At 43.2% G+C, this 61,016-nt stretch overlaps 6 protein-coding genes and 2 non-coding genes across 8 annotated transcripts; 2 read left to right on the top strand and 6 right to left on the bottom strand.

Annotated features, from left to right (window-relative positions):
- Positions 1-793: 793 nt before the first annotated feature.
- LOC125102583 (uncharacterized) lies at positions 794-10,026 on the bottom strand. Its single transcript, XM_047733913.1, has 6 exons — positions 9,612-10,026; positions 9,017-9,108; positions 7,313-7,403; positions 2,389-2,673; positions 2,013-2,301; positions 794-1,275 (listed from the first exon to the last, which is right to left on the bottom strand). The coding sequence occupies exons 1-6, from the start codon at positions 10,014-10,016 to the stop codon at positions 809-811; spliced, it is 1,629 nt and encodes a 542-aa protein (XP_047589869.1). The 5' UTR covers positions 10,017-10,026; the 3' UTR covers positions 794-808.
- On the bottom strand, positions 1,783-2,322 carry LOC125102077 (histone H4). The gene has a single exon (XM_047732794.1). The coding sequence runs from the start codon at positions 2,317-2,319 to the stop codon at positions 2,008-2,010; it is 312 nt and encodes a 103-aa protein (XP_047588750.1). The 5' UTR covers positions 2,320-2,322; the 3' UTR covers positions 1,783-2,007.
- Positions 10,027-10,540: 514 nt separating the features above from the next.
- On the bottom strand, positions 10,541-11,549 carry LOC125102047 (histone H2A type 1-B). The gene is made up of 2 exons (XM_047732737.1): positions 11,118-11,549; positions 10,541-10,795 (listed from the first exon to the last, which is right to left on the bottom strand). The coding sequence occupies exon 1, from the start codon at positions 11,509-11,511 to the stop codon at positions 11,119-11,121; it is 393 nt and encodes a 130-aa protein (XP_047588693.1). The 5' UTR covers positions 11,512-11,549; the 3' UTR covers positions 10,541-10,795; position 11,118.
- A 270-nt stretch (positions 11,550-11,819) lies between these two features.
- LOC125102062 (histone H2B type 1-C/E/F/G/I) lies at positions 11,820-25,487 on the top strand. Its single transcript, XM_047732765.1, has 3 exons — positions 11,820-12,227; positions 13,854-13,858; positions 25,476-25,487. Exon 1 carries the CDS (start codon positions 11,838-11,840, stop codon positions 12,216-12,218), a length of 381 nt encoding a protein of 126 aa, XP_047588721.1. The 5' UTR covers positions 11,820-11,837; the 3' UTR covers positions 12,219-12,227; positions 13,854-13,858; positions 25,476-25,487.
- On the bottom strand, positions 16,502-16,573 carry TRNAM-CAU (transfer RNA methionine (anticodon CAU)). Its single transcript has one exon. It is a non-coding gene; the product is annotated as a tRNA-Met (tRNA).
- Positions 16,948-17,018, bottom strand: TRNAG-GCC (transfer RNA glycine (anticodon GCC)). The gene has a single exon. It is a non-coding gene; the product is annotated as a tRNA-Gly (tRNA).
- Positions 25,488-25,932: 445 nt separating the features above from the next.
- LOC125101998 (olfactory receptor 2B2) lies at positions 25,933-26,874 on the bottom strand. The gene has a single exon (XM_047732687.1). The coding sequence runs from the start codon at positions 26,872-26,874 to the stop codon at positions 25,933-25,935; it is 942 nt and encodes a 313-aa protein (XP_047588643.1).
- A 30,861-nt stretch (positions 26,875-57,735) lies between these two features.
- LOC125102001 (putative olfactory receptor 2W6) lies at positions 57,736-58,909 on the top strand. Its single transcript, XM_047732690.1, has one exon. It carries the CDS (start codon positions 57,736-57,738, stop codon positions 58,672-58,674), a length of 939 nt encoding a protein of 312 aa, XP_047588646.1. The 3' UTR covers positions 58,675-58,909.
- Positions 58,910-61,016: the final 2,107 nt, after the last annotated feature.

The raw sequence follows: 61,016 nt of genomic DNA, 5'->3' as shown, positions 1-61,016 counted from the left end.
TTTACATGTGAAAACCTGTAACGTAACAGCTTTAAAACATCTCAGATTTAATGCCCAGGCTTATTCTCTACTTAAAAAAAAAAAAAAAAAAAAAAAAAAAAAACAAAAAAAAAAACGGAGAACTCAGCTTCAGACTGAGAACATTTTTAAAACAAGTGGGTAAATACTTTAAATTTTTAGAGCTACAGGCAGCTCATTGTACTGACAACCTGCAGGTCAGCGTCTAGGTCATTGCTGGCCCATTTTCTGCTGTTAACTACATACACATAGCTCAGCAGCATACTCTTGCCTAACATTACATTACATTGAAAAAGAGTGGGAAAGCTAGTAACTCCACTTTTGGCCATCCCGGTTTTGTTCCTTCACATGACAGGAAAACGAGTAAGGGGCACGTTTCAGAAGTGAAAACAGGGGGCTCATTTGGCAAAAGTTGTATTTGCCATTTGCACAATAATCCACAGGAACCTGAACTCAAGTCTCGGACAACTTAGGCGTCTTCCTACCGTCCCTTCCTGTAGTCCAGGTTCAGTTTCTAGGATGGCCGGGTCCCTTTAAAAATGCCCATCCAGAAACCGATCCTTTCCACCCGTAGTACCAGCAGGGCCCGCCCACATTTAGGTTTACAGAACAAAGCCACACTCTCCAATTTTCAGTTTACCTCTCGAAACCACCAGCCCTTCCTCGAAACATACCCGAGCTCTCATGGGGCTACCAAACTTTCGACCGTTAACAGCTCCTTTCGGGGACAATGGAGGGGCTCTGAAAAGAGCCTTTGGGTTTGAAGTTGGCAAAATCAGAACATTAAAAATTACGCCCTCTCCCCACGGATGCGGCGCGCCAGCTGGATGTCCTTGGGCATGATGGTGACGCGCTTGGCGTGGATGGCGCAGAGGTTGGTGTCCTCGAAGAGCCCCACCAGGTAGGCCTCGCACGCCTCCTGCAGCGCCATGACGGCCGAGCTCTGGAAGCGCAGGTCGGTCTTGAAGTCCTGCGCGATCTCGCGCACCAGCCGCTGGAACGGCAGCTTGCGGATCAGCAGCTCGGTGGACTTCTGGTAGCGCCGGATCTCGCGCAGGGCCACCGTGCCGGGCCGGTAGCGGTGCGGCTTCTTCACGCCGCCCGTGGCCGGCGCGCTCTTGCGGGCCGCCTTGGTGGCCAGCTGCTTGCGCGGGGCCTTGCCGCCGGTCGACTTGCGCGCCGTCTGCTTCGTGCGAGCCATAACGAAGAAGAGGTAACAACTTAGAGCTGCAAGAGGGCAAAGCCGCGGTCCCGGTATTTATAGCGACCTCCGGCGTCCTGATTGGACAGGAGCCTCCTGCCCCTCCCCGCGCACAGATTGGTTCTTGGTTCCAGCCTCTAAGGACAGGAAGCATTTTCCCGCCTCCCGCTTAGGTCTCTAGGATAATGGACAAAGAAAATGTCTGACTTTAAAAAAAAAGCCTCTAGGATGTATCAAAATTCCTTACAATGTTGTCATGAGAATCGGAAAGGGCCTTCCTTCCACTCTTTTAAATGAAAGGTCTTGTGACTGGATTGATATATTGTTTACTGAAAATTAAAGGGAACAGCGGAAAACATGGGAGGCCTTGACCTTATTTGAAATTCTAGCCACAATGTTATCTGGCAGGACTTTCAAAAAAAAAGCTTCAGAATCACTGTTTCTTCCAGCAAAGATTGGCCAGCTGTTCTTATAGAGAACACATGGTACATTAGCTTGGCTTTCAGCATGACTGTCTTGAACAGGGTGAACACGGGGGTGGGGGGGGGGGGGATGTCGACTCGTCACCGTAGGATTTGGCACTTTCTAGATATGGTGGCACAGGGACGCCGTTACAATCTGAGACACGTTCTGCTCTCCCATCCTAAACGAATTCCCGTAGACCACGTACTTATGGAACTCAGGGTTGGGAGCTCTGAGAAGGGGATTTCTAAAGTCTACAGCGCTTTAGCAGATTTCGTGGGCGGCCCTGAAAAGGGCCTTTTAGATTAGCTATTGAGAGATCGGCTTTAGCCCCCGAAGCCGTAGAGTGTGCGGCCCTGGCGCTTGAGCGCGTAGACCACGTCCATGGCCGTGACCGTCTTGCGCTTGGCGTGCTCCGTGTAGGTGACGGCGTCGCGAATCACGTTCTCCAGGAACACCTTGAGCACCCCGCGGGTCTCCTCGTAGATGAGGCCGGAGATGCGCTTGACGCCGCCGCGCCGGGCCAGCCGCCGAATGGCGGGCTTGGTGATGCCCTGGATGTTGTCGCGCAGCACTTTGCGGTGGCGCTTGGCGCCCCCCTTGCCCAGACCCTTCCCGCCCTTGCCACGACCAGACATGATCGCAAGACAGGCAGACACAATCGACCTACGGCTCGCGGTGGCGGCTTATATAGTCGCTTGTCGGACCTGTTTGGGAACAGCGCAGGCTAGCTGTATCCGCTCAGGGAGGTCCCGAGCCAGAGGCCGGCCCACGCTTTCAGGACAGATGCGAAGGGCGGTGATTAAACTCCTAGGCTGAAACCCGATGCTTCCTGGAAAGTTCCCGCCGCGCTCGGGCCTGACCCCGGCCGGAGGGTTGTCGTGTTTCGGGGCCGAGCCTTGATGGTTTTCTGTCTCTGAGCTTTGCTCGCAGCAGTGACTTGCAGCTGCCGGCATCGAGCAGCCCCCCTCCAGCGCAGCGACTGCAGTGCCCTGAGCATTTACGCAGCCGTGTCGCGTGCAGCGACCTCAGCACCCGGGTGACTGCTGCTTAGGTTAGCGCCGACTGGTCCCGGCTTCAAGGTGCGGGCAGCCTCACCTTTCTTCAGCCTCTGCATTTCACTCACTCGGTCGTCTTTCCTTTTCCTCCATCCCAGCCACGTATTTTGGGGAGAACTGACCACTCTTTATCTGGGTTAGAAACAGTTCAGGTTTCTGAAGGTGTTTGAGGAGGAGGGTCCTTGGAGAACCGAGGAGCTGGAGACCACGCCTTTCAGAGTTGTCTTCGCCGCGTACCCCCAATACTTTGTTGAACTGGGAAATCGGCTGCACCCAGATACCCTCTGCCTTTAGTTTACAGATAAGATGCAGGATGAAGAGACAAGAATGACTTTATCCCAGGAAAACAACAACAACTTGGAAAGAAGAGTTCCTTGGTTGGTTTCCAAGGCTGGGGCTGTTTGGAATGACCTCCCTCAGGCGCTGGCCTGCCCTCCAGCTACTGTCAGATTTACACTGTTTCAAAGGTGTGTGATTATTCACCCCTTGAACAAATACCTACTTTTATTCCAGGAATCAGCTACCAAAATATATTATTATAAATTCGGTAATTGCTGTAAGCGGAAAACATTACATGCTCCCTATGAGTCAATCCATTTCTTACTGAGCTTCTAGTCCGGCCTGTTTTTTTATCCTTGTTTAAAAAGGGAATCTGAGGACTTCATGTTGAAGATCTCAGACCGGTCTCTGTTGGCGGGATAATTGCCGTCTTTCTCTTGCAACTACCGAGAACCAGGCAGCTTTCTGCTTCCTTATGTAGCAGCTCTTCTTGAAAATGGTACTTTAAGACCAACCTTTCCAAGACAAAGTCTTGAAACACTGAGAAAAGTTATGAATGTTCCTTTACCGGGTGAAGGTAAGATACTCTGAAAGATCGGGAATTTGATTTCATTGCATTTGCCTGTGCTGTGCCCTGAAAATACATGCACATGTATGTTTCCAAAGGTGTCATGCTGTGGTAGATTAGATATGTTCCTCATTCTCTTCTCCCACTTGCATGCAGGGAACAAACAGACTGCCTGCAGACTTTTTAAGCTTAAAAAAGTTTAGGATTCTCATTTCATTTAAATTAAACTAATTAATAAAACTATTAAAATTCTTTTTTTGGGGGAGGGGTCTTTCTCAGCATAGGATAATGCTGATTGACATGAACTGTCCAATAATTTCTTGGTGGATAATTGGGGAAAATAGAGGTTTTTTTTTTCCCCTTCTCACATTATGAAGAGATATTTTCCAAATGTTGACTGTTTCAAATCCCATGAGATTCCCTTCCCCCTTAATTAGATGAATAAATGAGAGGTACTTGCCTTTCCAATGTTCTGAAAGTTACTTACTGACCCACACTTATGTAGTTGACAATTTTTAATGTTCTTAGTTCCAAATGTTGGGCTCAATCCTTTTCAATATTGTATTTTCAACTTAATTTGCCACATACTCATTTCCTTGACACCTGATTTTGTTTTGTTTTGGTTAAGGCTTTGGAATTGGCTGGTAGGTTGACATATCTTTTACTTTCTTATTGTTGTTCTTCATTCAAAATTAGTTTACTTACAAGTGATTAGTCTCGCTCCTGAGTGTCATTTCTCCTGTCCCCCAAATGCATCCACATTCACATAAAACATGTACATCTAGACACCAATTCAAAACACCACTAGCTTTTTGGAGTTTTTTCCTTTCCATGAACTTACACTCTCAAATCTTTTCTTCTATTTTGTAGTGTTTTACCCTTCCACATATATTTAGCCTTTTATCAGCTCAGAATCTTAAATATGAGATCTGGAAGCAGGGGGTTTCCCTTCCCTGCCCCAGCCTATGAGCAATTATCATCTCTGCCCTCATCCATAAAGCTTCCTTCAGCTCCTCATACCTCCGTGTGCTATTAAGACCAACCGAAGAAATCTGAGGATATCGCACTGTCCTCCCTGGCCTCTTCATCTTCCCCTACCCTCTTTCTGAGGGTCACTAAGCCATAGTCTTGTCTGCTTATGGCTTGAAAAATGATTCACAAAACTCTTATCAGAGAAAACACTTTCTTCTGAAATTCTCAACTCAAATGTATTCTCCAGTACACAATGCATTTCATGCCTGGCAGTCATTCCTTTTTTTAATCTAATACCCTCCCTTGTTTCTGCAATTTCTTACTCTCATGTCATCGGTGATGATCTATATTGTTTTCTAAACTGGCCTTAATTTAGCTAGTATTCATGCCTAGTTAATGTATCAAACAATGTTGCCAGAAACTTGCATTCATCTCACCTTACTAGTATCTCCAGGCTTGGTTATTGAGAACAAGAAAATCAAGGTGAAGGTGAGGGCACCTTGTTAGGGGTCCCTGGGCTCTCCTGGCTTCAAAACAAGGGGTAGAGGCTAAGAACACAGTTCCTAAGCTCCTTCTCTTTGAAAGTGAACGTGTTGCATGTGTCCTTTTAAAATTTGTATGTTAAAACCTAACCCCTGATAGGAGGGTAATTGGAGGTGGGAATATTCAGAGGTGCTTGGGTCATAAGTGTGGAGCCCTCCTGATGGTACGGATGCCTCTGTAACAGAGACCCCAGCGATCCATTGTGTGAGGACACGGTAAGATGACCACCTGTGAACCAGGACGTGAGTTCTCACTAGACACTGAATTTGACAAAGCCATGATCTTGGACTTCCAGCCTCTAAAACGATGAGAAATAAATTTCTGTTGTTTATAAGCCACGCTGTCTGTGGTATTCTATTACAGCAGCCTGAGCAGACCAAGACTCTGGTGTCTGTAAATCATGTTTATAAAGTACTCAGACGTGGTGCCTTTGGTTTTGGTCGTTATTCCGAGTTAGTTGTAAGTAAAGCTAGAAAATTCCGTTGGAGATCCTGGCAAAGTGTCCAAGTATGAACTGAATGATAGAAGCAATGTTGAGCCTTTGGTTCAGCTCTCATTTTTGCCATTTACTTGTTTCTTGATCCCAGAAGAAAGAGCTTTCCATAGAATGCATCTACTGTGTTTTACTTATTCATGCCCTTAATTTATCCCTACCTTTTTGCTTTCACAAATAGCATTTTGATGAATATTCTCAATATGTCCTCTTAGTCTATAGATCTATAGGTCTATTGGTCTGTAGGAGAATTTCCTTAGGCATAGACCTGGGCACACCAAATTTTAATAATTAGACAGTTCTTCAAAATGTCTTGGGTAAGATCACCATCAGTCAACAAACCACCACATGAAAATGAGTTTCTCCACCTCCTGTGTAACACGTGATTACATCCAGCTTTCTGATTTTACCAATCTGATGTGTGTTCCCTGGTATTGCATTATTTTAATTTGCAGGTATCTGATTACCAAGTGAAGATTAAAAATTCTTTATGTAATTGCCAGCCATCCAACTCTCTGTATTTATTTATGTATTTAAAGATTTCACTTATTTATTTGACAGAGAGAGAAAGAGCACAAGCAGGGTGAGAAGCATGCTCCCCTCTGAGCAGGGAGCCCAATGTGGGACTCGATCCCAGGACCCTGGAATCATGACCTGAGCCGAAGGCAGATGCTTAACTGACTGAGACACCCAGGTGTCCCTTAAGCTTCATTTCTAATAAATTTTTGGTGACTTTTCTTATTCTCTTGTTTGATATCCTCTCAGGGCTTCTATCCTTTAGAGGGTCTAGGGGGTGGGCCATTCTAGAGGCATCTGTTCTCATCTAATTTTTCAACATCTTCCCTACCCCCTAAACAGAAATAATTCCTATGTTCCAAGTACTGTCCAGAACTGGAAGACAAGTTTTGAAACTTCACCTTGTGAGACAGAGGCTAAGAGAAATCTTCCAAGAAATGAGATTGGCCATTAGCAGAAATGCCATGACTTGCTAATGTGTGACTGATCAGATTGGACTGTTTCGCAAATCTCAATCCATGACAAGGGGGACTTACTCCCGAATCTCATCTCATCAGAGCATTTGGGTTTATTTTCTCAATGTTACAAGAGAGATACTGAACTGAGATTCTGAGATGAAGTTAAGTTTGCTGAGTATTTATTGTGCACCTAACACATTCTCTGGGGTCCTCTCCTACACATCCATCTATTACTACATTTAATCTTTAATGCAATCTCTTGAGGAAATAAAGTATCCATTTCATCACATCTCAAACAACATGATCTAAGTGACCACTAGTCTCTATTGGTTTGGGAGCTGGAGAAAGGAGAGTCACAGAATCATAGTTTATAATGGTTTCCCTAATGAGTGTATCTGACCATTCGACATGGCACCTCAGTTTTCCAAAAGAGGGAGAGAGAGAAAGTGCTAGTGAGAGAGCGAGGATTTGGCTGTTGTCTCTAGCCCAGCCCGCATTAACACCACACCCCCAGGCCCTCACAGTCCGTAGCTAGAGGCGGCCACACCAGGTGCATGCCTTCAGAGCAGCCCTGTGAGCCACCAAAGATACCATCTTCCCTCAACTAGCAGCACAAAGCTGGTCTCTGGCCTCTCTGGGCAGCAGCAGAAGAAAACCCTGTGGCCAATGGGACAAGGACTAAGGCAAGTTCTGGAGAATCCGGATATCCTAATGGTGAGGGGCAGAGCTGTGAGATGTGCTCACCTCATCTAGACTAGTGCAGTCCATCGGGTGAGTCTTCATGGGCTGTTGGAGAAGGTCTTCTTTCGTCATATGGGCCTCTCCGCAGGGCTGCCTGAATGTACGCCCAACAGGGCAGCCAGGATCCCCCAGAGTGAGTGGCCTGAGAGAGAGAGAGAGCAGGAACCCCCCCCCCCCCATGACCCACCTCCAAAGTACCTCCCTGTCACTGTGACTTCATGCCATCGGCTCTGTCCGATTCACTAGAAGCCAGTACCTAGAGCCAGCCCCAACTCGAAGGGAGAGGAATTGGGCTCCATTCTTTGAAGGTAAGAGTATCAAAGAATTTTTGACCTTGTCCTAAAACCACCTTTTCTATGTCCAAACCCAGCCTTCAACTAGAATAGAAACTGATCCACAGACTCCCAGTCCCCGCGGATGTCCTTTCGGAGGAGCTGGAGAATGTAGCAAGCTAGCTTCTGCCCTGGCCTTTTCACTTCAAGGAAAACGGACTTTCCTGCCCCTAGCTTTTTGTTTCATTTTGTTTTAAACTAATTGTCCTTTATTTTCCTACAGACGCTGGAGGCTTCTCCGGATCCTCTTCTATCCTAGGGTTTATTGAAAGTATCCTATGCATATCAGCGAGCTGTATGTTGGAAAAGATAATCCTAGAGCTACTGAGGGTGTAGTAATGGGCCCGAAACCCCAGCTGTGGCCAATTCCACATTTAAAAAAAGGAATGTAGAGCTACTTGGGAAGCTGTCAAGTTTTGTCTGATTGTTGTTGTCAGTGATTTCTCTGCTCACCGTGGGAATCAAAACAGCAGTGACAGGGCCCCCAGGGGGCTCAGTTGGTTAAGCAACCACCTTCGGCTCAGGTCATGATCCTGGAGTCCCAGGACCGAGTCCCACATTAGGCTCCCTGCTGAGCAGGGAGTCTGCCTCCCCCGATGACCTCTCCCCTCTCATGCTCTCTCTCAAATAAATGAATAAAATCTTTAAAAACAAACAAAAGATTTAAAACAAAACAAAACAGTGGTGTCAAAAGGCATCTAGAGTGAAGGGAATAATGTGCTTGGTGACCACCTATAGTTGAGTGGGAGCTATCTTGGTCTAAAAACAGCAGATTCCCCATACATTCATTCAACTAGAGTTTAACGAGCACCTGCTGTAAACAGAATGAGAAAAAACTTGGCCTTAGGACACGTGTGTTCTAAGGGAAGAGAGTGGGGCAAAATTTGACTTTTAGAACTTAGGTTCACACGAGATTTGAGGGGAACACTTCTGTAGCGTTCTGTAAGGGGTAAAGGTCAAGTGGACTAGGGGCTATGACCACCCCAAATGGTCTCACTTGGCTCATCCCCCAGGGAAGTCACCATCATGTCAGGGGATTGTCGTCAGGCCTCGGCAACTGGAAACCAATGTCGAACAAGAACCAGGGGGCCAATTTGCTGAGTTTATAGTATCTTATCTTAGAATGGGTGTGAAAGAGAATAAACATTTCAGAGCTTTATCCTGGACAGTTACTAGATGTCAGTGCTAAACATCAAGAAAGTCAATTCTCATGAGAAAAGCGGTCGGAACACAGCTCATTTTCTTGGTAAACGGAGCCAGGCCTGCAGCCCAATTCCAGCTCTGTTCTCTTCTGGAGTTGTATAAAAGACAGTGAGTGCCAATGAGAAAATCCTGCTAGATCCTCTGCAAAACACCAGCATTGTCTGACTTTAACCTGGAGGAACAGGCCACCTTGTAGGACCGGGACAGCTCCAGCCAGCCAGCTTTGCAGAACAACGCACAACGTATGACAGGTTCTTCCTCAGCCTATGGATACAAGGGGGACACGATTGCACAACGCAGCTCCCAGATTGCTTACACCAGAGGCGGGGGTGGACATACCAGGATCTCTGCTCTGACCCTTCCTTGGTGGTCAAAGTTGTTTTCCTGTTGAGTGTTTGCATCCTATTTCTGTACATCTGGACTACTTAAGGGACCGAGAAGTGACGGTCTCTGCGGGGACACTGAAGCCTTTAAACATTTACTGCCTGTTAAGCAACAGTTTCCTTAAGTAGCTGGTAAACACAGATGAGGGCTTCCCAACAGCCACCGACTTTGCAAAAAGGGAAGGAGATGCCATAGTTGCTAGGACATTATGTTATCCTTATTTCTTTTCCCTTATCTCTCCCCCGAAGTTCAGACTAAGTCTGACACCCAACCCAGTAGAACAGCCACTCTCAGTGAGAACGGAAAGTGGCTCTGAAAAGAGCCTTTGGGAGGAAGAAAGCAAACACGCTCGCTCGCACAAGCTTCAGAAGGACAGATTAGGCCCTCTCGCCGCGGATGCGGCGCGCCAGCTGGATGTCCTTGGGCATGATGGTGACGCGCTTGGCGTGGATGGCGCAGAGGTTGGTGTCCTCGAAGAGCCCCACCAGGTAGGCCTCGCACGCCTCCTGCAGCGCCATGACGGCCGAGCTCTGGAAGCGCAGGTCGGTCTTGAAGTCCTGCGCGATCTCGCGCACCAGCCGCTGGAACGGCAGCTTGCGGATCAGCAGCTCGGTGGACTTCTGGTAGCGCCGGATCTCGCGCAGGGCCACCGTGCCGGGCCGGTAGCGGTGCGGCTTCTTCACGCCGCCCGTGGCCGGCGCGCTCTTGCGGGCCGCCTTGGTGGCCAGCTGCTTGCGCGGGGCCTTGCCGCCGGTCGACTTGCGCGCCGTCTGCTTCGTGCGAGCCATGGCCAGACACTAGAGCTGCGGAAGGTAGCGACTGCTGAGTTCGTGCCGGGACCACACTTTATACCCATGATCCCATCCTGATTGGCCAAGTCTGTCGCGAGAGTAACCTGATTGGTTCTCAAGCCAATCTTCATTTGACTGCTAGGATCTCCGAAACGGTTTGATTTCCAAGCTACTAGTTTTATTTTTATGTCCTATTTTTACAGGATAAGATTATAGCTGTACTTCATCCTAAGTTTACTGTTCTCAACCAAAACATTAAGATTCCACCAGTGAAAGAGAATCGGACCTAGAATCTGCAAGTCAGCGCCTAAAGTGTCCTTAAAAATGCATTTTTTATTTCTATCCTTTTGTCCCTTTAAATATAACATGGGGAAAATCATATCAGAATAATTGTTGGTTAGTCTAAGAAAAGTTGTGTTTCACAACAGCATCATTCAGATCTCCTTCTGCTGATTGTACAGAGACCCAGAACAGGCACTTTTTTAAAATAAAACGGGCACAGTGGCCGCCTGGAACGCCAAAACTTGACTTTGCCCCGCGTGGTGCGGGGAGGGAAGCCTGATATGCGTTAGACTAAACACCAGCGAGCGGTTATCTGACATCAATCACTCACTTTCGGATGCAATCAAGTGGCTGATTGGATTACTTATGTAAATCGTGGTAAATTTAATCAGCAGGTGTGGAGTGGTAAGATTCAGTGACCAGTAATTAGTTTTTCTTTAGGAGCACCTCTGAAGTGTTAGGAACCTTCGCGTTGACCAATGAACCTCCAGGTTCTGCTAGTGATAACGACCCAGAAACAAACAAAAAACAAAAAAACCCAGATTAAGTGTATTTGTCGGGACAGAAGTTTACTAATTGCCCACAACAGTGTGGGGGGGGGGGGCGCAAATAAAGATGGTTTAGTGGTTTTACAATTGAGAAAACCATGCATTGTAAGCACTTTATCAGAATTGGCTAAATCAAACGGGAGACCAGTTACTTCGTGATCTTCATTTAGGTTACTTTTAAGTTTCAGAAAAAAAGTGTTCGTTCAGTTCTTTCTCAGAAATGGTGGGTGGCTCTGAAAAGAGCCTTTGGTCTCAGAGACTTTCAGACCTTACTTGCCCTTGGCCTTGTGGTGGCTCTCGGTCTTCTTGGGCAGCAGCACGGCCTGGATGTTAGGCAGCACGCCGCCCTGCGCGATGGTGACGCGGCCCAGCAGCTTGTTGAGCTCCTCGTCGTTGCGGATGGCCAGCTGCAGGTGGCGCGGGATGATGCGCGTCTTCTTGTTGTCGCGCGCCGCGTTGCCCGCCAGCTCCAGGATCTCGGCCGTCAGGTACTCGAGCACCGCCGCCAGGTACACCGGCGCGCCGGCCCCGACCCGCTCTGAGTAGTTGCCCTTGCGCAGCAGGCGGTGCACGCGGCCCACCGGGAACTGCAGGCCCGCCCGCGACGAGCGCGTCTTGGCCTTGGCGCGCGCCTTGCCGCCCTGCTTCCCGCGTCCAGACATCCCGAGGCTCAATGCGCCACTAACAAATGCAGCAAGGGAGGGGCAAGGACAGTAGCTTTTATAACCGTTCTAGGGCGCGAAAAACAAGGCTTGGCGTTCCTTAAGGAGGCACTTTCATCTCAACCAATGGAAATGCGACCCTGGGATCCGTGCGTTCTGATTGGGCAGCACTAATGCCCGAAATCGGGGGGATAGTCACCAATCAGACACAGGAGTGTAGCTCACACCGTATTTGCATAAGGGCTTCTATATAAGACGGGTAAGTGGCGCTTTGCCCGCTGCGTTACTTTCTCTTTCCTCCTGAGCGCGGTCGGAGTGTCTCCAGCATGCCCGAGCCCGCCAAGTCCGCTCCGGCCCCGAAGAAGGGCTCCAAGAAGGCGGTGACCAAGGCGCAGAAGAAGGACGGCAAGAAGCGCAAACGCAGCCGCAAGGAGAGCTACTCGGTGTACGTGTACAAGGTGCTGAAGCAGGTGCACCCCGACACGGGCATCTCGTCCAAGGCCATGGGCATCATGAACTCGTTCGTCAACGACATCTTCGAGCGCATCGCGGGCGAGGCGTCCCGCCTGGCGCACTACAACAAGCGCTCGACCATCACGTCCAGGGAGATCCAGACGGCCGTACGCCTGCTGCTGCCCGGGGAGCTGGCCAAGCACGCCGTGTCCGAGGGCACCAAGGCCGTCACCAAGTACACCAGCTCCAAGTGAGCTCGCCAAGTAAGCGTCCTGTCAGTCAAACCCAAAGGCTCTTTTCAGAGCCACCCACCCTCCGAGAAAAGAGCGGGCGCACTTTGCCTGTAGTCTAGCTGTCCTTTTAGAAGTGTTGGGAGCTAGGTTGGGAGGGGGAGATAGGTGGGAAGAAAAGGGAGAAGCTGGGTAAGCATCTAGGCTCTCACTATCTTGCTAATCTACTGTGTAGATTCTGTGTAGTTGCTGTGTAACTTCGGTTACACTTTATTAGTGAAGCCCCTGTCGTTAAGCCTTGCGGGTTGGCGGCGGACTTCGCCCATAAGCTACCGTAGTTGGAGAGGAGTTCCCTAATTTCATCGTGTTCCTGAACTCCGTATCCTTCTCATCCCCTCCTTTTCTTTGCTCTTTCCAATATTGAATTTTCCCTCGGGAGACCCTCACCGGCGGGTTAGGACGTGCTGCCCTCTGCTGCCATCCTGTGGCCGAGAGCGGAGGCAGAGCTCCAAGGCCTTGCTCTTTTCCAGACGGAACTGAAATGCTTTCTTCCTAAATTCAACTTCCCGAGGACAACCGTGAGTCGCGGTTGGTAGGATTACTATTTCTGTCACCCTTTAAGCACTGGATTTAACAGTTTCTCCAACAGTCCAACGTGCACATGACAGAGACGGAAGAACCAGAAAGCGCACGCGGAAGTGCTGAGGATTGACTTATGGTCAAAGATGAAAAAACAAAACAAAAAATAAAAACAGAAAAAACCTCAGCAACCTGAAACAAAAACAAAACAAAAGCCTGTTCTCTACTTCTAGTCCTCACAATAGAAATACTTTAGTATTTCCTGTAAACCTAAACATGACAGAATACTCATGATTCTGATGGGCTGCTCTTTGAAGACATGTCAGGATTTAGGAATATGGTTACACATAAGGAAGCTGCACTTTCTTTACAGAACAGGTCAGTATGAACTTGGTGACCTTGGTCATTTTGTAGGTCCCTATGCCCTTTTAAATATGTGTGTTTCCCCCAAAGTCTGGCTCTTGCTCTTTTTGAAGGTAGAATTTTTCTTTCCAAATGTTTCTTAGTCCTCTGACACCTCTGCCTAACCAAGTTCAAACATCCTATTAAAATGCTTGCATTCTTTTCGGGTGTTGCCACAACAAAATATCATTTATTGGGGTGGTTTAAACATACTTATTTTCTCAGGGTTCTGGGGCTACAAGTCCAAGATCAAGGTGTGAGCTGGCTTGGCTTCCCTCCTGGGCTTGCACCTGAGTCCTCATGTGGCCTTTCTCTGTTTGCACACCTCTCAAGTCTTTCCCTTTTCTTTTAAGAACATAGTCCTGTTGGATTAGGACCCTCCTTGTGACTTCATATAACCCTCATTACCTCTCAAAGGTCATGTGTCCAAACACAGCTGCACTGGGGTTAGGGCTCAAATATGTGAATTTTGAGAGAACACCCCTCATAAAGCACGTAAAGCCATTTTCCATGCTTTGCTCTCATCTTCTATTCTGTCTTTCATAAAATATCTACATTTAGCTTAAGTTACAGCTAAAGAGACAGCTGTGCTGTCCTCCAAACCAGAGGTTTATTTATTTTTTTTTTTAAGATTTTATTTATGTGACAGAGAGACAGCAAGAGAGGGAACACAAGCAGGGGGAGTGGGAGAGGGAGAAGCAAGCTTAAGCTCCAGTTGGAGGTCTCTGGGCATTGAGGGAGATTTCTGTGCCCATGACAAGCTGTCCCACGTCCTTCTCCTGCCACCAAAGCGCAGGGCCCATGCCCAGACCTCTCCAGCTTCCCAAATCCTCCCCTGGAAAGAATCTGTTCACTTGACAGCTCTGGGTAGAGACCAGTCATGTACCCGTTAGGTATCCACCAGCTACTTCGTGCCGTTTAAGGAAAAGGATAAAGAAGTGAGCTAAAAGAAAAAACTTAAAATTCTTTAAGCTATTACAGTAATGAAAAAGAAGTGGTGAAAGGCACTGGGAGTTATTGTGGATTTAATAGTTACCTGGATAAGTAAGCCCGTTCCTCTAAATTATGTGATGTCTGTCTTATTGTGCAGTATTCTCCTCTACCTACTTTTTTGGGTCCAGACTCAACATTTTCTCCATTTTCTTTTGGTGACTGTCCCCATCTCTCCTGTCTCATCATGAAGGAAAGGATAGAGACAGTAGAGGCCACAAGAATCAAGGATCTTCCCTTCCTACTATGACTCCCTTCTGCAAATGGCCCATCCTTGCTTCTGGAACCCCGTCTATGTCTTTCTCTTTTAGCCCTTTATGTTCTACTGTCTATTTAAATGAGACATAGACTGTCACATTCTGTTCAAATCAACTATCCAGTAAATCACTGATTTTATATTATTTTTTTTACTTTACCTTCATGCACATGATAGAAATAAGAACCAAATTGTCTTCTGATTGAACAAAGAAATATCACAAAGGTAAAGGTCTTGAAGGAAAAAAAGGAGGTTCCAGTCAGCATCTTATGACCAGGGCAATACATTTTTAAAGAGAAAGACACCAGAACCCAATATTGTACTGTATGTTCCCTAGGCCAAATTTAAATTAAAATAAATAAATAAATAAATAAATGAATAAATGAATAAATGAATAAATAAATAAAGAGAAAGACAACCATTTGCAGACTTAGAATTTAAATGTGACTTTCAGAGGTCATAGTCACAATCTGAAGTCATTCGACATCTTTGAAAATCCTTCATCAGAGAGATCAGTGGCGAGGTCCACTTGATGAGGCCCTACAAGCTTTCTCTCTCTGCGGCTGCTGAGAAGGGATTTCTCTCTCCTGCACTAGAAAAGGTGTTTAGAAGGCTAAGTGCTGGCATTCCACGACCTGGTACCTACTGATAAAAGCAGGCCTGAGAATGAAACATTGACATGGAGAAGTAAAAAGGGAAGAGGGGATTATTAAGAGGTGTGAGCTGTCGGAACAGATCACCGGCAACTTGCAAGTGGATGAAGGGGATAGGAGAGCAGCCTCTCACTGGTGCCTGTGGGCCACGAGGTAGCCTCCAGGTTACGGGATCTGTGGAGGGGCACGTCTTTGATCACCTTTAAATCATTTTTAGGGTATTTTACAAGCTGACGGAGATAGAATGTAAGTTGTAGATATTAATAAGGTACCAATGATTCCAGGTGAGGAATGTGGAAAAGGAAGGTGGGGAAGAGTGAGCTGGTCTCAGTCCTGTCTTCCTCCGAAGCTCATCGAATGGCCACTCACACAAGGAGCTTCCCAGCCTCTCTCTGAAATTCTGTGGTTTGGAAATCTCAGTAGCCAGCATCCATACAGGACTTTGATCCAAAGCCACCAGGTGAGGACCCCAAGTGAGGATGAAGACTCTGGGGAATCAGGAGGCTCCAGTTCTACCCACCACTCATCCCAGCTGCAAATGCTGCTCCTTGCAAATAAAAATTATTAACAACATAAAGGGGAGAGATGCACATCAAATTCATGTAGAGTTGCCCTGAGAAAGAGAACTAGAATTGGAGCTGATGTTTAAAAGAGTGCTTCAGTTTCTGTGTGCTTTTCTTTTTCTTTAAAAGTAAGGTTTCTAGTGGCTATATCATTATGTTAAATAATAGATCAATTTTGTGTAGTCATTTTTGTATTATTCCATTAATTTTTTAAAATGTAAAAGAAGATGGAGTAAACTGTCCAATACTGATGTTTGCTGCATTATTGGTTTTTGACATATTTACCAAATCACCAGCACCTAAGATGGGCCAGGTAGTGTTCTAGATACCACAGTGTCCACAGTGGCAAAACAGACCAAAACAAACAAACAACAAAAACAAACAAACAATAACAACAAAAACCTCTTCTCTTGCGAATTTAAGCTCCCGGGGGTGGGGGGGGGGGGATATATAGTATAAAAGATACTGTCTACCAGGTAGTGGTAAGTGCTGAGGAGGAAAACAGAGCCAGGATGCGGAGGTGGAGGGACACTGTTAGGAAAGTTGCTATTTTAAATTTTAAATTCTCCAAACTGAATGAATCTCTGTATTTGGTTCTTTTGACCTCTAAACTTGCAGTCTTGTTTACAACGAGGCAGCCAGCTGATGGGTTAAAATCAATTCTCTGCTCCCAACAGAGGGCACCTGACATTGCTAGTTAGAGACTTCTGATTGGTGGGTTATTTTCGTCCAAAAGTTACTAAAGCTTCAGGAAGATAGGATTCTAAAGCTGTGTTGTAAATGTATACAATTTGGCGGGAGGGGGGAGAGCGGAGGGGGAGCCGGGTAAGGGCTAAAAAAGAAAGTGAAAAAGACCAGCCACCTTAGCAGAGGATGGTTTCGATCCATCGACCTCTGGGTTATGGGCCCAGCACGCTTCCGCTGCGCCACTCTGCTAGGCACAACCAAAGTCCTTTCGGTAATCCTTTTACAGTTTCCTCCAAAGGCTGCGGCCTTTGTCCGAAGATATTCCTTTTTTTTTTTTTTTCTTTCTTCAAAGCCTACATACCAGTGTTACCCAGGCTTCCAACAAAAGATGACTCCAGAGCACACAGACTCTACGTATTCTGAAAGCGGAAAATCTGATGTTCCAGTCGGGGAAACAGCGGTCGCCAGCCTGCCACACTGACCGCAGCAGAAGCGACTCTGCGTCTCGTCTCCATGGATGAGCTGGCTCAGAAACCGAAAGTGGAAGGAATCCTACTGCTACACGGGGGTCGTTTCAAAATGATTTGAAAGGATTGAAAGGGAGGGGGGGAAAAAACTGCTCTTGCATTGGCCGGGAATCGAACCCGGGCCTCCCGCGTGGCAGGCGAGAATTCTACCACTGAACCACCAATGCCTGGTACCCCAAATCTTACGCTGGAGCTAGAAAACGTTGAGCCCGCTGTTTTTCTCGCTACTGCTAACACACGTACCTTTCTTTCTTCTTATCTAGTTTTTTGCTCTTACCGACTAGAACCTTGTAATGCCCTTTCTTCCCCACTTTTCAGGAAAACCTCACTTTCGTGGCAAATCCCGCGACCCGGAGGCCGGCCGAGAGGGGGTGATGCGCCCAGCACCGCCCTCTGCTGGCCGCCTCGGAGAAAAGCAAGGCAGGCGGCGAGGCAGGCCTCGGTTGCCATGGTTATCCAGGTGGCACGGGAAACTCCTTGCAGTTAAAGCGAGCGCAGAGAGGTCTCAAAGAAGGGTAATTTCAAAACAAACAAACAAAGGTACAATTATAACTAACTCTCCTACGAATATAAAAATGAAGTCTTTTTTTAGCCCCTTAATGAATGAAATAAGTGATCAGCTGTTACTACCAGGTCAGAGGAGAATTCAAAGGGATGCCATGGGTAGATCAGGTATGTTGACGCGAACGCGTGCACAGGGCACAACTGGCTTTTCCGCGATGTAAGTGGGCGCGGGAGGGTGGGGGAGGGGGAGCGTCCATGTCCCATCAGGAGACACAAATAATTTGCATGTCTAGTGACACGGACTCTTCTCTACTGCTGTCGGCTGCCTACAAATGACAGTTGTAAAGTAGCTCCCGCTGGGCCAGGATCAGACGGAACAGAAAGGTGTGCTGGAATTTTCCTGTGAAGCACAGATTTTCCTAGTCTGTTTCTTTTTCAGGGCAGTCTGCCAAGTCTGAGGACAAACATAAGGGCTAAACTCAGAAGTTAAACAACCTTTAAAATCTCACCACTGCAGGGATGCCGTGACCCCGGCTGAAGGAGTCGCTCAACCGACCGAGTATGACCGAGTTTCTGAAGGACCGTGTTGCTCATTCATTCATTCCCACCCCTACCCTCCAGGACCCACAGCCTCCCCTGTAGTTGGCGCTTAGGGGCTCAGCTTAGCCTGGGGGCTTGGGGGCAAAGAGATCAAGTGTAACTGGGCACAGATAAACCCGAGATCCTTAACAGCATGCACAACACCTGAGCTGCCACACACACACACACACACCCCCACCATGCTCCAACCGTGAAGAGCCACGCAATTCCTCTGAAGCCCCCGAGGGCAAGCCCAGAGCAAGTGTTTAGTGTCTCTCCCTTGCGGCCCCCAAGCCAGCCTCTCGTCTCCTCAGTCTCTCTCCTCCTCAGGAGCGTCTTTCACTCAGAAGCTCTAGGTCCTCTTACCAGAGGCCTTTCCCGAACACTCGACGCAGCGACACCCTCCCTCAGAAGGACACACACATTTGACCCCTTTCTTGCTTGTGTGTTTCTTCTCACACATTCAGTTCCGTGTGACGCGGCGATCGTGCCCCTTGTTTCGTCCGCGCCCCGGCTCGGAGGCCCCCGCAGAGGTCCGGCGCGCTTAGCTCACGGGCCAGCTCTGGCTCTGGGCACCGCGCCGGCTCCTCGACGCCCGCAGGCACCCGTCGGCCGGGGAGCGAGCCTGCAACCCTCAGCGCGGCGTCCCCGGCACCCACAGGGGGTCACTCCGCTCGTGCCTCTTCACACACTTCAGACAGGCCGCGGGGGCGCGGAGGCCAGAGCGGCCGACCCGGCGGACGACGAGTGGGGCCCAAGGACTGACCTTTCCGGCAGCGGTTCCCGTGGCAGCGAACTCGCGAGACTCCCCGCCGGCCCTGCCCCGTCCTGCGTCAGGTGACGGCGTCGGGCGACCCGCGCAGGCGCCCTCCAGCCCCGCCGCACGGCCTCAGGTCCATATGGGCCCGGACTCCGGCGGACGTGGCCCCTCTGAAGCGAGAACGTCCCGTGAGAAACGGAAGGGCCGCGCCCCTCCCTGGCCTGGTGAGCAAAGCGACGTCGGCCGGACGCACAGGAACAGGAGAAAAACGAGCCACGCGGCGGCCCCCGTCGAAGCAGGAGACACAACCGAGCGGCCGAAGCAGGCGCCTGTGTACCTTCGGGACAGAGAACAGCGCGTTTGTGAAGCGGCGACCAGACAGACGGCAAACACGCTACACTGTGACGGGTCTGATTTTCTCTCTACCCCGATTGATACAGACTCTGTTGGGGAGAAAATATAACTCCCCCCCCCCCACCATTATACAATAATACAAGAAACGAACAAGAATTAACAAGCAAGTTTAATAAAATATTTCTCCCTCATGTCTCCACAGGAGACAGCCGTATTGGGAACGCGCCCCAGGATGGCCCAAGTCACTTCAGCTAAAGACTTTGGGGCGAGTGTGGGAAAGAGGCGGTTACGGAAGTGACCAGGCCAAGCACCCGGAAGGGCTGCGACATAGACTCGAGTCTGGGCGCCGCCGCGCCCCCCCTCCCCCCTCCCCCTCTCCCCCCCCCCTCTCCCTCCCCCCCTCCACAATTTCTAGTGAGTTAGAGTCGTCATTCTCCCCCTGGTATGGACAGGGAGTCTTACGAATGGACACTTCTCAATGTGATTTGTCTTTACAAGAGAGCACCTTCTCCGTTTTTAGAGCTTCCGGGTCTGCTTTTTCTACCCGCCCCCTCCCAAATAGCCGTTTACTTTGGTGTGGATTATTCTGCTGTCCCTCAATTGTGGTTTTCTTTCTTTTTTTTTTTTTTTTAACAGCCCTAGGTTCCCTCTTTCTGGTGGGAGTATGTCTTCTCCCCTGCTGGTACGGGGAGGGTACGTTTCACATCCGAGACTGCCTGTTGTACTGGCTGTTTCTCAAGTACCTTTAACTAAAAACAAAAGAAAACAAAACCAATGTGTCACAGTGGCGTGTTTTGGGGTGGCACGTTCTGTGTTCCCCTTCCCATCACCCCCACAGCCTTGAGGAAAGAGTATCTGTAAGCCGGAATTAGTTTTGGCTCTTCTCTTTCTCTTACAGGCCTTGTCTAATCAGTAAACAGTACCAGCTCTCTCCTCAAAATTTACTGTTCAAAAGAAAACTACAGGACCCAAACGTGTCCCTTGGGCCAAGTCACCAAACCTGGGCTTCCTGCCTGACCCGACTGCAGTTTTGACCTTCCCCAGAAATGCAGCCTTACCCAGTCAGCAGGAACTCGCTCCTTGGCACCACCTAGTCAGTCAACCACCCGAGCCTCTGCATCCTGGACTGCAAAGCAAAAGAAAGTAATTTGCAGGATAAAACCCTCAGCTTTTCTCCCTAAGGGAAGTGACCTTGCCTGGGACAATCTTTTCTTTTCTTTTGCTAATAACTTACTTATCCCACCCTCCCTTCTGCAGAAGCCTCCCATTTTGTACACCGCACCACCCCCCCAGCTCCCCTTTGCTTGCTGGGTAGGACACCGCCCAAGGCAGGAATTATTTAATAAAGCCAATTGGATTGTTTAAAAAAGCAACCACCACTGCAGGCCCCAACCCGCATCACTGAAGTTAAGCTCCCAAATCAGGAAACCAAGACTTAATCCCTAATCTAACTGCGGTTTCACCCTCCAGGAATGTAACCTTTGACCAGTCCACAGGGGATTTCCTGGTCAATACTAAGGCATTTACTATGGGCTCCCCTTAGAAGGACGGTCTTGCCTAAACAATGATAATAAATTCCTCCCTTCTTCTTCCTTTTTTTAAATTTATTTATTTTTTGAATAAACATATAATGTATTTTTATCCCCAGGGGTACAGGTCTGTGAATCGCCAGGTTTACACATTTCACAGCACTCACCATAGCACATACCCTCCCCAATGTTCATATCCCCACCACCCTCTCCCGTCCCCCCTTCCCCCCAGCAACCCTCAGTCTGTTTTTTGAGATTGAGTCTTTTATGGTTTGTCTCCCTCCCAATCCCCACCTTGTTTTCATTTTTTTCTTTTCCTACCCCCCAACCCCCCCACATTGCATCTCCACTTCCTCATATCAGGGAGATCATATGATAGTTGTCTTTCTCCAATTGACTTATTTCGCTAAGCATAATACCCTCTAGTTCCATCCACGTCGTCGCAAATGGCAAGATTTCATTTCTTTTGATGGCTGCATAGTATTCCATTGTGTATATATACATCTTCTTTATCCATTCATCTGTTGATGGACATCTAGGTTCTTTCCATAGTTTGGCTATTGTGGACATTGCTGCTATAAACATTCGGGTGCACGTGCCCCTTCGGAGCACCATGTTTGTATCTTTAGGATATATACCCAGTAGTGCAATCGCTGGGTCATAGGGTAGCTCTATTTTCAGTTTTTTAAGGAACCTCCACACTGTTTTCCAGAGTGGCTGCACCAGCTTGCATTCCCACCAACAGTGTAGGAGGGTTCCCCTCTCTCCGCATCCTCGCCAGCATCTGTCAATTCCTGACTTGTTAATTTTAGCCATTCTGACTGGTGTGAGGTGGGATCTCATTGTAGTTTTGATTTGTATTTCCCTGATGCCGAGTGATGTGGAGCATTTTTTCATATGTCTGTTGGCCATCTGGATGTCTTCTTTGCAGAAATGTCTGTTCATGTCCTCTGCCCATTTCTTGATTGGATTATTCAACATCCTCCCTTCTTTGTTTAATGCCCTCTCTCTGCCTTTAAAAACCTTTAATTTTCTTTTATTTTTTTAAAATTTAGTTATACAATGCAATATTGATGTCGTTTTGGAATACAGGTGAGGTTTAGCAGGGTGAGGTCCAGAGCCAATGACCAAGAAGGAATTGTTGAGGAGTCTTTGGTGCAAAATGGTGGTTTATTAAAACGCAGGGACAGGACCTGTGGGCAGAAAGAGCTGCTGCTCCCAGGTTGTGAGGGATGGTGATTATATACTAGGGGGTTGGGGAGGTGAGGACAAAGGGGGTGTCCAGAAGGACTGTCGTATGCTAATGAAGACTCTCAGGAAACTGGAGGCCTGGTTATCGTCAAGCCAAGGCCTTTTTCCCTCTAATGAGGCACTAACAGGAAAACAGTTGGGAGCTTCCTGGAGGAACGTTACATTCCTCCTATCCCACGTCCTTGTCAATGGGCTGCAGGTTTAAAAGAAATTATTTAGGGACGCCTGGGTGGCTCAGTTGGTTGGGCAGCTGCCTTTGGCTCAGGTCATGATCCCAGCGTCCTGGGATCGAGTCCCATATCGGGCTCCTTGCTCGGCAGGGAACCTGCTTCTCCCTCTGTCTCTGCCTGCCTCTCTGCCTACTTGTGATCTCTCTCTCTGACAAATAAATAAATAAATAAATCTTTAAAAAAAAAAAAGAAATTATTTATATTTCCCTGTCTCAGCCTCCCTCAGTTGTATGGAGGGAAGGGTGATTTTAGGGCTTCAGGAACGGAGTTCTGGGTCTCTGTAAGTTAGGCTATTGGTAAGAAAGCCTCTTCCTCACAAATCACTAGGACATTTGTAAACTAAGGGAGACTCCAGTCTTGCAAGACTGTGATCTCTACAAGTTAACTATTTGTTTTTCCTTTAGGGCAGCCCGAGTGCCTGAGGACTGTCACACGTAATGAAGCCAATAATGAAGGCAATAATGACATGCTTAATTGAGAGTATGTTCCCGGATGAGACACTATGGGACTCCCATTTCTAGTAGCCTGTAGTACAGAATATGAAGTGAATTCCTCTGCGTTAATTAATGTTCATTGTCATCCATTTACTTATGGCTTCTATCTTTTAACTTTATTTCTGACTTCCATAGAATTATCAATTTCTCCCATTTGGTGTCACTTCTAATCTAGTATGCCTGTCATCTCTGAGTTCATACAAGTTGTTGGTAAGTGCATGTTCTAGGAGGACAAATGAATATAATTCCTGGGACAACAGTGCCTTCCTTCTGGAGTGGTAGGGTTTAGAAATCACCTTTTGAGGGAGGATTTACAAGCAGGCAGTGTAGAGGCCACTTTTAGACAAGACGCTAGAGCAATGGCAACTTGAGCAAGGCATAATGTCCCAGGGACCGCAGGGCTGAATGCAGATAGCCTCATTCAGCAGCCCACCTTGAAATAGCCATAAACCCTAACTAACCAATGGGCTACTTACAGCAAAGCACAGTTAACAAAAAGGGGAATGTCCCATACATCCCATGCCTCCCTCACTCTGCCCTGTAACTACATGGCGGCAGACGGGCTCTCCTTTGCTGTCCCACCCAGGGCTCCCTCCCAGTGTATCCAATACATTTCTGTCTCTTGTTCTGCCCAGGGTGCATTCTTCACTGCCCATGCTGCCCGCCCCCCATCCAATAGGGTCGCCCCACAGATAGGAGCAAATAGAGTGCTTTGCCATCTTAGTCATTACTGCACCGTATTATATAAAACTATGAGAAGTGGGCAAATTCTACTCAGAAATCGAGATACTTAACATTCCCTAAGAATATCAGTCTAGTACCTCTATAAAATTGGACTGTTAGTTTAGTGTTGGTGGTTCTAAATGAAGCCAGAATGAATTCTAGTTATATATGTTATGCCCGAGTTTTCATGTCCGAGAGACCGCCAAGGAGCCGACACCGATGCAATCACACGAGGGTTTATTTGACAAGCTTAAGCTTGGGCCCAAGTATACCCGACACAGCAGAGTAGGGACTTGGACCCCGAGCCAGATTACAGTCCGAGTTTTTAAAGGCAGAGCAGGGGTGTCAGTAGGTGATTGGGCCACGACTACTAGCCCTATGTTCCTGTTTTTTTTTCTTTTTCTTTCTGACATGATCTATTACAATGTCAAACCATGTTGTTCCTGTTTTTTCCTTTTTCTTTCTGTCATGATCTATTATAACGTCAAGCCATGTTCTTCCTGACATGAGTTATTATAACGATAAGCCATCCTATTCCTGATTGATCATTGTGTTTGCTCAGGTCAGTCTTCCTGGAGCTGTCCTATTCATTGTATTTGCTCCAGTCAGTCTTTCCGGAGCCAGGGGTCATTTACTGTCTCGGAGACCTAAGATGGCTCCCGGGGCCAAGATGGCTGTACTTATGTCAAGGCTAAACTTGGGGTGGGTACAGCCTGTTTTTCTTGGCCTCCACAATATATAGTATATAGTTTAAATAAGGTATTAAATACAATAACTAATATATTAATATGTCAAATAGTATATTACATTAAATAATAATATAATACATATAATTGTATAATAATAAATATTTAAATAATAAATATGTCATATATTTATATTAGCATATTTTAATATATAATATTTTAACTTAATAACTTAAAATTACAAACTGATAGTAAAGTATTTGTATATATATTTTGTATTAATTGTGTTTTTTCAAAGTTTACCATGATATCATGCATTGAACCAAATACTGGCTCATTTTTTAAAATGCAAAATACCTCAATTTCCATCACTCCGGTTTCACTGCTATTCCTTACAATTCTTTAAAGATCACTGACACTGACTTTGAGATCATATAAAAAGTTATCTCTGGAAGTTCAGTATAGTATTTATCCAGATTTCAAAGTATGAATGCATTTTCTTTGGGGAATGTCCTCTCATCCGTCAATCTATTCCTTTAGCATTTTGCTTCTATTTATCCTTTTAATTATATTTCTCATCCATGGAGATAAAAGATAGGAACTCAACAAAACATCTTTATTTATTTTAAATATTAGCCCACACAACTTTAAAGTGTGGTCCCCAGATCTACATTACCTAAGCATTCGTTAGATGTGCAAATTTCCAGCCCTCTCCCTCACCCAGACCTTAGAAAATCTGGGAGCAGGGTGTGAGTTTTAAAGCCCTCCCGCGAATTCTGATACCTTTTAAGTAGTTTTGAGATCCATTGTATTGGGTTGTAATTACCCTGAGGCAGAAATGTATGCTGTTATTGGAAGATCTTATGAAGAAACGTGCTAATTGTATTTCTTAGTTATTGTACTTTGTTTTTATGGTCTATTTAGTAGAAGAAAAAAAACTGGGAAAAGAAGAGTAGTGAAGAGGCAGTTAAAATGATTATAGTGTGACAATCGTAAATCCTAAAATCAACCAAATCGCCAACTCACAGTGTTTAAGTGTCTTCCTCAGCCCTTCGATGAGAGCTGAAGGCCATGTGGAATTAGTGTAAATTACAGTCTTCGCTTCCTCAGGGGAACTAACATGGAATTAATACGCTTTGCTTCTTGCACGAGAAAAGTGCCTTAGATAAGTAACGGAAGTCATTATCTGATGTGCTAGTTTCATGATTTAGACTATCAGTGCTTTAGGATTTAAAAAGAGAGAGACACTACAGAGTGTAAGAGAATCATGAAAAACTTTTTTTTTTTTTTTTTCCAAAAAACAACTATTTGATTCAGGCCTAAAATGCAGCTCACTTTTATTTGGTGAATGGAATAGAATAGGACAGTTCAATTCAGAAGTACAAAGTAGAGAAGCAGGAGAATAGAAGATCTAGTAAACTGTGGAAGAAGAATCACTGTGGATCTTCAGACTACGATGTGGGGATAGTGTCAATAATTTAAGCTAGGCTATTAACCTTATATCTACAGTTTAGGAGGAGGGGGTTGTGAATGGCTTTATGGACTTCTGTCAAATTTCCTACAGAAGTGTGGGTTGACACTATATGAATGCATTTGGGTTGACTGCAGGTTTAACGTGTGTGAATGTATTTGCATGTGTATAAAAATGTCTTGTGTACTAAGCTTTTATTCTAGTCTCATAGGAGTTTAACCCTCCCCCACGTACACAAACCAGGGGTATAAAGCCTGAGACGTTAAAATATTTTAAGGTCACACTATTTCAGGGGATCATAATAGACCAGTTCTTGGGACTCGTACAAGGAATATATTTGGGCGGTAGAAAATAAATAAATTCTCTATCAATGACATTTTATTTGAGGAAGATCACCATAACAGTTCTTTCTAAGAGTATTGAGGATAAGGTAACTTGGAGACAAATTATTAAAAAGCTTAAACCTCAAGTCTTTAAGAAGACCTATCATTTAGGCATTCCTATTTCTTGATTAAGAAGACCCTCACAATCAACCTCTTAAATGCTCCCTTTACATCTTTATTCCTAAGTGTGTATATAAGGGGGTTCAGCATGGGTGCGATGATCCCATAGAAGAGGGACACCATCTTCCCCCGGTCCTTGGAGCTGGGGGATGGCGGTTGTAGGTACATGGAGATCGCAGTGCCGTAAAACAGTGACACCACGATCAAATGGGAGCCACACGTGCCAAACACCTTTCGCCGGCCTTCGGCCGACTGGATCCTCAACACTGCTTGGACAATGAAAGCATATGATATAAGGATGAGTATCACGGGTATTAAGAGAAATAGCACACTGATAAAGAACAGTTCCGCCTCATTGGCTGTCGTGTCTGCACAGGACAACTGGAGCAGGGCAGGGACCTCACAGAAGAAGTGATCTACTTCTCGACGGCCACAAAGCGGCATGTGAAGGGTCCAGGTGGACTGCAGCACTGAGTTGCTGAAGCCACTGAACCAGGATGCGGCTGCCAGCTGGAGGCACAGCCTCTGGTGCATGATAACTGAGTAATGCAGAGGCTGACAAATAGCTACAAACCTATCAAAAGACATGACGGCCAAGAGAAGACATTCGGTGGAACCCAAGGCCAGGAAAATGAAGAGCTGGGCCACACAGCCACCGTAACTGATCACCTTCCTGGTGCTGCGTATGTTTACCAGCATCTGTGGAACCGTACTTGTGGTGTAGCAAAGGTCCAGGAGTGACAGATTGGTAAGAAAAAAGTACATGGGGGTATGTAGTTTGGGGTCCAGATGAGACACAAGAATTATTGCCAGATTGCCGAAGATAGTCAAGATGTAGGAAATCAGGAAGACCACAAAGAGTGGGAGCTCCAGCCATGGTCGATCTGAGAAACCCAGGAGGAGGAACTCCTGTGGGATGCTCTCATTCACCTGCCTCATGATCAGTGGTTCAGCTCTTTGTTCCCTGAAGTATAAAAGGTCAGTAAGGTAACAAATGCATATTTATTTACTGTCAGTTGGTTATAATCACTTTGCTAATAATTTACACAAATTACAGACTGATAGTATGAATAATGTGAAAAGTGTACTGATAAAAATATATCTTTCCAAGTATTTCAAAAGTGTTTCTGTGTTCATAACAGTGTCTTTGCAAAATGAATTACAAAATTTTAAAAGCAGGTCATCAGTTTCCATGTTCACGGGAGGCATCCTTTGACCTTTTGTTATTTCACAAGTTGGTTGTTCTCACTTGTGCCTTGATACCTAGTCTAAGGTAGAAGTTGGCATAGCTCTGGGGCGCCTGGGTGGCTTAGTTTGTTAAGCATTGGACTCTTGATTTTGGCTCAGGTCAGGATCTCACGGCCATGTGATGAAGCCCAATGTCAGGCTCTGTGCCCAGAGTCAGCTTGAGATTCTCTCTCTTCCTCTCCTTCTGCCCCTCCCCCAACTCTAAATAAATAAATAAATAAAATCTTAAAAAAAAAAAAAAGTTGGCACAGTTACTGCCATTGAAATTTATTCTAATGTCTCCTTAATGCCAGTGAGATTCCCTGTTTGTGCAAATTAGTTAAAATTGTTTAAATCTCACTCCTCCTACCCCGAAAAAATATATAGACAGTATCTAGCAAGTTATCAGACACAATTTAAGGAGACATGTCCTTTTACTTTTTAGAAGTTCAGAATTCATACATGATTTTTTTAATAATAAGGAAACGTGAAGTCTGACAGGCCTGGGATCACACCTTGCCCAATTTAGTCACATTGCCCCCTTGTTTCTTATTCTCTGATCTTCAGGCTTTTCACTCTTAGGGTGAAAATAATGACATTTTTCTAAGTTGTCTTGACGTGAGGCACAGAAATACCCTTCAATCTGGACGCTGACCCCCAGAAACAGAGCAGTGTGGATGAAAGAAACTTTAGTGATTTGGGGGCCTCTGAGGTGCTCAAAGAGGAATTACGGTTTTTAGATCTCCAGATTTCTTAAGGTTGTCCATTGAAAGCTTCCCATTTCCTCCTTAACCCCCAAACATCAACCCGACTAACCATCTGCTGTGAGGCCGACATGTGGTTTTTAGTGTAGATTGCCTGGCAAGGTGCATGGCCTGGAGAAACACAGACATATTTGGGAAAGGATGGGAGGGATGTGGAAACTCTGAGATGCTTTGGGCAGAAGCTACTCAGGGCCCTGCGTTCCCCATGTGAATATGTCCATTCTACCTGCTAAAAATGATTCATGCCAAAGAAATCTTAACAGGACACTCGAAATTATTTCATTATTTTTATCAATATCGGAATGTAAGTTTCTCATTATTATTCTTGTTCATTAAACTGTTAGCAATGTGTATTTTAACTTTGTTTTATGTATTCTAGGGACTATTAGTTCCCCCACAATATCCCCTCTCGGTCTCAGCTGATACGCACTCTGGTTCATGCGTGATGTCACATGTGACATCCTCCCAGGCTTTCTGTGGCCAGTGAGGACACAAGGACAGGGAAAGTACTACGGCAGCGGGGAGCACAGGAGTAGAATCGGGAATGACAGCGCTGGGCCAGAAAGCAATCAGAGGAAGAAGTTTGATAGATTCCAGAGCACCAAACTCTAGACACTTCTTCACTCATTTTTTTTGGGGGGGGGGGTACACTCACTCATCTTCCACACACATAGTAACCCTCAAAGGCTTTATCCACCCTTAAAAGCGCATCTTTAGATTGAATAGTTGTGATATCATTTTGTGTCTTAGATGGGTTTTCCCCCTAGGAAAAGCACAGTAATTAGATAATATTGCAAGAATGAACACACACAAAAAAATACTTTGAAACAATTTCAACCATTTCTATATTCCAGGAAACCTAATTCCTTTCATGCTAAATTCCTTTTATTATTGTATTTGTTTCCAAAATAATGCCACATCATTGATTCAATTTCTCTCCTTTTGTTGTTGTTGTTAATGTGCTCCGCTCCCAGCATGGGGCTTGAACGCAAAACCTCGTGCCTGAGAGTGGCGTGCTTTACTGAGGCAACCAGCCACCCCTGACTCAAGTTTTTTCTATCACTGTTAGATTCTGCCTCCTTCATGAGCCTTTCCCAGTTACTGAGCTCCTTCCTTTAACCTTCCAGTGGAATTTTGTGTGTAGCCTGACTTTAACACTTCCCTCTTTCCAGTTGTCTTCTTACTTCACATAGCTTGTGCACATCACATCCTCACACACGTTGTACGTGTCACTTGTACACGAGCCTGGAAGCTCCTGCAAGACAAACTCGACCTTCGCTCCATCTTGGTGCCCAAGTAGCAACTCGCAGCACACTAGCCACTGTCACAGTTAGATGGACGTCAGTCTTCAACCACTTAGGAAGCACATCCCCTGCGGACAGAAGTGTGCTATACCCTGAAGATACAGAGAGACGTCAGAGTTGGCTCTTAGTGTCCAGGAGCTGATGGTATTTAGGGGATCTGTGTATGTATGTAAAAATATAGCAACAGGTGTTCATGACTTTATGATTTCCAACACTTAAACTCATCTTTATGCCTAGGAGTTTTTTTTGTTTTGTTTGTTTGTTTTTGTTTTTAAATAAGTTTCCCTTGTCATGGTATAATTTTTTAAAAATATTCTTTATGGAAATCGTTTTATTTTGGCGTGAGTTCAAATCAAAGGACAACCTCATCAATGCCAAATGGGGTCCAAGGCTTTGTGAACTCAGCATGACCCTTCTTTCGGGATTCTGCCCCTCAGTGCCCACCGTTGGTTCCTCCTCAAAAAGAAAGCTGTTGTATGTGCGGTCACCAAAACCAGAGGCAGGCCCACAGAGGGTATCAGGATAAATTAGGTATCAGTTTATTTTTCCTTCGATTTTCAGATTTTTATTTTTACCTTATTTATTTTGATTTTTATTATTTCTTTCCGCTTTGATTCATGTGGGACCCAGTGAAGTGCACTGAGTCAGTGGGCTATCTTCCAGCTCTGCTCTAAAATCCCCATCCCATGGGGTGCCTGGGTGGCTCAGTGGTTAGGCATCTGCCTTAGGCTCAGGTCATGATTCCAGGGTCCTGGGATCAAGCCAGCCTTCTTGCTCAGTGGGAAGCCTGCATTTCCCTCTCCCACTCCCTCTGCCTGTGTTCCCTTTCTCGCTGTGTCTCTCTCTGTCAAATAAATTAATAAAATCTTTTAAAAAAGAAAAAAAAATTTCCATCTTGGGCTGTGAGAGTAATAGCAGTATATTTGGAGAAGGAAAACCTGTACAGTTTGATTAGCTAATAGCTAAATGGGGGCTGTCAGACAAAACTTAAATGTAGCCTATGTGATTTCCATGTTGTCTACCATCCTTCTTTCCTGGTTCGGTTCTACACCATTAAGTCTTTTTATTTTTTTATTTTTAATTTTTGTAAATATTTTATTTATTTATTTATTTGACAGAGGGTGCTAAAGCCTCAAGAACACAAAAGAGGTATGAGCTTAGTAACTATGGTGGAAAGTTTAAAAAACAGCATGGGGGTTGTGCGGAGCAGATCTTCAGAGCTTGCCCATCCACCCCCCCAGCAGAGCTGGCCCAGAGCACATATCTATTACCATTAAAAAGTCCTATAGTTGGTACCTCTTTTTCCCTCTTTGTCATTATGTAACAGACTTTCAGGTGTCTTTAGAATTTTCAGAGAACTGTGTTTTAGATGGTGGTGTTCCATCTTGTTTTGCTGCAAAGCTGTCATAATCAAGGCTTAAACCTCTTGCAATTGATGGCATTTTAGAATTACGAAAAGATTATAAGCATACATGTAATTTTTTGTTTTCTTGGCTAAAAGCTTTTGACTTCGAGGCATCCCCTTTGCTTATTCTCTCCGGTTTTGTTTCTGTTACTGTTACACACATGGAAACATTCTACTACGCATCTAAAGGAACAGAAAACAATGGGCAACTCCAGTTTACCTGTGAGAGATTTTTCTTTAAAAACATGCCTGAACGATCTTATAAGGAGACAAAGATAGTTCTTTCCTAACAATGGGCTATTTCATAAGGTGAGGAACTTTTGAGTAAAATTAAGCAATTTCAGTTTACGTTTCCTTTTTAAATGTGTCAAACTACATAAAATGGAATTTTACACAAGTGCATTGCTCTGTCAGGAGTGTTTCCTGATGAATGTAGCCAGGGATACAGACACAGAGTGAAAACCCGAGAGCAGGACACAGGACACAGGGTTGGCTCACTGCTTATCCTTCAATGGAATGTATTTAAATATGAAAGTGATTTCTAAATGCCCAGTTTATATCCCGCATAAAAATGTAATTATTCCATTATCGTTTCTATTACCTAGTTTTAGTTTTAGCAGGAAAGACTCGAGTCAGTTCTTAGGGTACTAAAGGGTAGATTCCTTTAGGGAAGAATTATTTAAAAATACCTATAACTATAATATATTTCAGATTACATCAGCAAATTTATTTGCTAGAAAATTGGATTATGATCTGAGGGAGACGTGTGTGTGTGTGTGTGTGTGTGTGTGTGTGTGTGTGTGCAAGAGAGAGAGAGAAGGAGACCCAGTGGGTGAGCTCTGGGTTATTGGTGCATCCCACATCAATGGAAGCTGTAAGGAGCAAATTATACAATACATTCCAAGCTGAACCTCATGAATTGAATTTAAATTTTGCAGTGGGGGACAATTTGGCCACGTGAAATCAGTCTAGGGAGTTTTTCAACAACAAGAAAGGCAACTGGTTTAAATATCTCAAAAGAGCACAACTGGCAGCAAGTATATAATGTCGGAACTAATTGGGTAATTAACTAAACACAAAAGTTGAGCAGTGCCTGAAGCTTGCCCGTCCTTCAAAAAATGAAAGAATGGGTTGAAGTACATCTCATCTTTGTGGCTTTGAATGTTAACTTTATAAACTCTATTAGCTCACCCGATTTATAAAGCTAAATATAAATTTCAATTCCCAGGAGAATGTTTTACTTAATGAAATGTTTTTATTGCTTGTTTTTTAAAAATTAATATAAAATCTTATTGTATGCTTCTTAAAATTAGAATATCCTCACGTTTTATATATGTCTTCTTACCTTCTTTCCTCCCTCAGGATCTTCCTGATGTAGATCATACCTTAGGAAGCCTGGTAGTTCTCTTTCAAGGCCACTGTATATCTTATTTCTGATATACTTTTATTGTCTCAAAATTCATTATTTTCCTGCACACACACTCCCAACCTCAATCTCACACACTCTCTCCCCAAATGTGTCCATCCCTTTGGTGCTGCTGGGCCAAAAATTCCTCCTGAAACATAACCCTTCTCTAAATGGGATCTCCATCTGACCTCAGCTGAGTGAATCCTCCAAGAGGCGTTAGGTAATTTGAATTCTAATTCATAGTCTCAAAGTTAGGACTGAAGGATTTGTTAACATTTGAAACAAGCAACCAAAAACCTAGGAAGTCCTTATCTGCATCTCTGAACTTACATGAGATGGGGTCCTGATCGTTTTCCTGTTTATGTTTATTTCCTGTTCACACATCTGTACTGTTCACGCATATGGGCATTGTGGCTAATACGCTGAGGATCACTGAGTAGATTCCTCTGCTTTTGAGTGAAGCTATATGGGCAGCATCTTGTTACCCACACTTTGAGTGGCAAATGTTCAATTGGGCAGCAAAACAGAACATTTGATTTTGTGAGATACCAAGGGGACTGGTAAAGGGACCACGTCTGGGTTGAACCCTAAGTTAACAGAAGGAGCATTTTAGAAGCTGCGGGTGGGATATTAGCAAACTTTATTGGTGATCTGCTTAGAATGTCTTCACCCATGGTTTAGAATATTTGCCCAGATGAACACATATCATCATGTCCTTTTAAAACCTGTACATAGGTTGACTTTATATCTGTCATCTCTTTGTTGAATCCTCCCATCCCCTATCTGAGCTTGAACACTCAAAAAGATAAGGTTTAACAGAGTCTTAGGAGCATCTCTAAAAACCACAATATGGACAGTCTTGAGAAAAGAGGTAACAAGAATTTTAGTCCCAAACCTGCCAGTAAGTCATTGTATAATTGGACAAGTTAATGGCTTTGGATGTCAGTTTTATGTTTTGTAATGTAATGGGATTGATATTTCCCATCAGCATAAAAACTGTTTATTTTTAAGTTCTCTCGAATTATCTCATATGCCTAAAAGATAGGGTTCCAAATATTACATAGATCCCGTCTTCTTGCTGGAGCATGAGGAAGAATATTGAGTGATTTTTCACACAGCTAACACAATGTAGCTTGGCTTAGCATAATTTACAAAGAAGTTTGCTAAAAAAAACAAACAAACAAGTTTTTCCTATTTACGAACAATTAATTTTGCAGGCAGACTGAATTTATGTGCTCAGAGAAGTCACCTGCCCAAGGTCTGAGAGCCAGTAAGTGGGCAACTGAAGATTAGAACTTAAGACTGACCTGTACTAAAGTGATTTCCCATAGAGATTACAAACATATTCAAAATAATATTATATATAAGGGCTTATGGAAGCTAAAGTGGAATGAAGCACATTTTTCCTAGCAGATAATTTGGTCTTTGCTGAGATGTGAAACATAAGTAGTCTATGAAATGAGTGCTTAGAACACTCAAATTTTACTAAGTATAAATAATACTATACTTGGTATGTAAGTATATTATAGAATTATGGTAGGCTAATGTATAAGTATATTACTAAGTAATACTAAATAAATTTAGTAATTTTTTAAAAGATTTTGTTTATCTGACAGAGAGAGAGTGCACAAGGCAGAAGCAGACTCCCCCCTGAGCAAGGAGCCTGAGGCAGGACTTGATCCAGACCCCAGACCCTGCGATCATGACCTGAGCTGAAGGCAGATACTTAAACGACAGAGCCACCCAGGCGCCCCAAATTTAGTAATTTTTGGAAATGTATTCTACTTACCTCCATTTTAAGCACTGGAGATAGATCCATTTATTTTTGTGTCCAAGAAGGCTTGAATTCAGATAGAATTAAAGTTCATAGATACAGCGACGACGTCTTCGTAAGTCGTTTAGCTGTGGAACTGGTTTGACGACACTCATTCCGTTTCTTTTAGTTACACTCGGTATAAGTCACGAGTTTCCATTCAGAGTTGACTGGAAGAGAAGGACAAAGTATCACAGATGACCCGAATGTTCAGGTATCACGTGCCTTGGAATGAGGGCATCAGCTGCTGTTTTCAGAGGGTTTTTCCTAACCAGTTTTGTAAATAGAAGTATGGTGTACTTTGTCTGCCAAGATTGGTAAACACCAATCTTTGGTTTCTGGTGGAAATCTCAAACACGGAGTTGTAAAATTCTTCCCCCATAGTTTATAGTAATTAGTCACATACCTAATGGGGAGGGAGAGAGAGGAGATCTTTGAAATGATATTTCTCTTTGCTCTCGATTTGCTCAGCAAACTTCCTCTAGAGACCAAATTCTCAACTTTTCCTGAGACAGAAGTAATGACAATGGGGACTAAAGTATTCAAAAAAGTTTGATTTTTTTTTCTGTTGAATTGGGATTCATTTACTTTCAGCTACTCACTGAGTTCTCTAAAGGCACGCAATTACTTCTATCAGTAAGGAATTCTTTATTCCATGTGTAAATTCTCTAAATAGGCCTCCATGTAATTTATATTAAGAAAATTGCCCATTAGCTTGATTTACAATACATTTTACATAAAGTAGTTTTAAAAACTAACATAGAGCCAACATATCCACCTTATCTTTCATGGATTTTAAAACTTCTAGGCTTAATTACTAAGCTCTTCTTCAACTCAAGATTGCATAGATTGTCTTGTAAGATTTAATTTTTTTATGTTGCAATATTTAATCCAGACAATATATATTTATTATTTATGTACTATAACATGCAGGCATATTTCAATTTCATTTCCAGATGAATAGATTTGGAAGACATATATTTATAATTCTGAAAAAATATTAGGACCTATTAAATAGACAAAACCACAAGCTTTTAACAAATTTGAAGGAACCCCCCACAAGTAACTCCATAGGAAAATGACAAATTATAGAAATTAAAAATGTAGAGATTAAGCAAGTCCAAATGACCAATGTAAGAAAATATGACCAAGTTCCCAAGTAGAGAAGTGTATATTAAAATAGCAATGATAATGGAGAGGAGAAGGGAGTTGAGGGAAATTGGAAGGGGAGGTGAACCATGAGAGACTATGGACTCTGAAAAACAATCTGAGAATTTTGAAGGGGTGGGGGGTGGGAGTTGGGGGCACCAGGTGGTGGGTATTGTAGAGGGCACGGATTGCATGGAGCACTGGGTGTGGTGCAAAAATAATGAATATTGTTATGCTGAAAAAATAAAAAAATTAAAAAAAAAAAACAGAACACTCAAAAACAACAGACTGTAATAAATTAAAGTCACACGCCAAAAAAAAAAAAAAAAAAATAGCAATGATAAAACTCTCCATACTCACCAGCCTGAAAGCAAATGGGAATTGAATTCTGTTGCTAATGAGAATGAAGGAAAAAGGCTACTCACAGGTTACTGGTGGAAATTCAGAGTGTTAAAGGTTTTCTGGGGGAAAATATGGCAATGACTCTTAAAAACTACATATTCTCAAACTTGTCACCCCTTGGAATATCTCTCTCTCATAAAAATCTAACATTATATTAGGACAAATGGACATTAATGTTTGATGTAGAAATGTTTTAATGGCCAAAGATGGAGAAAAATATCGGGTCTTTTGAGAGGACACTCACTAAATCATTTCTATATTCATAGAATGCAATATTCATCCATCTAAAATAAACAATGGTTCTAACGAATGGTTTGGAGATGTTTTCCTGAGATATTGCTGAATGAGCAGAACAATGCAGAAAAACTCACAGAACATGATTCTAATTTTGTAAAATAATAACTTAGTACACCCTAAATACAATTTTCTTATGTATTTTCTGTAGGAGATTTTATGAGAAAATATGTTTGTTTTCCTCTAGAATAATAACAAATGCTATTTCTTAGATAATTCACATGAGTAGCCTGGAGACAGGCAGAGAACAATTGCTAGAGGAAGAAATGGAGGAAGGGCCTAAAGAAAAACCTGGGGAAAAAAAAAATTAAAATTCTGTGTATATTTAAACATTTCTTGAAATTAATAGCGGTGATTATTTCTGGATAAAATAAAAATAAGGATGGGGATGGTCAAGGAAAAATAGTACTACTGTATGAATTTTTTACAGTATTTTTCAATAGGCTGTAATTTATTTTTAACAGGCTGTAATTTAAATGAAAAAATACAGTTTAAAAAGAAAATAAGCAAGTACTAAAGAAAATATAAATAAAAATAAATATTTATTCTGCAGAATGGACCAAGTATATATAAACTGAAATTGTCTCAGAAGTCCTTAAATATAGAAATTACCAAGAAAGACCCACTTATTCAGGTCCTGAAAGTAGGGATGGATCTGCTGAATTTATTATCCAAACAGATGCCCAGCTGTCCTTTGAAAGGATTATTTCCTCAATAATCCTATGATTATTGCTATTCAATAGATTAGAGCAATTCATTATCTCTATAGATATGTGGACATTGAAACAAACTTGAAAAGGTTCAAACAGAATGTGTTAGGAAACTGAATGCATTATTGAAAGTCCCACTTTTGTTCATTTTTGCTTTATTTTTCCTCTGGCACTGTTACCCAGAGTTACATACCTCCCTTCTTACCATGAGGACCCTTTTTGTCAGGAACCCACTTATTCGGATAGCTCTCTTCTTTTGCTTAGAAAGAACTTCTGGAATAACTTTATGTTATATTATTCTCTGACCACCTAATTTTTTTTTTTATTTTTTTTTTTATTTTTTTTTTTTTTAATTTTTTTATTTTTTTCAGCATAACAGTATTCATTATTTTTGCACCACACCCAGTGCTCCATGCAATCCGTGCCCTCTACAATACCCACCACCTGGTGCCCCCAACCTCCCACACCCCACCCCTTCAAAATTCTCAGATCGTTTTTCAGAGTCCATAGTCTCTCATGGTTCACCTCCCCTTCCAATTTCCCTCAACTCCCTTCTCCTCTCCATCTCCCCTTGTCCTCCATGCTATTTGTTATGCTCCACAAATAAGTGAAACCATATGATAATTGACTCTCTCTGCTTGACTTATTTCACTCAGCATAATCTCTTCCAGTCCCGTCCATGTTGCTACAAAACTTGGGGATTCATCCTTTCTTTCTTTTTTTTTTTTTTTTTACAGCTTTATAAACATATATTTTTATCCCCAGGGGTACAGGTCTGCGAATCGCCAGGTTTACACACTTCACAACACTCACCATAGCACATACCCTCCCCGATATCCATAACCCCACCCCCTCTCCCAACCCCCTCCCCCCATCAACCCTCAGTTTGTTTTGTGAGATTAAGAGTCACTTATGGTTTGTCTCCCTCCCAATCCCATCTTGTTTCATTTACTCTTCTCCTACCCCCTCAACCCCCCATGTTGCATCTCCTCTCCCTCATATCAGGGAGATCATATGATAGTTGTCTTTCTCCGATTGACTTATTTCGCTAAGCATGATACCCTCTAGTTCCATCCACGTCGTCGCAAATGGCAAGATTTCATTTCTTTTGATGGCTGCATAGTATTCCATTGTGTATATATACCACATCTTCTTTATCCATTCGTCTGTAGATGGACATCTAGGTTCTTTCCATAGTTTGGCTATTGTAGACATTGCTGCTATAAACATTCGGGAGCACGTGCACCTTCGAATCACTATGTTTGTATCTTTAGGGTAAATACCCAGCAGTGCAATTGCTGGGTCATAGGGTAGTTCTATTTTCAACATTTTGAGGAACCTCCATGCTGTTTTCCAGAGTGGTTGCACCAGCTTGCATTCCCACCAACAGTGTAGGAGGGTTCCCCTTTCTCCGCATCCTCGCCAGCATCTGTCATTTCCTGACTTGTTAATTTTAGCCATTCTGACTGGTGTGAGGTGATATCTCATGGTGGTTTTGATTTGTATTTCCCTGATGCCGAGTGATATGGAGCACTTTTTCATGTGTCTGTTGGCCATCTGGATGTCTTCTTTGCAGAAATGTCTGTTCATGTCCTCTGCCCATTTCTTGATTGGATTATTTGTTCTTTGGGTGTTGAGTTTGCTAAGTTCTTTATAGATTTTGGACACTAGCCCTTTATCTGATATGTCATTTGCAAATATCTTCTCCCATTCTGTCAGTTGTCTTTTGGTTTTGTTCACTGTTTCCTTTGCTGTGCAAAAGCTTTTGATCTTGATAAAATCCCAAAAGTTCATTTTTGCCCTTGCTTCCCTTGCCTTTGGTGATGTTCCTAGGAAGATGTTGCTGCGGCTGAGGTCGAAGAGGTTGCTGCCTGTGTTCTCCTCGAGGATTTTGATGGATTCCTTTCTCACATTGAGATCCTTCATCCATTTTGAGTCTATTTTCGTGTGTGGTGTAAGGAAATGATCCAATTTCATTTTTCTGCATGTGGCTGTCCAATTTTCCCAACACCATTTATTGAAGAGGCTGTCTTTGTTCCATTGGACATTCTTTCCTGCTTTGTCGAAGATGAGTTGACCATAGAGTTGAGGGTCCATTTCTGGGCTCTCTATTCTGTTCCATTGATCTATGTGTCTGTTTTTGTGCCAGTACCATGCTGTCTTGATGATGACAGCTTTGTAATAGAGCTTGAAGTCCGGAATTGTGATGCCACCAACTTTGGCTTTCTTTTTCAATATTCCTTTGGCTATTCGAGGTCTTTTCTGGTTCCATATAAATTTTAGGATTATTTGTTCCATTTCTTTGAAAAAAATGGATGGTACTTTGATAGGAATTGCATTAAATGTGTAGATTGCTTTAGGTAGCATAGACATTTTCACAATATTTATTCTTCCAATCCAGGAGCATGGAACATTTTTCCATTTCTTTGTGTCTTCCTCAATTTCTTTCATGAGTACTTTATAGTTTTCTGAGTATAGATTCTTAGTCTCTTTGGTTAGGTTTATTCCTAGGTATCTTATAGTTTTGGGTGCAATTGTAAATGGGATGGACTCCTTAATTTCTCTTTCTTCTGTCTTGTTGTTGGTGTAGAGAAATGCAACTGATTTCTGTGCATTGATTTTATATCCTGACACTTTATTGAATTCCTGTACAAGTTCTAGCAGTTTTGGAGTGGAGTCTTTTGGGTTTTCCACATAGAGTATCATATCATCTGCGAAGAGTGATAGTTTGACTTCTTCTTTGCCGATTTGGATGCCTTTAATTTCCTTTTGTTGTCTGATTGCTGAGGCTAGGACTTCTAGTACTATGTTGAATAGCAGTGGTGATAACGGACATCCCTGCCGTGTTCCTGACCTTAGCGGAAAAGCTTTCAGTTTTTCTCCATTGAGAATGATATTTGCAGTGGGTTTTTCATAGATGGCTTTGATAATATTGAGGTATGTGCCGTCTATCCCTACACTTTGAAGAGTTTTGATCAGGAAGGGATGCTGTACTTTGTCAAATGCTTTTTCAGCATCTATGGAGAGTATCATATGGTTCTTGTTCTTTCTTTTATTAATGTGTTGTATCACATTGATTGATTTGCGGATGTTGAACCAGCCTTGCAGCCCTGGAATAAATCCCACTTGGTCGTGGTGAATAATCCTTTTAACGTACTGTTGAATCCTATTGGCTAGTATTTTGGCGAGAATTTTTGCATCTGTGTTCATCAAGGATATTGGTCTGTAGTTCTCTTTTTTGTTGGGATCCTTGTCTGGTTTTGGGATCAAGGTGATGCTGGCCTCATAAAATGAGTTTGGAAGTTTTCCTTCTATTGCTATTTTTTGGAATAGTTTCAGGAGAATAGGAATTAGTTCTTCTTTAAATGTTTGGTAGAATTCCCCCGGGAAGCCGTCTGGCCCTGGGCTTTTGTTTGTTTGGAGATTTTTGATGACTTTTTCAATCTCCTTACTGGTTATGGGTCTGTTCAGGCTTTCTATTTCTTCCTGGTTCAGTTGTGGTAGTTTATATGTCTCTAGGAATGCATCCATTTCTTCCAGATTGTCAAATTTGTTGGCGTAGAGTTGCTCATAGTATGTTCTTATAATTGTCTGTATTTCTTTGGTGTTCGTTGTGATCTCTCCTCTTTCATTCATGATTTTATTTATTTGGGTCCTCTCTCTTTTCTTTTTGATAAGTCTGGCCAGGGGTTTATCAATCTTATTAATTCTTTCAAAGAACCAGCTCCTAGTTTCGTTGATTTGTTCTATTGTTTTTTTGGTTTCTATTTCATTGATTTCTGCTCTGATCTTTATGATTTCTCTTCTCCTGCTGGGTTTAGGGTTTCTTTCTTGTTCTTTCTCCAGCTCCTTTAGGTGTAGGGTTAGGTTGTGTACCTGAGACCTTTCTTGTTTCTTGAGAAAGGCTTGTACCGCTATATATTTTCCTCTCAGGACTGCCTTTGTTGTGTCCCACAGATTCTGAACTGTTGTGTTTTCATTATCATTTGTTTCCATAATTTTTTTCAATTCTTCTTTGATTTCCTGGTTGACCCATTCATTCTTTAGAAGGATGCTGTTTAGTCTCCATGTATTTGGGTTCTTTCCAAATTTCCTCTTGTGATTGAGTTCTAGCTTTAGAGCATTGTGGTCTGAAAATATGCAGGGAATGATCCCAATCTTTTGATACCGGTTGAGACTTGATTTAGGACCAAGAATGTGATCTATTCTGGAGAATGTTCCATGTGCACTAGAGAAGAATGTGTATTCTGTTGCTTTGGGATGAAATGTTCTGAATATATCTGTGATGTCCATCTGGTCCAGTGTGTCATTTAAGGCCTTTATTTCCTTGTTGATCTTTTGCTTGGATGATCTGTCCATTTCAGTGAGGGGAGTGTTAAAATCCCCTACTATTATTGTATTCTTGTCGATGTGTTTCTTTGATTTTGTTATTAATTGGTTTATATAGTTGGCTGCTCCCACGTTAGGGGCATAGATATTTAAAATTGTTAGATCTTCTTGTTGGACAGTTCCTTTGAGTATGATATAGTGTCCTTCCTTATCTCTTATTATAGTCTTTGGCTTAAAATCTAATTGATCTGATATAAGGATTGCCACTCCTGCTTTCTTCTGATGTCCATTAGCATGGTAAATTCTTTTCCACCCCCTCACTTTAAACCTGGAGGTGTCTTCGGGTGTAAGATGAGTTTCTTGTAGGCAACATATAGATGGGTTTTGTTTTTTTATCCATTCTGATACCCTGTGTCTTTTGATTGGGGCGTTTAGCCCATTAACATTCAGGGTAAGTATTGACAGATATGAATTTAGTGCCATTGTATTGCCTGTAAGGTGACTGTTATTGTATATTGTCTCTGTTTCTTTCTGATCTACTACTTTTAGGGTCTCTCTTTGCTTAGAGGACCCCTTTCAATATTTCCTGTAGAGCTGGTTTGGTATTTGCAAATTCTTTCAGTTTTTGTTTGTCCTGGAAGCTTTTAATCTCTCCTTCTATTTTCAATGATAGCCTAGCTGGATATAGTATTCTTGGCTGCATGTTTTTCTCATTTAGTACTCTGAATATATCATGCCAGCTCTTTCTGGCCTGCCAGGTCTCTGTGGATAAGTCTGCTGCCAATCTAATATTTTTACCATTGTACGTTACAGACTTCTTTTCCCGGGCTGCTTTCAGGATCTTCTCTTTGTCACTAAGACTTGTCAATTTCACTATTAGGTGACGGGGTGTAGACCTATTCTTATTGATTGAGGGGGGTTCTCTGAACCTCCTGGATTTTGATGCTTGTTCCCTTTGCCATATTGGGGAAATTCTCTCCAATAATTCTCTCCAATATACCTTCTGCTCCCCTCTCTGTTTCCTCTTCTTCTGGAATCCCAATTATTCTAATGTTGTTTCGTCTTATGGTGTCACTTATCTCTCGAATTCTCCCCTCGTGGTCCAGTAGCTGTTTGTCCCTCTTTTGCTCAGCTTCTTTATTCTCTGTCATTTGGTCTTCTATATCGCTAATTCTTTCTTCTGCCTCATTTATCCTAGCAGTGAGAGCCTCCATTTTTGATTGCACCTCATTAATAGCTTTTTTGATTTCAACTTGGTTAGATTTTAGTTCTTTTATTTCTCCAGAAAGGGCTTTTATATCTCCCGAGAGGGTTGCTTTAATATCTTCCATGCCTTTTTCAAGCCCGGCTAGAACCTTGAGAATCATCATTCTGAACTCTATATCTGACATATTACCAATGTCTGTATTGATTAGGTCCCTAGCCTTTGGTACTGCCTCTTGTTCTTTTTTTTGTTGTGAATTTTTCCGCCTTGTCATTTTGTCCAGATAAGAGTTTATGAAGGAGCAAGTAAAATACTAAAAGGGTGGCAACAACCCCAGGAAAATATGCTTTAGCCAAATCAGAAGAGATCCTGAATTGTGAGGGGGGAGAAAGGGGATAAAAAGGGGCTCAGAAAGAAAGAAAAAAAAAGAAAAAAAAACTATTAAAAAAAAGAAAGCCGATAAAGAAATAAATATAAAAAGAGGAAAAAATATATATATATTAGATAAACTATTTAAAAAACGTTAAAAAAAAGAAAATGGTAAAAGTTAAAAAAAATTTAGCAGAAGAAGAGAAAAAGAAAAAAAAATTGAAAAAGAAAAAAAAATTAAATTAACTGCAAGGCTAAAAAATCATGGGGAGAAAGCCATGAGTTCCGTGCTTTGCTTTCTTCTCCTCTGGAATTCCGCCGGTCTCCTTGGTAGGTGAACTTGGTCCTGGCTGGGTTTCCCGTTGGTCTTCTGGGGGAGGGGCCCGTTGTAGTGATTCTCAAGCGTCTTTGCCCCAGGCGGAGTTGCACCGCCCTTACCCCGGGCCGCGCTGAGTAATCCGCTCGGGTTTGCTTTCGGGAGCTTTTGTTCCCTGAGCGCTTTCCGTAGAGTCCGGAGGACGGGAATGAAGATGGCGGCCTCCTGGTCTCCGGCCCGGAGGAGCCGAGAGCCCGGGGCCCCACTCCTCAGTGCGCCCTCAGAGAACAGTGCCAAATGACTCTCGTCACCCTGGCCTCCGGCCGCGCTCCGAGCTGACCGAGCCTGCGACCGGTTCAAGGTTCAACCCTGAGCTGAGAGTCACTCCTCGGCTCTGTCTCTGCAGCCGGCTTCCCCGTTCTAATACCGGTAAGCTCTGCGACACTGAGACACCCCCGATCCTTCTGCGACCCTGCGGGACCTGAGGCCGCGCTTACCCCGCCTGGGCTTCACCCCAGTTAAGCCTCTGGAGCGATGTCCCTCAGCAGAACAGACTTTTAAAAGTCCTGATTTTGCTCCGTTGCTCCGCCGCTCGCCCGGAGCCGGCCCCTCCCCCCGCGGTCTATCTTCCCGTCGCTTTGGATTCACTTCTCCGCCAGTCCTACCTTGCAGAAAGTGGTTGATTTTCTGTTTCTGGAATTGCTGTTCTTCTTCTCTTCAATCTCCCGTTGGATTTGTAGGTGTTTGCAATCTTTAGATAAGCTATTTAGCTGATCTCCCGCTACCCGAAGTAGTCTCAGCCTGCTACTTCTCCGCCATCTTGACTCTAATTTTTTTTTTTAAATGGAAGATGTATTGTACACTTGGTCCTTGAACAATGCAGGAGGTCAGAGGTGCCACCCCCGTGCAGTCAAAAATCCATGCAAAACTTAACCCCTGCAATGTAACCACTAATAGCCCACTGTTGACCAGAAGCCTTACTGATAACATAAATAGTCCATTAACACGTATTTTGTATGTCATATGTATTATATACTATATTCTTACAATAAAGCTGTCAAAAAGAAAATGCTAGAAAAATCGTAATAAGGAGAATATATATTTACGGGACTGTACCATATTTACTGAAAAAGAACTTGTGGATAAGTGGACCCCACACATTTCAAATCCATGTTGTTCCACAGTCACCAGTTTTAGAAATAACTATAGTTGCAACAAATGATTAAGGACTTCCTAGCATCCTAATTGCTAGACGTTGTTTATAAGACATCTGTGTACAGCGCTAGATGTTATATATTTTAAAACTTACAAGTTCATATTAGCTTTGGATGATGTTATTTTCCCACAAACAAGGCTCACTTTTGTGAGGCAGAGGGGGATGTTGAGCACATTCATCCTGGTGGGGCCCAAGCTGAGTCAAGACAGAGCTGCCATATTGGAAAAGTTTTGGTTTTTTTTTTTTGTTTTTTTTTTTTTTTAGATTTTATTTATTTGAGAGAAAGCAAGTGCAAGCATGAGGAGGGGGAGCAAGAGGGGTAGGTGCAGAAGGAGAGGAAGAAGCAGGCTCCCCATTGTGCAGGGTGGGACTCGATCCCAGGACCCTGGGATTATGACCTGAGCTGAAGGCAGATGCTTAACCCACTGAGCCACCCAGTTGCCCCTCATTATTCCTGTTCTTATGGATAACAGGTCTTTCTTTCTTTTTTTTTTTTTAATTTTTAATTTTTTATATTTCTTTTCAGTGTAACAGAATTCATTGTTTATGCACCACACCCAGTGCTCCATGCAATATGTGCCCTCCATAATACCCACCACCAGGCTCACCCAACATCCCACCCCCAACCCCTTCAAAACCCTCAGATTGTTTTTCAGAGTCCATAGTCCCATGGTTCATCTCCTCCTCCAATTTCCCCCAAGTCCCTTCTCCTCTCCATCTCCCCATGTCCTCCATGTTATTTCTTATGCTCCACAAATAAGTGAAACCATATGATAATTGACTCTCTCTGCTTGACTTATTTCACTCAGCATAATCTCTTCCAGTCTCCTCCATGTTGATACAAAAGTTGGGTACTCATCCTTTCTGATGGAGGCATAATACTCCAAAGTGTATATGGATCATATCTTATCCATCCAGGGAAGGGCATCTTGGTTCTTTCCACAGTTTGGCAACCGTGGCCATTGCTTCTATGAACATTGGGGTACAGATAGCCCTTCTTTTCAGTACATCTATATCTTTGGGGTAAATACCCAGCAGTACAATTGCTGGGTCATAGGGAAACTCTATTTTTAATTTCGTAAGGAATCTCTACACTGTTTTCCAAAGTGACTGCACCAATTTGCATTCCCACCAACAGTGTAAGAGGGTTCCCCTTTCTCCACATCCTCTCCCCCACACGTTGTTTACTGTCTTGTTAATTTTGCCCATTCTAACTGGTGTAAGGTGGTATCTCAATGTGGTTTTGATTTGAATCTCCCTGATGGCTAGTGATGATGAACATTTTTTCATGTGTCTGATAGCCATTTGTGTTTCTTCATTGGAGAAATGTCTGTTCATGTCTTCTGCCCATTTTTTGACATGATTATCTGTTTTGTGTGTGTTGAGTTTGAGAAGTTCTTTATAGATCCTGGATATCAGCCTTTTGTCTGTACTGTCATTTGTGAATATCTTCTCCCATTCTGTGGGTTGCCTCTTTGTTTTGTTGACTGTTTCCTTTGCTGTGCAGAAGCTTTTGATCTTGATGAAGTCCCAAAATTTCATTTTCGCTTTATAACAGGTCTTTCAACTGAGAGACTAGTAAAGTAACCTCGGGGTTAGTCTTAAACTCTGAATTTACTCCTCAGTACCTTAAGACTGTTGAAAATTCACCTGTGATTTTCAGCAGTGTTGGACAAACCTTTTAAATTTCCTTCCCTTCTTAACTTAAAGGCTTGTCAAATACTTTGAGGGAAAAACTCCCTTGTATTTCAGGCCCTTGATTCATTTTTTGTCACACTAGCTAAAGAACGACGAATTTCTGGGTTTTCCCTTTATTCCCTACTGTCAGTCCTTTTAACAGCTAAAGGTAAGTTATTAGCTTCTTCCCCGCATCAAGCATCAGCATAGTCCCCAGGGAAAAAGGCAACCTCAGCTCCCTTCACACTTCTTCATTCCATGGAATATTAAACTGAATACCTATTCACATCTTTGTCTTTGTTGCTTTAGTAGCTCTCTGATATTTTATACAAATGATTTTCTGTATTTATTATGGCTTTTCTAGTTCTTGACTTCTGAAAGCTACTCCCTCTTGCCCGGAAGCAGAATTCTTGATTCAGATTTGAGCTAAATTTGTAACAAACAGCACAGTTTTGCTGGTGCGGTTGGCTTCCAGGGAATGTCAGAAGAGGATTTAGCATGAAACTGATAAAATTTGATCTTTGTAAGCCCCTTACCGGCACAGGCATGCACCTTTCAAGACTCTGAGAAGGATCCTAGCAATATGTGCCCATAAAGTATTTTTGTAAAATTTCCCACCAAAATCTTTATTTTTATATATTTATATATTAAATATAAATATATATTGTAATATATATTTATATATTATATATTATAAAACTATTAGAACTAATTAGTTAAGAATTAGTTAAGGCCACTCTCATTTACACTCCAACTTCCCTCTTGAGGCAGGAGGAAAGGGAGAGTAAGGAGACAAGGTGACCAAAGTACAGCCATTTTGGTTTTAGGCTGACCCTTACCTGGAAGTCAGCAGGTCATAAAAAATGTCACAAGGTGTGACTTAGGGAAAACCACAAGACCCCACTCCCTCAGATAGTAAGAGCTCCAAAGCTAGACCTTCTTAAAATTGCTCCTTGTGGGTAATTCCACAACCCTAAGAGAAGGGGAAAACCACCCAATATAATGAGAAACCAAAGTTAAAAAGTAAGCCCTTCCCTATACAATGAGCTAATTTAAAAAAAAACTTATAAAACCCTTTGTTACAGGGAAAGGGGGCTTCCCTTCTCTCTCTCTAGGAGGAAGACCAATACTTGGTCTGTGAAATAGCTCCTTTCTTCTCTCTAAATAAATCTTTGTCCCTTTCTCTATAGGGCTTGTCCTTGAATTCTTTCTCACACCGAGTGAGGAACCCTCTTGGCCATGGGTCTGGGGCCCTGCCCCTTGGGGCCTCAGCCCGTCTGACATGCTCTGACATAATTCTCATGCCAGCTGCTAATGACATAGCTGGGAGGCTTTCCTTCACCTGGCTAAAAGAAAGCTGGTTTAGGGATGCGTTCTGTGGCTCCCTGTCACTCGCATGTGCAGGCTGGTGTCGTTTGGCCTCCTGGTGTAGGTCACACGCAGACTTCGGACTCTGCCGACTCACCAGCACCATGCTGTAGGGTGCAGGCAGGGTGTGAAGGTTCCCGAGAGGCCTGACCACCTGCGGAAGCCATGACACCTCTGCTCGAGCCTCAGGATACCAGCACTGGGTCACTGTAAGGACACTCCCTTAACAAGGGGTGTTTCCAGAGCTGTAAAAGAGAATCCCAACACAAATGAATCCAAAGAAATTTTCAAAGAGTTGATAAAGTTCGGCTGTCATTTGGAAAGACGTTTTGCAATGGTCAAGTAAAACACGTGAGAAATTACAGATCCCTGAGGCGTAGCAACAGAGAGCACCTTCCGTTGTCATCTTTGAATTTATTATTATTTTTTAAAGATTTTATTTATTTATTTGAGACAGCAGAGCGAGAGAGCATGAGCAAGGGGGAGGGGCAGAGGGAGAAGCAGACTCCCTGCTGAGCAGGGGCCACCCTCCCCAACACCCCCAACCCCCATGGGGGGGCTCAATCACAGGACCCTGAGATCTGATGCTTAACCCTCTGAAGCACCCAGGCACCTCTGAATTTGTTTATTAGAAAACAACTACAGAAAAGCTGTCAGGCAAAATAATTAATGAAATCTGGAAAAAGCAAAAAACTAAGTCTGAGTACAGAAATCATTGAAATTATGTTTCCTCAGATAAAATATGAATAGAAATAGTGAATAGGATCTTGATTTTTTTAACAGAAAGACATGAACCAGAGAGCATATTTGAAAGTGATTTGAATTCTTAGTATTTAGAGAAAATTTTGACATCATTGAAACTAATATAAAAGTGGTAAAATGTCACTATAATATACATGGGACGTCAATGAGAAAATGATCAATGAAGTGCTATTATGTTATGTTATTCACAAGAAAACTTGAAATACCCCCCAAATCTTACAAAACATGTAAAAATGGAAACGAACACAAGTTTTCCCCCAATGAGGAACAATATTAAATATTTATAAGCCTTCCTGCTAGTTGTGAAAGCAATAGAGTTGAAAGCAATAGAAAATTTCTAAATATTTCTATTAACTTATAACAAATAAAATTTGACCAACCATGCCATGCTGAAGGAGAGGTTCACTTATCTCTCTATTCTCTCTATAGGAAATTGTAACATGAAATTATTTTACACACAAAAAAAATGGAAAAGTAACTAAGGAATTCTCAACCACAAAGTAGGAACAGAGAGCATAGATGTATATCAGGCAGTTAACTTTACTTATTTATATTTTTAAAAAATATTTTATTTATTTATTTTACAGAAAGAGAGAGAGAGAGATCACAAGTAGGAAGAGAGACAGGTGGGTGGCAGGGAATGGGGAGAAGCAGGCTCCCCGCTGAACAGAGAGCCCGATGTGGGGCTCGATCCCAGGACCCTGAGATCATAACCTGAGCTGAAGGCAGAGGCTTAACCCACTGAGCTACCCAGGTGCCCCTCAGGCGGTTAATTTTAAAATGACATATAATTTTTTTAGATTTTGCTATGTCAGGGAGAAAAATACTTTCCTTTTTCCTTTTATGCTCAGTAACTGAGGGCACATACATTAAATTAACAAAAGACAGATTATCAGGAGAAAAGGCCTGCAGAGCAGAGTGAGAGAGCATGAGCAGGGGGAAGGACAGAGGGAGAAGCAGACTCCCTGCTGAGCAGGGACCCCCCCCCCATAAATATTAACATTTATTAATATTTTAGTGCATAGGAGTTCTGAGAAAAGACATAAAACTCAAGCAGATAGACTCAGGGGCTTACATATTATTTTAACAAAGGAAAGGGTGTTTGGGCTTCAAGGGACAATAAATTGTGGAGAAGTGACTAGCAGTACATGGAAGAAACTGATGGAATATACGGGCTATTTTTATACAAAGATTGGCTTATGGAGACTCATCTCAATGCTCAGTCTGTCTTCTGTGATAAGAGCACTGTCTTCCTGGTATGGAAGAGGGGACCCCTTCACCAGGGAAATATATACCGAAAAGGGAAGGGCAGAGAACTGTTCTTGCATCTGCTGATTCTCATTTGTCTTCAGCTAAAAAATAATCCTTGTGCCAAACTGACATTTTTTTTAAAGATTTATTTATTTTAGAGAGAGAAAGAGAGAGAGAGTGAGAGAGAGACTGTGGTGAGGGAGGGGCAGAAGGAGAAGGAGAGAGAGTCTTAAGCGGACTCCGTGCTGAGTGTGGGGCTGGATCCCATGACCCTGAGATCATGACCTGAGCCCAACCTAAGACTCAGACGCTTAACAAACTGAACAACCCTACGGCCCTTAAAATGACACATTTTAGAGTGGCATATCCTGCCGGCATTCAGTGGTGGTAATGATCTTTATCTCCTTTTAGAAATAGGTAATCTGTATGGTTACTTCTCTAATTCTACATACATATTAATTATTATATTAATTTTTACATATTATTCTTTATTCATTTTATTAAAGAGAACCTCCAAGATCGTATAAGCTTCAGGCTTCTCTAAACCTGGATCTGCTCCTATACAGTACAAACGCGGGACTGAAAGTAGCAAGAGCAGTTTTCCAATTACAGTAAAGGGAGATGGTTCTAGAACTTTCTAGTTGCTTTGGCAGCAATTCCCTGACCCCAGAATCTTACTGACTTAGGCAAAGGCAGCGTGAGGCAGCACAGATGTGTCCCTTGTCATGTTGGTTCTGCACTGTGGTTCTGGGAGTTGCTTCTGGAAACTCAGCATAAAGCACACTCATGAGCTTGTGAAGTTTCTATTGCTTCCTGGTAACTCCTTTATTTAAGTGAACCAAAAGAATTATTTTGTTAGTGTAAGGGCCTGGTTGGTCAGAGGGAGCCATTTTGTTGCAGTAAACTTAGACTGACCCTATGCAGTGAACTTAGATTGACCCTGCCCCTCCCAGAGGAACTTACTTGCAAAGCCTAGTTGCAAGGGCAGGTCAGGCCAGGTGAAGACATCCAATCAGTGGGGCGCACATATATTTACTGAGGTAAGTTTAAATCCCATTGGCCACCTGTGTGGGGGCGGGGCTCAACCACCCCATATAAAGGTTAGTTTTTGAGCCGGAAACTGAGAAGACGGAGAGCCGGAGAAGAAGAAGGAGAGCTATTGGAGGAGTAGGAGAGCCATCGGAGGAGTAGGAGAGTCATCAGAGCTGGGAGAGCTGACAGAGCTGACAGAGCTGACAGAGCTGTCAGAGCCGCCAGAGCCGCCAGAGCCGCCAGAGCCGTCAGAGCCGCCAGAGCCGTCAGAGCTGTAAGAGCTGTCAGAACCGTGAGAGCTGCCAGCGGTCCCGCCGCCCAGAGTTGTGGCCTCGCAGAGCGGCCTTGCGGGAGCAGCGTCATTCCGGGGAGTAGCTTCATTCTGGGAGTGGCTTCCTCGACGTGAGGCCTCCTCAGTGAGCGGCCTAGTCAGGAGCAGCATTGCCTGGGGAGCGGCCTTGCCGGGGCAGCCCCTGTCCAGGGAGCGGCCCTGTCTGGGGAGCAGTCTCGTCCAGAGCGGCCACGTTGGGAGTGGCCTTGCTGGGGTCGTCGTCGTCACCTTTTCGTAAGAGACAGCCCTGACCAGTCAGTTTGATTCTTGATGCTTGGTGTGAAATAAAGCTTTGCTTGACCTTCGCTTTGTATCAGTCTCGCTCCTTTGATCACGGACCCCAACAGTTAGCAGTTAGGAAGCCTTCTACATGTAGTAATCTGTACCGGGAACGGTTGCCGGTAACTGACCTTCAGAGATACATGGTGACTTAATTTTGGTCTTCTGCCTTGAGTCACAGCCCAGAAAGTCTGGGAAGCATTAGAGAATGGGAAATAGGTATTATATGACTGAGGTTTGGAGAGCTTCTGGGCTGGTGAGCTCATGGACAAGCTGGGAGGAGGCAGGCCCAGAGGCATGGGGAGGTTCTCACCCCACTCCCCCAATACCTTGCCCAATGCATCTCTTCCAACTGGGGGGTCCTAAATTGTGTCCTTTATAATAAGCCAGTCACAGTGGATACGCTGCTTTTCTGAGTTCTGTGAGCCATTCTAGCAAATTATCGAACCTGAGGAGGGGCTTGTGGGAACCGCTGAAGTTAAAGCAGTTGGTCAGAAGTACAGGTGCCCCCCCTCCGTCTTTGCTATTTGTGTCTGAAGTGGGGGTGGTCGTGGGGAATGGAACCCCTTAATCTGTGGGGTCTGATGCCAACTTGGGGTTGTGTCAGAACTGATTTGAATTATTGGACCTCCAGCAGGGTCAGAGAGTTGGAGAAGTGGAAAGCTCTGTACCTTTGTCAGAAGTGATGTGAGTAGAAGTTCAGAGCCCTGCAGGATTTATTTTAAGTGGAACGTTGGAGATTATTTTGAACGAGTGGGACCCCAAGAATTAGAACAGGGACATTTTTGTGGTTTTAGATGATTCTGTGTATCTAAACCCTTAAAATCCATGGAGATTTCCATAATAGAAGTAAATTCTCCTTTTCTCTCTAGTGAAGCCCTCAGTTGAGCGGATCTTAACTGAAGCACTTGTAAGAGGTTGATGATTCTCTTTCGCTCCCTGCTCCTAAACCCCCATCACTGCCAAGATCAGATCACAGTGTGCCCTGGGGAAGCCACTGTAAGTGAAACCGTGGGAAGAACGGCTTTCACACTGAAAGAGCTGCAGGAGTTTACTTCAATTTTTATCAGTAGAACCGTAGTGACTATGTGTGGGAATGGTTTCCAGGGAGGGAGACCATCTTACATTGAGGTGAACTCATCAGTTTGGATTTACTAACAAATTTGGAATTAATGTTCTAGTTTGAATAGCTGAGAAATCTTTAATGTTTACTTTCTTTAAAATTGGGCTCAATCATGGGCTCCAGTAAGTACATTTGATTTGCTAGAAATTCATTAGGATATAAATGGATTTACTATGTGCAGCTGCATCACTCACTTCCTGAACATGACATGGCCTGGAGGACATCAATGTATGGTAGAAGTAAGAACTGGCATTGAGAATTATGTTGAGAGGGCCAGCATCCTGCAAAGATCTCCCGTAAGACCACAAATCCACAAAACGGTAGTATTTCTCCTATATTCCTCCAGTGGTACCTCCAACCATTTATCTGAGTAATTGTGATCTTGGGAAAGGGAGTCCTTTTTTCTAGGATTATTGGATCTTAGCTCTGAGCTAATCTTTTTTCTCCCTGGAGACTCTGATTTCTTAGTCAACCACTAAATGTTGAGATTTGCAGCAGTTAATGACATAGACTGTTTTCAGTCAGGTTTATCTTCTGTGGGTCCAGTGGGGCCCCCGCAAATCCAATTTGTATTCATTTTCCTTGATTCCAGATGTATGGATCACATGTACTCAACAACTGAAACAATCTCCACGTTGACTCCTTGACCCACAGGGCAAAAGCCATTATGGCTGGAAGGGCGACATGGAAGTTGCGGGAATTGTCCGCTACAAAAATACTGTTACAAAAATCAGTACCACTTCCTGGGAGGATTTCAGACCATAAGGCTTTCATGAAAGACCTGAAAGACTGCATTGGTCCCTATTTACATTTTTGGCTTGTCCTGTGCATAGACATTTGCATGATGGGACAATTGGAATGAAATGGATTATTGTAAGCTTAATCATGTGGTGATTTTAATTGTAATTGGTCTTGAAGTTGCGGCGTTTGTTCTATAAGAATGAATCCAGCTTCTGGTACCTGGCAGGTACCTCCTGGTGTGGCTATTTGTTCTAAAACTCATTTCAGTGAACCAATAGCACCCATAGGGAGGGACCAGAGAATACCTTGATCGGTTCCTCCCTCAGCCCTCAAGCTGCATGCCGTGACCATTAACTATAGGATCCTTTATCATCTTAGCATCTCACAGGACTTCACGGCCTCTCCCCGACGGCTAGTGATGTTGAATGTATCTTCATGTGCTTATTCGCCATCCTTATTTCCTCTGTGGTGAAATGTCAGTTATATATTTTTAACCCACTCATTATCTCGGATAGGAAATTCTTGACAGCATCAAATTCTCTAGATACTTCTCCCCAGTTTCTGTGAGAAAATCTTTAGCTGAGACGGTAGTACAAACTAACAACTCCATCTAGGACTCAGAAGCTACTCTTGGGAGGAGGGCTCATCTGACTGCCAAGAAGTTCGCTCAAATACAGAACTAATATTGATTAGGTTTGATTGCTCATCTAGGTGTTTCCATATTTGTTGACAGAAAAAAAATCATTGTATGCCATTCATTTATAAATTAATGGAGATGATAATTCTATCATTTCTCACTCATATATTCCATCTTTACAATATAAGTAGTGGTATTAAGATTATACTATATGAGGGCACCTGCAGCTCTGTCAGTTAAGCATCTGCCTTCCACTCAGGTCATGATCCCAGGGTCTTGGGATCGAGTACCACACCAGGCTCTCTGGGAGCCTGCCCTTCCCACTCCCCTTGCTCATGCTCTCTTTCAAATAAATAAAAATTTTAAAAATCTTTTAAAAAAGATTATACTATATGACTTTAATAAGTTTATATTTAAAACCTAGTGTTTGACATGGTAATGACCAGTTATGCTCTGTTTCTACTTGGCAGAGTGTTCAGAAGTGTCACTGAAGTTGGTTGGCCATAAATATTAATAATAATGGTTATTAAAATCTAAGTGATATCTTAGATGTACAAAGCATAATTATAGACTGTTCTCATGTGGATCAATTAAAATCTCTTCCTTTGAAGTCATTGACTGCTAAATATAGAAAATGAGCTTTTGAAATGCAGTTGTTTCTATGTTGGTCACTTTATGACTGTAACAGATAGGAAAGGAGTCTGAAGTGGCACGTGCATACTATTATTTTTTGTCTTTTTTTTAATTTTAAAGATTTTATTTATTTATTTGAGAGACAGAGAGATCACAAGTAGGCAGAGAGTCAGGGAAGCAGGCTCCCTGCTGAGCAGAGAGCCTGATGTGGGGCTCGATCCCAGGACCCTGAGATCATGACCTCAGCCAAAGGCAGAGGCTTAACACACTGAGCCACCCAGGCACCCCAATTTTTTATTTTTTTAAAAACCAAAACCTGTTTAGTCTAATGACTTCGGTGAAGTCATTTGTCAGTCAGATAGATAGTAACATTCTTGAGATAATTTCAATACTTTTATACTAAAATTTACTGGGCAATTTGAAATGAAGCTATTTTAATATTTTGGGTCTATTTTTTTGTTTTTATATTAACTTAAATGTAAAAACAATCTCTTTTTTAGCTTACTCTTGATAAATCTGTCCTAAATGGAAAATATTCAAGTTAAGCTGTCCTATTAAGGGCCTTATAATGGCACAGAAAGTTAATCTTGAATAAACACAATGATGAAGGACTATGCCTAGCGCCTCTCTACACTGAATGCAATAAGAAAGTAGCAGGGGACACGTATCACAAAAGTAAACTGAGGCACATATAGATCCTGGCACATCTTTCCACTGATTCTAGATTCCTTTCTGAATTGAGTGTGAACTGACCCCTCTCGGGGCCTGTGTGGTTATCATCACTTGATGAGGCCCGGTGAGGAAGATCTGGTGCCCCCGCTCAGTCTGTCTCGTGGGGGAATCTGGTGTGTGTGGGGGAGGTGTTGGGAAGAGTGGGATTTCCCCTGAGACCATATGTTCTCCCACATCTCATTAGGGATAATTAGTTAAGGGAATTTTTTTAAAAAGAGACTCCGCAGGGTGAGGCAGAAGAGGAAACATCCAATCCTATATCAACTCCGAAACCAGTAAGAAGTTCTTTTTTTCCAAACTTGAATCCTTTGATCTTTCAGTACTCCCACGCTGTGTGCGCATCAGAGACATCCCGGCTTCTGACTGCCGCTCTGGGGTGGGAGGGGAATGTGGATATTAGGGGCCCTCAGGGGGCGTAACGACTGTGTGGTCATCCATATCCTCTCTTTGTCCATCCAGATTCACTGCTGTGTGGGTCTTGCCTCTTTATCCCTGTCCTTTTTCTGTAGATTTCCAAAATGTCCTCTTTCTTTCCTTCTCGTTTTCACTCTGGTCATCCCACTTGGATTTCCAAGTGAAGTCCCAAGAAAGACAAGGAACCGTGGACATGGCATTTTTGACACGGCAGTCAAATTTGGTAAGTTAATGATCCTGTGCAGGAAGAAATGTGACCTTGGCCTTCAGCCAGGTATCTGGGTTGTTTTTTTGCATTAGACCACAGCTGAATCACATGCAAGTTGACATATTATGCCAATATTCACAGCATAAATGTCTGTGTACTTTATTTTCATAGGCTTGATCAAATTTTAAAGATCGTAGTTTAAAATCACTCACTCTATGAAAAAGTTGGAGAGAGATTTTGAACTCATTAATGGAGTTTTTATCCCCAAAATGAATTTAAAAGGAAGTGGAATCTACTGAAATGGAAAATCTTAAGACTAAAAATACTAATATGGTCCTGCATGGCATGAGAATGTATTGAATAATGAGCTCTCTGCGATTGTGAGTGTTTAATATTAACACGGATTTTGAACTCCAAATGGAGAGTCAGTGAAAGAGATTTCTAAAATATTCTTCAGGGTTTCTGTCCTTTGCATTTACCTCCTCTTCCATGTGTCACAGAACAGGCAGCTTGTCTAGCTATGATGTGCCAACACCTCTCTTAGTCCTGAGACATGATATTCATTCCTCTAAACAATGTAAGCAATAAATCCCCATTCTGACTCATTATAGACAAATTCATAACAGTTGATATTGAGACATTATTTGGTTCAGGTTTTTAAAATCTTATGAAATTGAAATTACCTGGTCAAGGATTCAGAAGTCACAGAGGATATACAAAATCCTGTTGTTTCCCAGAACAATGGAAACTTACTTAAATGCAACAAGTGATAAATTGCATTGTGCCATTAAATAACTAATGCATATAGTTCTTGGGAGAAAATGATCATGGCTGTGTTTAGAAGCCATTATATTAGGTTTAAATAAGGATGGACACCCTCACATATCATGTAAAAGAATAATCATTTATATACACATATATGCTCTTTCCTATTACATATTTTTAAAATTTCCATGTTACAGGAGGTGGAGGAAAAGCCCTCAGTGCTGGCTTGATTCTAAGTGTTGGTTGTCAGTCATGTAATCAGAGGATTATGTATCTCCCTCCATGTTATCCTATCCATTCCTGACCACCAGAGATGCTCATCACAGCCTCTGGAGTGATGACCTTGACACTCCTGCAACTTCCGATAATTGCAAAGTTTTAGCATACAAAATCTTAAAGTTGTTAGGAACACATGCCAACTCATGATGTAATTAGGACAAAGCATTCTTAGAGTAGTGGACCCCTATTTTGTGCCCTGATGCACCTGAGAGACATAATGAATCCCAACTCCATCACTTTTTACTAGTGCTTAGGAACATGTGCAAAAATGTTAGAATGAGACTTTGCCTTGGTTAGTTTACATTATACAAATACTCACCCTAAGACATGCCAAATAATTGAAAGAGTACTCGAAGGTATACCATCTTTCAGTTCTATGGGATCCTAAGAGACACATAAATAAAATAATCAATAGTCTTCCTGAAAGTAGAGTTCTTTGTGAGAATAAAGGGTGAATCATAGGAGAGGAAATGCTGACAAAAGAACATTGGGTAGGAGCTCCATTGGCGACTGAGTTCTGGCAACTTCTCATCCTTACAGGAAAGCATTGCCAACTTCAGAGAAGTTACCTAGTCCCGGAGTTAAAATAAACTACGGTGATATAAATCATAATTTTATCACAGAAGATGAGGATAGGACTGGGTAGAGGAGAAGATATGCTCCAGTGAATATAATGAACAGAATCAGAGGTATAGTTATAAACAGTAACGAGGTCATCTTCCTCCTAAGATTTTGCTTTATCACTTGTACCCTTTTGAGTCTGGATATGACTCTAGGTTTCCCAGTATTGATGGGACAGTATTAAGAATAAGGTTTCACCTAACAGCAAACCTGGTTCTCTGATGCAGAGATATAAGCCACTTTTTTTTTTTTAAGATTTTATTTATTTGACAGAGAGAGAGAGAGACTGCAAGTAGGCAGAGAGGCAGGCAGAGAAAGAGGGGGAAGCAGGCTCCCTACTGAACAGAGAGCCGGATGTGGGACTTGATCCCAGGACCCTGAGACCATAACCTGAGCTGAAGGCAGAAGCTTAACCCACTGAGCTCCCCAGGCACCCATAAGCCACTTTTCTTATCCATGGTTTACATAATGTGTTTCCCCATTAAAAAGAAAGAAAGAAAGAAAAAAAAAAGTGGATCAATTTATTTCCTTGTAAAATAATGAGCTGTTGAAATAACGAGCTGTGAAACTTAAAAGAAAGATACAAATTGTTGGTAAATAATCACAGCCATGAATCTGAAAACCCCCCAAATACTGTGCTCCTCCAACCAAATAATGACTTACTGAAATCCTGAGTCAAGCATTCAGCATTTCCAAAGGCATTTCCCTTCTACCATTTTACCCGTCATTTCATTTTGAGGGAGTCTATCTATACTCTCTGTTCATTTGTTCATTTCTTTGAGAGAGAGTGTGCGAGTGTGAGCAGTTGTGAGGGTGTCGGGGGTAGAGTGAGGGAGGGGCAGAGGGAGAAAAAGAACTTTGAGCAGCTCTACACCCAGGGAGAAGCCCGAGAAGGGGCTCCATCTCACAACCCTGAGATCATGACCCAAGCCAAAACCAAGAGTTGGACACTTAACTGACTGAGCCGCCCAGGTGCCTTTCTACCCTCTTCAAAGATGCTCATCTTTCTCCTAACAGGTGATACGTGGCCAGAGGTGATGGAGAAAGACAACACCAGCTCTTTCGAAGGCTTCATCCTGGTGGGCTTCTCCGACCGCCCCCACCTAGAGCTGATCCTCTTTGTGGTCATCCTCACTTTTTACCTGCTGACTCTTCTTGGCAACATGACCATCATCTTGCTTTCCGCTCTGGATTCCCGGCTGCACACACCAATGTATTTCTTTTTGGCCAACCTCTCATTTCTGGACATGTGTTTCACCACGGGCTCCATCCCTCAGATGCTCTACAACCTTTGGGGCTCAGACAAGACCATCAGCTATGTGGGCTGCGCCATCCAGCTCTACTTCGTCCTGGCGCTAGGAGGGGTGGAGTGCGTCCTCCTGGCCGTGATGGCCTACGACCGCTACGCTGCGGTCTGTAGACCCCTGCACTACACCGTCATCATGCACTCTCGACTCTGTGGGCAGCTGGCTTCAGTGGCATGGCTCAGTGGCTTTGGCAATTCCCTCATAATGGCACCCCAGACGTTGATGCTATCCCGCTGTGGGCACAGGCGGGTGGACCACTTTCTCTGTGAGATGCCAGCACTAATCAGCATGGCCTGCGTAGACACCATGAGCCTTGAGGCGCTGGCGTTCGCCTTGGCAATCTTCATCATCCTGGCACCACTCATCCTCATTCTCGTCTCTTATGGCTATATAGCGCGAGCGGTGTTTCGGATCAAGTCAGCCACTGGGCGAAAGAAAGCCTTCAACACCTGCAGCTCCCACCTAATCGTCGTCTCTCTCTTCTACGGCACCATCATATACATGTACCTCCAGCCAGCAAACACTTATTCCCAGGACCGGGGCAAGTTCCTCACTCTCTTCTACACGATCGTCACTCCCAGTGTTAACCCCCTGATCTACACACTGAGAAACAAGGATGTTAAAGAAGCCATGAAGAAGGTGCTGGGGAAGGCGGGTGCAGAAGGATAGCAAAAGTTTGCGGATTGTCTTTTGACCTGTCTTCTGTCTACATTGTTAGGCGTAGCAAATGGAGGACTCTCTGACATCACAGACAGAAGAGGCGCTCAACGAGACGGGGAGCTCAGTGTTTAGAGAGGCTGAGAAGATGCGACATTCCTGAGTCTGCCTGTAAGCCAGGCACCAATCACTAGGAGGGCTGCATTTCGGGACCAAACAATGACGCACGCTTACAAAATACCAGCCATGAAAGTAGACACCAGGCATTCTGGTATTCACGCCAGCCTCTATCACAATGATTTATACTCAGTAAGTCCTCAACATATATGAAAGAATACACTTAGAAGTGGAAAAAAAAAAAGTATTTTTTTTTCCCTAGGAAGTTCACATGTACTTTTATAGTGCCAAATTTCTGGATGAGAGGGAAAACAAATCATTCCATTATCTAGCTCTTAGTATCTCCAACACCTCCATGTAGGTCCATAGTGTGGCTCTTGCATATTTTTAATCATGGCTATAATGAGTTTAGAGACATTTATGTTTGGCCTTTTGAGGCAAAAGTGAATGAAGACCGTTATGTAGTCAGACCGCGAGGCATTTGCTTTATATGGAAGACAGTTTCTTGCTCATATTCAGTACTTGTTAATACTTTATATGTGACCCAAAGAAGGCTAAAAGGTCTTTTATTTTGTTTTGTTTTCTTTTTCTAATTGTAGTAAAATATACACACTATCAAATTTACCATTTTGACCTTTCTCCGGCTCTCGTCAGTGGCATTAAGTATGTTCAAATTGCCGCAGGACCATCAGCATCATCTATCTTCAGAACTTTTATGTCTTCCCAAACGGAAACTCTGTGTCCATTAGCAATAACTCCTCATTCTCCCCTCTCCCCAGCCTCTGGAAACACCACCCGACTTTTAGTCTCCATGACTCTGACAAAGATCTTCCTGCTTAAAATGTTTGAAGTTTATTAACCTCCACTTCCCCCCTCTGTCACTAGGATAACCTTGAACAGAGGCAGAGAGCAGTGACACCAGTTCTGGGGAACTGTTGGAACGTTTATGATTGGGTGTTCTTTGCATGTTGATTTCTTCATGTTTATACTCATGACTGTAGTCCTTTGCCAGTCATAATGGAAGTTGACTGGAACAGTCTGTATTAGATGAATGAATCCTAAAGGTAGGCAGGTATCTTCAGACCTGAAATATTACCAGTTGAATAAATCCCATCTCATAACGTGGGAAAATATATGTTATGTTAAAGTTTCTGCAAGTAAATAAGGAGTTTTAAATGTGGGGGTATTGCCAGCGGTATCATTAGGGACTGGATGAAAGATGGGTTTAGCAACTTCTTTTTTAAGAAAGTTCAGATTACTCTAGAGGCTCCAGAAAAAAATACCAAATACCTAAATAAATTGTTCTCAAAAAATCATTTTCAGACACAATGTGCATATTTCCTTATTTGTAACCAATAATTCTTGTACTTTGTCCAGATAGATTACATTTTATTTTAGATTAGTTAGGGCTTGTTAGAAAGGGTTTGGGGCTTAGTTTTGACTATGGACAATATTCCATTATTCCCATAAGAAGGTAGAATGATTAGAATATAGTTGATTTTTCCTACTTTATAAATTAAGTAAAAAGTGATATGTAGCCATGATGATGTTTATGAAGGCCATTATTAATGCAGAAGTAGTATAGAATTTGGAGACCCATGACCTGGCATTTTCCATTTCTTACAATGAAAAACAACTTATGTGTCCTCCTGGTACAAAAATATGCTATGCACTTATAAGTAAATAAAAATCCTTTAGAGTCAATCTCCAGAATCATAAATGATTATTGTAATTTTATATAATTTCTATGCTGTTTAGCTATGCATTATTTTAGGAGCAACAACATCTTGAAGTGGGGGCAGGAGATCAAGAGAGTATAAATCTCTATAGAAACAGCACTTTTGGTAGCATGCTATGGAATTTCCAGCCAATTCTCTCAGCCACGGAGCTTAATCTTTCTCCAAAGAAACAAATATTACACATATGTCCATATGTGTATGTTTGCGTTTAAACCCACTGTGATTTAAATTAAGGGTTATGAGATGATAGTTCAATAAATGCTTATCAATCAGATTATCAGATCATTTTCCATCCTGTCTTGATGGGTGGTACAGGGACCTTGAAGACAGCCTTAACCTATTTTATATTTTGTCCATGTTCACATTTTTCCTTCTCATTCACCTCTTCAGCAAATACATATCGTGCCAGGCACTGGTCTGGGTACTGGAACAAAGCACCCAACGGATTCCCATGGCACTGAGCTTGTCATGGACAAATGTTGGAAACCTCATCACAAT

The sequence above is a fragment of the Lutra lutra genome, chromosome 6, assembly GCF_902655055.1.
Source record: "Lutra lutra chromosome 6, mLutLut1.2, whole genome shotgun sequence".
Classification (NCBI taxonomy): Eukaryota; Metazoa; Chordata; class Mammalia; order Carnivora; family Mustelidae; genus Lutra; species Lutra lutra.
Note: the sequence above shows the minus strand (reverse complement) of the source record. Positions and strands in the feature narration are given on the sequence as shown.

Coding starts and splice junctions, on each gene's coding strand:
- LOC125102077 (XM_047732794.1), bottom strand. CDS start 2,319: ATGTCTGGTCGTGGCAAGGGCGGGAAGGGTCTGGGCAAGGGGGGCGCC.
- LOC125102583 (XM_047733913.1), bottom strand. CDS start 10,016: ATGGCTCGCACGAAGCAGACGGCGCGCAAGTCGACCGGCGGCAAGGCC. Junction 2,302..2,388: donor CCTGCGCTGTTCCCAAACAG/GTCCGACAAGCG, acceptor GGTCGTGGCAAG/GGCGGGAAGGGTCTGGGCAA. Junction 1,276..2,012: donor CACACTCTACGGCTTCGGGG/GCTAAAGCCGAT, acceptor GGTCGCTATAAA/TACCGGGACCGCGGCTTTGC.
- LOC125102047 (XM_047732737.1), bottom strand. CDS start 11,511: ATGTCTGGACGCGGGAAGCAGGGCGGCAAGGCGCGCGCCAAGGCCAAG.
- LOC125102062 (XM_047732765.1), top strand. CDS start 11,838: ATGCCCGAGCCCGCCAAGTCCGCTCCGGCCCCGAAGAAGGGCTCCAAG.
- LOC125101998 (XM_047732687.1), bottom strand. CDS start 26,874: ATGAGGCAGGTGAATGAGAGCATCCCACAGGAGTTCCTCCTCCTGGGT.
- LOC125102001 (XM_047732690.1), top strand. CDS start 57,736: ATGGAGAAAGACAACACCAGCTCTTTCGAAGGCTTCATCCTGGTGGGC.